The sequence below is a fragment of the Bos mutus genome, chromosome X, assembly GCF_027580195.1.
Source record: "Bos mutus isolate GX-2022 chromosome X, NWIPB_WYAK_1.1, whole genome shotgun sequence".
Lineage (NCBI taxonomy): Eukaryota > Metazoa > Chordata > Mammalia > Artiodactyla > Bovidae > Bos > Bos mutus.
Window position 1 is genome coordinate 34,671,257 of NC_091646.1, and position 72,089 is coordinate 34,743,345.

Genomic DNA, 72,089 nt, shown 5'->3' on the forward strand with positions numbered 1-72,089 from the left:
AAGATATTTTTCTTGATGGGGAATTAAAACTTTGTTTTTTCCAGAAAATGGCAAATTTTTATACTGAATTACTTTCCATGTAAACAGAGCCCATTCTCCTCTAAAGCATTTCCATAGCTATCCAAGATATGACAGTCCTAGCTTTCTCTCTCTAATAATGGATGTTGTTGATGCTGTTGATATCCTATACGTATCATAGCATGTAGATATTTAAACTTTTTAATTAAGATTTTATTTTTAAATAATTCAAAGTTCACAAGAAAAACTAGGGAAGGCACAGAGGTATACCCTCTGTCCCACATGCATAGCCTTCCCCATTATAAACATCTCACATCAGAGAGGTACATTTGTTACAATTGATTAACATACTTTGACACATCATAATCATTCAAAGTTCATAGTTTACCTTAGGGTTCACTCTTGGAGCCGTTCATTCTATCAGTTTGGACAATTGTATAATGGCATGTATCCATCATTATGGTATTATACAAAGTATTTTTCACTGCCCCCCCAAAATCATGGCAACCAGTGACCCTTTTAATGTTCTCCATACTTTTCCTTTTCCAGAATATCATATAGTTGGAACTTGACTCATTGGAAAAGACCCTGATGCTGGGAGGGGTTGGGGGCAAGAGGAGAAGGGGATGACAGAGGATGAGATGGCTGGATGGCATCACTGACTCGAAGGATGTGAGTCTCAGTGAACTCTGGGAGTTGGTGATGGACAGGGAGGCCTGGGGTGCTGTGATTCATGGGGTTGCAAAGAGTTGGACATGACTGAGCGACTGATCTGACCTGATCTGATCTGATACAGTATGTAGCCTTTCAGATTGACTACTTTCACATAGTAATGCGTGTTTAAGGTTCCTCCATGTTTTTTTATGGTTTGATAGCCCATTTCTTTTTAATATTGAATAATATTCCATTGTTTGAATGTACACAGTTTATTTATACATTCATGCACTGAAGGACATCTTGGTTGCTTCTAAGTCTTAGGAATTGTAAACAAAGCTGCTATAAACATTAGTGTTCAGGTTTTTGTGTGGAGATAAGTTTTCCACTCCTTTGGATAAATGCCAAGGAGTATAATTGCTGGATAAGATGGTAAAGGTATTTTTAGTTTTGTAAGAAACTGCCAGCACATCTTTCAACATGACTATAGCATTTAGATTTTTATCTACTACATTGTAATTCATGAGACCAGATATTATGACTGTTTTTGCTCACTGCCAGACTCCTACATTCTAGAGCAAGGCTAGATACAGAGTAGGCAAGTGTATTTGCAGAATAGATGGATGAATTAATTACCTGAATTATGTAATCAAGAACATGTTCACAAGATTTGCAAATGAAACCAAATTAAATGAGGCTAGTGGTGATGGACAGGGAGGCCTGGCGTGCTGCAATTCATGGGGTCGCAAAGAGTCGGACATGACTGAGCAATTGAACTGAACTGAACTGAGCCTCTTAAAATACATAGTAAGAATTTTTTGTGACTCTGACAAATGGGAGAAATGTCCAAAAATGAAACATAATAAACACTGATACAACAAAACAGATCAACCATTTTCAGAAATGACTGTTAGCATTACAAATGTAGACAAAGCATATTTGCATTTATTTCCTGTCTAGTCACCATACTTTTATAGGAATGTCTGCATCTGCATTGCTTCCCTGTAGATAGGTTCATCAGTACCATCTTTCTAGATTGCATATATATGCATTAATATACAATATTTTACTTTCTCTTTCTGATTTAATTCACTCCGTATAATAGGCTCTCGGTTCATCCACATCATTAGAACCAACTCAAATATATCACTTTTAATGGGTGAGTAATAGTCCATTGTGTATATATATCACAACTTCTTTATTCATTCTTCTGTCAATGGACGTCTAGGCTGCTTCAATGTCCAAACTTTTGTAAATAGTGCTGCAATGAACATTGGGGTACATATATCTTTTTAAATTATGGTTTCTTCAGAGTATATGCTGTGTAGTGGGATTGTTGGGTCATAAGGTAGTTTTGGGCCTTTTATACAGTTCAAGAGGTTCTCATGGCACGTATACTAGGGTGGTATACCATTCTCTCCTCAGATCAAACCAGCCAGTCTTAAGGGAGATCAGTTCAGTATAGTTCAGTTGCTCAGTCCTGTCTGCCTCTTTGCAACCCCATGGACTGCAGCATGGCAGGCCTCCCTGTCCATCACCAACTCTCGGCGCTTGCTCAAACTCATGTCCATAGAATTGGTGATGCCATCCAACCATCTCATCCTCTGTCGTCCCCTTCTCCTCCCACCTTTAATCTTTCCCAGAATCAGGGTATTTTCAAATGAGTCAGTTCTTCCCATCAGGTGGCCAAAGTATTGGAGCTTCAGCTTCAGCATCAGTCCTTCCAATGAATATTCAGGACTGATTTCCTTTAGGATGGACTGGTTGGCTCTCCTTCCTGTCCAAGGGACTCTCAAGAGTCTTCTCAAACACCACAGTTCAAAAGCATCAATTCTTCGCCACTCAGCTTTCCTTATAGTCCAACTCTCACATCCATATGTGACTACTGGAAAAACCATAGCTTTGACTAGATGGACCTTTGCTGGCAAGGTAATGTATCTGCTTTTTAATATGCTGTCCAGGTTGGCCATAGCTTGTCTTCAAAGGAGCAAGCATCTTTTATTTTCATGGCTGCAGTCACCGCCTACAGTGATTTTGGAGCCCCAAAAAGTAAAGTCTCTCACTGTTTCCATTGTTTCCCCATCTATTTACCATGAAGTAATGGGACTGGATGCCATGATTGTCGTTTTCTGAATGTTGAGTTTTAAGCCAGCTTTTTCACTCTTCTCTTTCACTTTCATTAAGAGGCTCTTCAGTTCTTCACTTTCTGCTAAGGGTGGTGTCATCTCCATATCTGAGGTTATTGACATTTCTCCTGTCAATCTTGATTCCAGCTTGTGCTTCATCCAGCCTGGCATTTCGCATGATGTACTCTGCATATAAGTTAAATAAGCAGGGTGACAATATATAGCCTTGACCTACTCCTTTCATGATTTGGAACCAGTTTCTTGTTCCACATCCAGTTCTAACTGCTGCTTCTTGATATGCATACAGATTTCTCAAGAGGCAGGTCAGGTGGTCTGGTATTCCCATTTCTTGAAGAATTTCCCACAGTTTATTGTGATTCACACAGTCAAGGGCTTTGGCATAGTCAATAAAGCAGAAGTAGATGTTTTTCTGGAACTCGCTTGCTTTTTTGATGATCCAACAGAGATAAACCCTGAAGTCACTGGAAGAACTGACACTGAAGTTGAAGCTCCAGTATTTTGGTCATCTGATGCAAATAGATGACTCATTGGAAAAGTTCCTGATGCTGGAAAAGATTGAGAACAGAAGGAGAAGAGGGTGTCAGAGGACAAGATGACTAGACGGCATCACCAATGCAATGAACATGAACTTAGAGAAACTCCTGGAGATGGTGAGGGACAAGGAGGCCTGCTGCGGTCCACGGGGTAGCAAAGAGACAGACATGACTGGGTGATTGAACAAAAACAATAGTAGTTTTATTCCTAGTTTTTTAAGAAATTTCCATAGTGCTATATCAATTTGCATTACTACCAACAGTACAAGAGGGTGCCCTTTTCTCCACATCCTCTCCAGCATTTATTATTCATAAACTTTTTGATGATGGCCAAAAAGATCTCTTCAAGAAAACTAGAGATACCAAGGAAACATTTCATGCAAAGGTGAACACAATAAAGGACAGAAACGGTATGGACCTAACAGAAGCAGAAGATATTAAAAAGAGTGGTAAGAATACACAGAAGAACTATACAGAAAAGATCTTTATGACCCAGATAACCACAATGGTGTGATCACTCACCTAGAGCAGGACATTCTGACATGCCAAGTCAAATGGGCCTTAGGAAGCATCACTATGAACAAAGTTAGTGGAGGTGATAGAATTTCAGCTTAACTATTTCAAGTCCTAAAAGATGATGCTGTGAAAGTGCTCAACATGCCAGCAAATTGGGAAAACTCAGCAGTGGCCACAGGACTGGAAAAGGTCAGTTTTCATTCCAATCCCAAAGAAAGGCAATGCCAAAGAATGTTCAAACTACCGCACAATTGAACTCATCTCACACACTAGCTAAGTAATGCTCAAAATTGTCCAGGCAAGGCTTCAACAGTACATGAACTGTGAACTTCCAGACGTTCAAGCTGGTTTTAGAAAAGGCAGAGGAACCAGAAATCAAATTGTCAACATCTATTGGATCACTGAAAAAACAATGGAGTTCCAGAAAAACATCTACTTCTGCTTTATTGACTATACCAAAGCCTTTGACTGTGTGGATCACAATAAACTGTGGAAAATTCTGAAAGAGATGGGAATGCCAGACCACCTGACCTGCCTCTTGAGAAACCTATATGCAGGTCAGAAAGCAACAGTCAGAACTGGACATGGAACAGCAGACTGGTTCCAAATCAGGAAAGGTGTATGTCAAGGCTGTATATTGTTACCCTGCTTGCTGCAGAGTACATCATGCGAAATGCCAGGCTGCATGAAGCACAAGCTGGAGTCAAGATTGCCAGGAGAAATCTCAATAACCTCAGATATGCAGATGACACCACCCTTATGGCAGAAAATGAAGAACTGAAGAGCCTCTTGATAAAAGTGAAAGAGGAGAGTGAAAAAAATTGGCTTAAAACTCAACATTCAAAAAGCTAGGATCATGGCATCTGGTCCCATCACTTCATGGCAAATAGACAGGGAAGCAATGGAAACAATGAGAGACTTTATTTTGGGGGGCTCCAAAATCACTGTGAACGGTGACTGCTGCCATGAAAATAAAAGACGCTTGCTCCTTGGAAGAAAAGCTATGACTAACCTAGACAGCATATTAAAAAGCAGAGACACTACTTTGCCAGCAAAAGTCCGTCTAGCCAAAGCTATGGTTTTTTCAGTAGTCACATATGGATGTGATAGTTGGATCAGAAAGAAAGCTTAGCACCGAAGAATTGATGCTTTTGAACTATGGTGTTGGAGGAGATTCTTGAGAGTCCCTTGGACTGCAAGGAGATTCAACCAGTCCGTCCTAAAGGAAATCAGTCCTGAATATTCATCAGAAGGACTGATGTTGAAGCTGAAGCTCCAATACTTTGGCCACCTGATGCTAAGAACCAGTTCACTGGAAAAGATCCTGATGCTGAGAAAGATTGAAGGCAGGAGGTGAAGGGGACAACAGAAGATGAGATGATTGGATGGCATCACCAACTCAATGAACCCGAGTTTGAGTAAGCTCCAGGCATTGGTGATGGACAAGGAAGCCTGGCTTGCTGCAGTCCATGGGGTTGCAGACTCAGACAGGACTGAGCGACTGAACTGACTAATTCTGACTGGTGTAAGATGATACACCATTGTAGTTTTGATTTGCATTTCCCTAATAATGAGAGATGTTGAGCTCTTTTCATTTGTTGATTAGCCATCTGTAGGTCATCTTTAGAGAAATGTCTGTCTAAGTCTTCTGCCCACTTTTTGATTGGGTTGTTTGTTTTTCTGGTATTGAGCTTCATGAGCTGCTTGTGTATTTTGGAGATTAGTGCTTTGTCAGTTGCTTCAGTTGCTATTATTTTCTCTCATTCTGAGAGCTGTCTTTTCACCTTGCTTATAGTTTCCTTCATTGTGCAAAAGCTTTTAAGTCTAATTAGGTCCCATTTGTTTATTTTTGTTTTTATTTCCATTACTTTAGGATGTGGCTCATAGAGGTTCTTGCTGTGGTTTATGTCAAAGAATGCTCTGCCGATGTTTTCCTCTAAAAGGTTTATAGTTTCTGGTCTTACATTTAGGTCTTTAATCCATTATGAGTTTTTTTTGCATATGGAGTTAGAAAGTGTTCTAATTTCATTCTTTACACATTACTACCCAGTTTTCCCAGCACCATTTACTGAAGAGAGTGTCTTTTCTCCATGGTTTATATTTGCCTCCTTTGTCAAAGATAAGGTGCCTATAGGTGCATGGATTTATCTCTGAGCTTTTTATCTTATTCCATTGGACTATATTTCTATTTTTGTGCCAGTCCCGACTGTAGTATTGTATTATAGTCCGAAATCAGGAAGGTTGATTCCTCCAGCTCCATTCTTCTTTCTCAAGAGTGCTTTGGCTACATGGGGTATTTTGTGTATCCATACAAATTTGGAAGTTAGTTGTTCTAGTTCTGTGAAAAATTCCATTGGTAGTTTGATAGGGATTGCATTGAATCTATAGATTGCTTTGGGTAGTACAGTCATTTTCACAATATTAATCCTCTAATCCAAGAACACGATATATCTTTTTAAAAAGAAAGTTTGGATATTTTAGAGAATAATAAGCTTTTGCACAGAGATGCTGAACATTGTATCCACCTTGAATTTTTTTTCTTTTGCTGACAAGCAACTTATTTTTAGAAGCTACTAATATGTGAACTGTGAACTTCCTGATGTTCAAGCTGGTTTTAGAAAAGGCAGAGGAACCCCGAGATCAAATTGCCAACACCCGCTGGATCATGGAAAAAGCAAGAGAGCTCCAGAAAAACATCTATTTCTGCTTTATTGACTATGCCAAAGCCTTTCTGTGTGGATCACAATAAACTGTGGAAAATTCTGAAAGAGATGGGAATACCAGACCACCTGACCTGCCTCTTGAGAAATTTGTATGCAGGTCAGGAAGCAACAGTTAGAACTGGACATGGAACAACAGACTGGTTCCAAATAGGAAAAGGAGTACGTCAAGGCTGTATATTGTCACCCTGTTTATTTAACTTATATGCAGAGTACATCATGAGAAACGCTGGACTGGAAGAAACACAAGCTGGAATCAAGATTCCCGGGAGAAGTATCAATAACCTCAGGTATGCAGATGACACCACCCTTATGGCAGAAAGTGAAGAGGAACTAAAAAGCCTCTTGGTGAAAGTGAAAGAGGAGAGTGAAAAAGTTGGCTTAAAGCTCAACATTCAGAAAATGAAGATCATGGCATCTGGTCCCACCACTTCATGGCAAATAGATGGGGAAACAGTGGAAACAGTGTCAGACTTTATTTTTCTGGGCTCCAAAATCACTACAGATGGTGACTGCAGCCATGAAATTAAAAGACACTTACTCCTTGGAAGGAAAGTTATGACCAACCTAGATAGCATATTGAAAAGCAGAGACATTACTTTGCCAATAAAGGTCCGTCTAGTCAAGGCTATGGTTTTTCCTGTGGTCATGTATGGATGTGAGAGTTGGACTGTGAAGAAGGCTGAGCGCCAAAGAATTGATGCTTTTGAACTGTGGTGTTGGAGAAGACTCTTGAGAGTCCCTTGGACTGCAAGGAGATCCAACCAGTCCATTCTGAAGGAGATCAGCCCTGGGTGTTCTTTGGAAGGAACGATGCTAAAGCTGAAACTCCAGTACTTTGGCCACCTCATGCGAAGAGCTGACTCATTGGAAAAGACCCTGATGCTGGGAGGGATTGGGGGCAGGAGGAGAAGGGGACGACAGAGGATCAGATGGACTTGATGGCATCACTGACTCGATGGACGTGAGTCTCAGTGAACTCCAGGAGTTGGTGATGGACAGGGAGGCCTGGCATGCTGTGATTCATGGCGTCGAAAAGAGTCGGACATGACTGAGTGACTGATCTGATCTGATCTGACTCACCATCATCAAAGGGGGAACTTATATTTCTGATTTTACTTTCCCTTCAATTAGGAAACACTTCTAAGAAACCTACTGACATCTCTGAGGTCAGAACTAGTACCCAAATAAGGAGAGTTAGAGGTTTCAGGGGCTTCCCAGGTGGCGTTAGTGGTAAAAAAACAAAACAAAATAAAAACCCTTCTGCCAATGCAGGAGCTGTAAAAGATATGACTTCAGTTATTGGGTCGGGAATATCCCCTGGAGGAGGGTATGGCTACCCACTCTGGTATTCTTGCCTGGAGAATTCCATGGACAGAGGCGACTGGTGGCCAACAATCCATAGGGCTGCAAAGAGTCAGACACGACTGAAGTGACTTAGCATGCACGCGCGCACACACACACACACACACACACACACACACACAGGTTGCAAATCCCATCACTTCATATGAAAGAACTTTCTAGCAAAGTAAACTGTCTAAATAATGGATTGAGTTGGTTGTAAAGTCATATAGGTGAGAGGCTGGAAAATGTTCATGGTTCCTAACTACTTGTGTGTGGGCCAGCTTATCATAATCACACAGGGAACTTATTAAAAACATACATTTGAGGGCCCCACTGCAGAGCTTTCAAAGTCAGGGACTTGAAATCAATACTTTTGTTAATTCCTCTAAGTGATGTTGATGTGCAGCTAAGTTTGGGAATCAGTGGATTCAATCAGTCTATCTAATAGCCCTGCCAAAACCAAGAGTCTATATATTGAATTCTGAAGATAGCAGGGGGAAGTGAGTTTTTTATATAAGGGGAACTTCAAAAGGTAAAACGGCTGCAGTGAACAGGCAAGATGTGGGTAGTACCCTTAGTTTTCCAGGTTCTAGAACCTGAAAGGAGACTGATAGACACTAACCAAACTCATGATAGCCAGTGAATAAATTGTAAACTTAAAACTTTTTAATATGGATTTTAGGAACTGCTTGTAAATAGCTATAGAACACCAGCAGGAATTCTGATAGGGATTGCACTGAATTTGTAGTCAATTTGGAGAGTATAACCATCTTAATAATATTATGTCTTCTGATCCACAAACATTGGAGGTCTTTCCATTTATTTAGATCTTTTTGATTTCTTTCAACATTTGTTGTTTTTAGAAGTATGAGTTTTGCACTTCTTTTTAAAATTACTCCTAAATACAATTTTCAGATTCTCTCTTGCAATTTATTTGTTGAAGAAACCATCCTGTTTTCTGTAGAGCTCCCCTTTCCAACATCCTGACTCTAAACTTGTTTTACACGTTCTTGCTTACATTCTTGTGATGTTATTTAACATCTTTGTCCTTTTTCCTAAAAATTCATAATTATATCTAAAGGCTTGATCAAATTTTATTTTTTAGCAAAAATACTTCGTAGACACTGCTTTGTCTTTCCATTGAGTCAGATATTTGGATATTACTCTTAATATTAGCAGACACTGATGATTACTGCCTAGGTCCATTAATTCATTAGCCATTGTAAAATTCTATTATTCTTTCTTAATTTATTAGGTGGAAATCTTCTACTGAAACACTTTCTAATGAACTATTTGGTTTCACAGAGAAAGAATGTATATTAGAAAGGCAGGTTAAACATTAGATTCTTTATTTTGTTTACCAGTTTTAAAATAATGAGCTGGTTTCATAACTTTCTCCAAGTTGACCAGTTTTTTGTTGACATTTTTTGACCAGTTACATTTTTAAGCATCATCCTGAATTCATTCATGTAAACACATTTGATACATTACAATCCACTGTAGTTAGTGTTTACTGCTGTACTATGCATGGTCAGTCGTGTCTGACTGACTCTTTGCAACCTCATGGACTGTAGCCTGCCAGGCTCCTCTGTCCATGGGATTTCCAAGGCAAGAATACTGGAATGGATTGTCATTTCCTACTCCAGGGGATCTACCCAACCCAGGGATCAAACCTGCATCTCTTGCATCTTCTGAATTGGCAGGTGGATTATTTACCACTATACCACCCGAAAGCCAATTATTGTGTTTACTGATGCTCAAATTGCTTCATGTTGGCCAGTGAGACTCTCTTCGGTTTGGCTCCTAAGTCCTTTTGGCACAACCTTAGTAGTGTACCTGTATAGGGAAAAAGCCAATCATAAGTCCAGATTGTTGTCTGTTTCTGACCAATCAGCTATAAAACAGAGGTTCCCATGACCTCCTCCTCATTGAATTTTATTATTTGTTAGAGCAGCTCATAGAACTCAGGGGAACACTTAAGTTTACCAGTTTAAATTTGAGGATATGATAAAAAAAAAAAAAGATACAGTGAACAGTCAGAAGAAGAGATATATAAGGCAAGGTCTGGGAGGCTCCTGAATGGAGGAGCTCTGTCCCTGTGGAGTTGGAGTGCATTACTCTCCCATATGTGGATGTGTTCATCAACCTGGAAGACCACCAAACCCCGTAATTTGGGGTATTTTTATGGATGCTTCTTTACATAAGCATGATCAGTTATTAACTCCATTTCTAGTCCCTCTCCCATCTCTAGAGAAGTGGAGGATGGGGCTGATACTCCAAGCTTCTAGTTATAGCTTGGTCTTTCTGGAGATCAGCCCCCATCCAGGAGCTATACAAGAACCCACCCAGAGTTGCCTCATTAGAACAAAAGATACTCCAATCACTCAATAAATTCTAAGGGATTTAGGAGCCTATTCAGGAACCAAGGTCAAAGACCAAATATTAGAACGAAAGATAGCATTCTTACCACTCAAGAATTTACAATGGCTTTAGGCGTTCTGTTCCAGGAACTAGGAACAGAGGCCAAAACATATTTTCTAGTATCTCACAGCCTCCATAACTTCTTTGCTATCTGGTGTGGCAAGATATTCCAAGTTCATTGGACATATCTTGCCGCAGACCTAGAATCAGCCATTTCTCTAAGAAACCCTGATTCCTTTCATTGGTAAATGAAATTTAGAATCTCAATCTGGGCACTAGTGGTGCTCTTTAGCATTTACATTGTTTTGAAATGTTTTTAGTGAGCAGAGCTTGAAAATACATACAGTTTAAAAATAATAATACTGAGTTCATACTAATGTTTTCAATAATTGGATTATCTTCACAGATCCTTCCTTCAGGCTATGGAAAACCTGGCAAAACATCCCAATTCTGCAAGATTATTCACATGCCAAGTGATAAAAATTTTACTGTGTCACCAGATCCAGTGACTTGCTTTTGGACAAATGATAGGTAAATATTGACAAATTCTTATATCCCAGTTTCCTTTTACAATCTATGTTACTATATTTTCTGAATAAAACATCAGATGGTCCCATAAGTATTGCAAATATGGGAACAACAGAAGAAAATGCTCAAAATTGGATGTATCTGGAAATCTGGAATGTATAGCTGCCATGTAAATACTCTAGGCCAAGGATGGCAAACACATTGCCTCATCTATGGTAGTCACCACTAACTAATCACTCTTTTATACTGAGCTATATGCACCTTAGAATCTTTCATAGCACAAGTATCCAGGAAGCCACTATAAATCAATCTAGGTGGCCAAGCAAGATGATATATACTACCATCCATATTTAAGGCAAACCAATGTTCTGTTAGGGCAACCCTGGTGGCTCAGATGGTAAAGAATCTGCCTGCAACGCAGGAGACATGGGTTCAATCCCTGGGTCGGTAAGATCCCCTGGAGAAGGGAATGGCAACCCACCCTAGTATTCTTGCCTGGAGAGTCCCAAGGACAGAGAAGCCTGGCAGGCTACAGTTTATGGGGTCACAAAGAGTCAGACACAACTCAACGACTACACTACTATTACTACTAATGTTTTGTTACCACATTACAACTTTGTACAATTAATACAGTAGTTGCCAACTTGGATTTTGAAGTATATTAGTCCTGTTAACAGTTGTTCAATAAACAAAATGGATTTGTGGTCTCAAAAGTTTTGTTTTCAAAAAATGCTTTCTTCTTTGCAAGATTTCAACACCCTTTAGTGTTCTAATATGCATTGTGACTCTCCAGGAAGAGAAATAGTATGATTTGACCCCTTCATGAAACTCTTTTGTTCATAAGCACGTTATGGACACAACATCAGGCTTTTCTGTTACACTAATCACATTCAAATTATGTCTTCTTTAAGCCCATATCAATGTATTTAAAACTGAATCAGGATTGGGCGCTTTTGGATGAAATAGATTTCATACACTGAATGCTGATTTTTGCATGTGTGTGTCACTCTCCAAAGGTAACCTTTTCTTCAGTATTTAGAGACAATTTTGCTTTAGTCTTCAATCTACCAACTACAGTATGATTGTAGTTTTGATAGAAAAGTTGTGTATGTGTGTGTGTATGTGTGTGTAACTATGCTACAAAGATAGGATTATATTATTTCATTATGCATGGAAGCATCACTGATGGAGGGCATAGTTTGACAGATCTCAATGATGGATCATTTGGAATAGTCCAGTCTGAGAGTCCCAAAACCCACAGCTGTAACTTTGAAACTTTGAGCTATCTGCTTTGTGCTGTTCCCTCATGATTAGTGGTAATCATGTTTCTTCTATTCTATGTGGATGGTAGTTGCTTTTCAAATAGTCTCTAGAGACTCTTTTAATATTGGATTTGTTTAGGAGACTTCAGGCTAACACAGGATTTTGCTTAAGCCTAAGGATTAATTAATTACCCTCTAAGGATTCCAACATTCTGCAAATATGTAATGTCTTCAGCAGTTATGAGCTTCTGACTACAGAACTGGGTGTCCAATTGTAGAAATTAAAAGGCCTGTAAAATTTGCAAATAGGTTGGGTTGGGATTTTCAGATATAATTAAACTGTTGGAAAATAGCATCTGTGAGAAAAGAACAAAGATAAACTAGATTCCCATAAAGATGAGAGACTCAAATATGCTGCTGCTGCTGCTGCTAAGTCGCTTCAGTCGTGTCTGACTCTGTGCAACCCCACAGATGGCAGCCCACCAGGCTCCCCCGTCTCTGGGATTTTCCAGGCAAGAGTACTGGAGTGGGGTGCCATCGCCTTCTCCAATGCATCAAAGTGAAAAGTGAAAGTGAAGTCACTCAGTCGTATCCGACTCTTAGCGACCCCATGGACTGCAGCCTACCAGGCTCCTCCATCCATGGGATTTTCCAGGCAAGAGTACTGGAGTGGGGTGCCATTGTCTTCTCTGCTCAAATATGAAGGACTGTTATTTTGAGCAGTTCACCGAACAGTTCAATACAGTGCAGAAAGAAAGCATTGGGACACCTACAATTTTTTTTGTTATTCTTTTCAATTTTCTGTGTTGGAATATTTTCACTGTATATGTATTATAATGAATATATAAAGTAGATATGAACAGTAGTACATGTATAAAATCTATAAATACATATACATACATTGGGGCCTATGCTGAAAAGTTCTCTTTCATTAATATTACAGATAAGAATGTGTGAATAAAGCAATTGCTTTAAAGGACTGTGAGCACTTCTTCAACAGAAGAGTGTTTCAGTGTGCTTGTATAGGGAGCAGGACTGATTTAAGTAGGAGCACAAGGAATTCAGTTAGTACATTCATTTTCTTTTTAACAATAACTATTGATGAAACAACATTCATATTCAACAAATATTTTCTGAGCATGTCCTATATAACAAGCATTGCCCTAGGCTCTGCAGATATGATGGTGAATCTACATAGTCACAGTTCTTGACTTTATAGTGCAATATAGTTTAGTGGAGGAAGTGTTAGTCGCTCAGTCGTGCCCGACTCTTTGCGACCCCATGGACTGCAGCCCACCAGGCTCCTCTGTCCATGATATTTTCCGGGCAAGGAGACTGGAGTGGGCTGCCATTTCCTTCTCCAGGGGATCTTCCCAACCCAGGGATCGAACCCGGGTCTCCTGTACTGCAGGCAGATTCTTTACTGACTGAGCTACAAGGGAAGTCCAGTGGAGGAAGGCAGGTATCAAATAAATAATTATACACTTAAATATCTCCTCATAAAGACAACCTACTGAATGAGAGACAACATTTGCAAATGATATGACTGATAAGGGGTTAATATCCAAAATATATAAACAGCTCATACAACTCAACAGAAAAAAATCAAGTAACCCAATCCAAAAATGGCCAGAAGTCCTGAATAAACATTTTTACAAAGAGGACATTTAGGTGACCAACAAGCACATGAAAAGATGCTCAATATCATTAATTGTCAAAGAAATACAAATTAGAACCACAATGAGATATCATGTCACACCTATCAGAATCAGTTCAGTTCAGTCACTCAGTTGTGTCCAACTCTTTGTGACCCCATGAACTTCAGCACACCAGGCCTCCCTGTCCATCACCAACTCCTGGAGTTCACTCAAACTCACGTCCACTGAGTTGGTGATGCCATCCAGCCATCTCATCCTCTGTCATCCTCTTCTCCTCCTGCCCCCAATCCCTCCCAGCATCAGAGGCTTTTCCAATGAGTCAACTCTTCCCATGAGGTGGCCAAAGTACTGGAGTTTCAGCTTTAGCGTCATTCCTTCCAAAGAACACCCAGGATGGATCTCCTTTAGAATGGACTGGTTGGATCTCCTTGCAGTCCAAGGGACTCTCAAGAGTCTTCTCCAACACCACAGTTCAAAAGCATCAATTCTTTGGCGCTCAGCCTTCTTCACAGTCCAACTCTCACATCCATACATGACCACAGGAAAAACCATAGCCTTGACTAGACAGACCTTTGTTGACAAACTAATGTCTCTGCTTTTCAATATGCTATCTAGGTTGGTCATAACTTTCCTTCCAAGGAGTAAGTGTCTTTTAATTTCATGGCTGCAATCATCATCTGCAGTGATTTTGGAGCCCAGAAAAATAAAGTCAGTCACTGTTTCCACTGTTTCCCCATCTATTTGCCATGAAGTGATGGGACCAGATGCCATGATCTTAGTTTTCTGAATGTTGAGCTTTAAGCCAACTTTTTCACTCTCCTCTTTCACTTTCATCAAGAGTCTCTTTAGTTCCTCTTCACTTTCTGCCACAGGGTGGTGGTATCTGCATATCTGAGGTTATTGAGATTTCTCCTGGCAACCTTGATTCCAGCTTGTGCTTCTTCCAGCCCAGCATTTCTCATGATGTACTCTGCATATAAGTAAAATAAGCAGGGTGACAATATACAGCCTTGACGTACTCCTTTTCTTATTTGGAACCAGTCTGTTGTTCCATGTCCATGTCTAGCTGTTGCTTCCTGACCTGCATATAGGTTTCTCAAGAGGCAGGTCAGGTGGTCTGGTATTCCCATCTCTTGAGGAATTTTCCACAGTTTCTTGTGATCCACACAGTCAAAGGCTTTGGCATAGTCAATAAAGCAGAAATAGATGTTTTTCTGGAACTCTCTTGCCTTTTCCATGATCCAGTGGATGTTGGCAATTTGATCTCTGGTTCCTCTGCCTTTTCTAAAACGAGCTTGAACATCTGGAACTTCACGGTTCATGTATTGCTGAAGCCTGGCTTGGAGAATTTTGAGCATTACTTTACTAGCATGTGAGATGAGTGCAATTGTGCGGTAGTTTGAGCATTCTTTGGCATTGCCTTTCTTTGGGATTGGAATGAAAACTGACCTTTTCCAGTCCTGTGGCCACTGCTGAGTTTTCCAAATTAGCTGGCATATTGAGTGCAGCACTTTCACAGCATTGTCTTTCAGGATTTGAAATAGCTCAACTGGAATTCCATCACCTCCACTAGCTTTGTTCGTAGTGATGCTTTCTAAGGCCAACTTGACTTCACATTCCAGGATGTCTGGCTCTAGGTGAGTGATCATACCATTGTGATTATCTTGGCCGTGAAGATCTTTTTTGTACAGTTCTTCTGTGTATTCTTGCCACCTCTTCTTAATATCTTCTGCTTCTGTTAGGTCCATACCATTTATGTCTTTTATTGAGCCCATCTTTGCATGAAATGTTCCCTTGGTATCTCTAATTTTCTTGAAGAGATCTCTGGTCTTTCCCATTCTGTTGTTTTCTTCTATTTCTTTGCATTGATCGCTGAGGAAGGCTTTCTTATATCTCCTTGCTATTCTTTGGAACTCTGCATTCAGATGCTTATATCTTTCCTTTTCTCCTTTGCTTTTTGCTTCTCTTCTTTTCACAGCTATTTGTAAGGCCTCCCCAGACACCCATTTTGCTTTTTTGCATTTCTTTTCCATGGGGATGCTCTTGATCCCTGTCTCCTGTACAATGTCATGAACCTCCATCCATAGTTCATCAGGCACTCTGTCTATCAGATCTAGACCCTTAAATCTATTTCTCACTTCCACTGTATAATCATAAGGGATTTGATATGGGTCATACCTGACAGAATGGCTATCATCAAAAAGAATACAAATGACAAATATTGGCAAAGATGTGGAGAAAAGGGAACCCTCATCCATTGTTGGTGGGAATGTAAATTGGTGCAGCCACTGTGGAAAACAGTATGGAGGTTTCTCAAAAAACTAAAAATATAACTATCATATGACCTAGCAATTCCACTCCTGGGCATATATCCGAAAAAAATGAAAATACTAATTTGAAAAGATGCATGCACCCTTGGAGAAGGGCATGACAACCAAGTCTAGTATTCTTGCGTGGAAAATCCCATGGACCAAGGAACCTGGTGGGCTACAGTCCGTAGGTTTGCAAAGAGTTGGACACGACTGAAGCAACTGAGCACCCACACATGGATGGACTTGGAGGGTATTATGCTAAGTGAAATGTCAGACAGAGACAGACAAACACCGTATGACATCACTTATATGTGGAATATAAAAAAATAAAACAAACCAGTGAATATAATAAAAGAAACAGACACACAGATAAAGAGAACATAGTATTGGTTACCAGTGGGGAGAGGGAAGGGGGAAGCGCCAAGATAGGGGTAAGGGACTAAGAGATGCAACTATTATGTATAAAATAAGCTACAAGAATATATTGTACAATATGGGGAATTTAACCAGTATTTTATAATAACTCTAAATGGAGTATAAAATTGTGAATCACTATGTTGTACACCTGTAACTTATACAATATTGTATATAAACTATATGCCAATTAAAATTTTAAAGTTAAAAAAAACTCATCATAAACTGCAAAGTATTACAAAGAAAAGTACAGCAGGCTATACTGGAGACTACAAGAGAATAAATTGGAGTACTTTTTCTATTCTGGGGTTGAGAAATGTTACCCTGAGGAAGGGATATTTAAGCTGGGGTCTATGGGCTCAACTGAGTGATTAACTTGGGAAGAGGTAGAGAGAGTGTGGCCTTCCTAGAGGGAGGGTGCCTGAAGGCTCTGAGGGAGCACATGGAGAATGAGGTGTAGTGCCACATTAGGGACAGATTATCAGGCAACGGGGAAGCTTCAGAGATGAATCTGCTTGACAAAGATGGAATGCAGGCTAAATGACCCCAGAAGCTCCATACTCCTTTGATTTCAGGTGAAAAAAAAAATCACAAATTAGTTGGAGGTACCAGAGGGGAACAGGCATCCCTGGTGGCTCAGTCAATAAAGAATCCGCCTGCAATGCGGGAGACCTGGGTTGGATCCCCGAGTCAGGAAGATCCCCTGGAGGAGGGCATGGCAACTCACTCCAGTAAACTTGCCTGAAGAATCCTCATAGACAGAAGAGCCTGGCAGGTTACAGTCCATGGAGTCGCAAGGAGTCAGACACAACTGAGCGACTAAGCACAGTACAGCACAACACCAGAGGGGCACAGGAGACAAAAAGAAGTGATTGGGTAGGTGGATAGGCCCAATTGGAACACTGCATTCTACCCCAGTAACGTTTCTGGGAACCTCAGGTGGAACTCTCAGGAACCTCAGGTGGAACTCTCAGGGTGGCCTTCCAGAATGGTAACCTGTAAGGGTAAAGGGCAGTGTGCTTTCTATGCCTGAGCTACAGATGAGAACCTTTCCTTTTGGATTGCCATGAGAATTTCATGAGCAGTAGCCAGCTACAGGGCCTAGTAATGTGTCGTGATTATGTATTTCCCTGAATTATTTTAAACAAGAATAATTAAGTGTATGTGCTATTCTCTTGAGAAAAGCAGTGGGTTTGAAGGTAGGGTAAATGAGGTAGGTGATGGTTTAGTCGCCAAGTTGTGCAGGAGGTCGAAGGTAATTGCCAGAAATGGGGCTGTGGCTATGGATGAGCTAAGTGGCAGAGCAATGTTTGTGGGTCCATTGTCACTGTGCCTACTGATCCGCGATGGGAGGGAAGGAGGACAAAGGGAAACCAGGGTTGGCCACTGAGCCTGAAAGAAGTGTGAGCGAGCCAGAGAGTGCTCCCTACCCGCGATGGCGGGAGGCGGCTACCCCGGGTCCTCCACGCCGGGAAAGGGGCGATAGGAGGCGGCGCGGGCCCCGCCCCCTCCTCTGGCGGGCGCGGGCGCGAGACGCTGCGCGGCGGCAGCGGCGGGCGCGAGCGGCAGCTGTCAGGCCACCGAGGTCCAAGCTGCACTTGCCGCCCCGTTGAGGACGAGGAGGCGGCAGGAGCGGTGACGGTGTCGCCGCGAAACCGGATTGCCGGCACGGAGGGCTCACCGGCCTGGCCCCCGCGGCCCTCTCCCGCCTCGCTCCCATTGTGTTGGGTAAGATGCCGGTGAGGGTGCAGCGAGAGTGGCTGAGCGGCTCGAGGACCCGGGAGGCGGGGAGATGGGGCCCCTGGGGGCAGAGGGAGAAAGGGAGGTCTGGATGATCCCCGGGGGCACTTGCACCTTGTGAAAGGGGCCTGGGCGCCGCCGGCGTCGGAGTTGCAGGGGCGGGGGTAGGTGATGGTGGAGGGGGGCGTTGCTGAGTAATCCAGAGCAGCTGCCAAAGCCGGGCAGAGGCGCAGGGCTCCGTGGGGAGCGGGTGTGGCTCAGTGCGCATGCGCCACAGCTGAGGCTTCTCAGAGCTGGGGATGAAGTGAGACGATCTGGGTCCGAGGTAGTTGGACCTATGGGTGACATCTTCACTTTCTGGGTCTTCGATGCTAACAGGACCCCTGTCACGGAGATGCCAGCATTCCCAGCCTCCTAAGGAAGCTTCTTTTCCCTGTACCTTGCTTACTTAATGTCACCCAGACCTTACCTATTCTTCTCCAGGCTGTCTACTCAGGAAGAAGTGGCCTGGGGACAGTGCCAAATTGCTTTCTAGTTTGCCTTCGGGCTCATAGCCCCCAGAGCCGTCGTTGTGAGGAGAGGTTAGAGGTGAAATTCCACCTTGGACCCTTCTAGTTGCATGTAAGATATACATATGGGCATAAATGTAAAAATAGCTTTTCAGTGGCAATGACAGCTGTGGCATTTGGACTCAGAGTATGGATGTAGCTGATAACTTGTTTAGCTCTGCCAAATGAATCCAGTGCGTCAGAGGGTTTCCCTGCTGCGGAACCATCCCCCATTCCCAACCCCAAGCATCAGGTTGTATTGGAAACAATCTATACCATTTCAAGTAGAGGGTCTCAAAGATCCAGTCATTTCCTATTTGCATTGATTTTTATGTAGATTAAGGAAAGCCCCACTCAATTCGCCAGTGTAGTATTTCCAAATATTGTGCCAGGAATCCACAGTGAGTTGAATAGTCTCAACCGATGTGTCACCATGAGGTGGGCATTCCCCACAGCTCTAACTATGGCTCCTCCCCCTCGTGCAGATTGCTACCACAGCCACTCTCACCCACTGCCTAGCCCTCCTCAGCTTCTCTTCCTCCTACCTTCAGCCCTGTGGTACACATCTCTCTCAAAACTTGCTCCCAAACAATCTGCATTATGGATATGAGCATCATCCTACTCATGGCAGCCAAACTGATGTTTCCAATTTACTTTTCTATTTTTCTCTCCATCATCACACTGAAATGTACTATTTTCAAAGGTTCACCTCTTTCTTACCATTGTACTGCCTCCTCACACACCTCCATCCCCACCCACAAGTATCCTCAACTAAATACAATAATTGTAATAAGCCTGTGTGGGTGCAGGTACAACAGGTTCAGAAGGTAACAAAAGAGGGGGAGAACAAAGAAAGCTAGGGAGTATCACATGTCAATTCCTAATTCACCTTACTGTCCAAGACTGAGACCCTATTTGGAGGAAAAAAAGTGAATAAACTATCCTTAGAGAATATTTGTTAATCTGTTTTGGGGAGTGAAGTAGGTGAAGTAGGGAATGGTATCTCTGGGATGTCTGAGTCATTTAAAGGCAGATCTTTCTCTGAATAGGGCCAAAATTAGAATAAACATTTTAGTCCAAATCCTAAACTAATAAGGGACCCTTAAGGGATGTATAAGGGATTTGACTTTCCTACTAAATGCACTCAGGGTTATCCAAGAATTTCCTTGCCTACTTAATGCTACCTCCTTTGAAGGATATGTGGCATATCCTGAAGAAAAAAATCATTTGATTTACTTTTACGCTGTGCTAGTTCTTTTAAAGTATGTACTAAAGGGTATCACACTCAAATGATGATGATGATGCCAGCACCCTCTGAAAACATAAAGTGGGGATAATTATTCTGCTCTTGTTTTTGTTGAAAATTGAGAAATTTATATATTTGAAATGTGAGGGGAGAGGGAGGAAAACTGGAGCATTTCCACTGACTTTCAACAGGTGGAATTCCTGTTAAGTCTCATCTAGAAAGTGATCCAGGTAAGTCCATGACTTCTGCTCTTTAGTCACCTTATAACTAATAATATTTGGATGTCTTACAGAACTGTGAATCTATTGTATCTTTGCATCAATTCAGAGGCATTAGTTCTGGGGGTATTTACCTAAATAATAAACACATACTTATCCATTATCCCTCTGCTGCCACATAAAGGGACTTCAAAGACATATACAAACAAGGGCCCTAGGATCCAGAAATTTAGAATTTGGTTGTGCAGGAAAAAAAGATTTTTTAACAATATAAGGCAGTATAATATTATTTCAACTGTCAACTAGGAGGTCTGAAGCTTATATGTCAAATTATAAACTCCTTGAGGTTAAGACCTTGCATCAAACATGTTTGATTTCCAACAGGGTCTACACCCAGTTGGTGCTCAAGTGATGGAAGCTTTGCAAAGTATATGGATTAGGTAAGGAGAATCTAGAGGCAGGGAGACAAGAGCTAAGAAGCTTTCACAATAGATTAGATACAAAGAGATGTGGACCAAAATGAAGATAGTAGTAAAAGACTGAAAAAGGATATCACAAGGAAAAATGAGCAGGACTTAGTGACTGAAGGCAAGGAGATAAGCCTAAACTGTATTCATTTTTACCTCCAGCAAATAAAGGGGAGTTGGAGACAACAGAGGAAAGTGGAGGATCACCTTAGTAAGAACAGAGCACACAACAGGCACTCAAATGTTTTCTCAAGCATCAGTTGCAGTATTGGGCCAGAAGACCCGTAAGGTCCCTCCAGTGCTAAGATTCTGTGGTATATGCAGATAATCAAAACTTTTGGGGAACAGGACATTCTCAGATATGGAAGAAAGAGAAAAGGAAGGAGTGTTATCCTCCCACTGGCAGGCCCTTTCTGAGAAGAGATAATATGGAGTCACAAGGCCCCCACCAATGAATGAAAGGAGGTGAAGAGCAAGAGGAATGAAAACCTCAAGCCAAAAATTTCAATAAATGCTTACAAATCTTTGCAAATTTCTTAAGCTATTCATTTCCTCCCAAATCCTGTGAGTTAAGTAGGATAGGTATTATCAGTTCTCTTTTTATATAGGAAGGAACACAGCAAGATTAAGTGACCTGCCCAAGTTCATAAAAGAAATGAGTAGGAAAGTAGTGATGAAGACTCTTGTGTCCTGATTGCTACCAGCCCGGTGCACTTGACACTGAACCACGTTGCTCTTCCCTGCTGTAGAGCCTATGCACCCAGAAGTTATGTGTGCAAACAACCAAATAGGGGATGCACAAGCAATTGCAGCACTATCTCAGATAGTTATTAATACTTCATCATTATTCCTGGAGCTGAGTGTTTGGTTTCCATATTCACTCAGTCCTTGACCCATCATTTGAGTTTATCTGCAGCAGCCGGAAATGTAGAGTTAGTGAGTTGTTTAATGATGTGAACACCTGTTTGCTAGGAACTTAAGGATGCTCACTTGGCATGGGCCCTTAATACTGTCAGTATTGTGCCTAAGTACTTCCTTCAAGTGAGAGTTCCAGAGTTCTGCTCTGTAGAGTTATCCTACAGACCAATATAAAAATTAGCATGAGGTTGCTAAGCAATGGAGATCTCTTAAAAGCTTCTTAATTCCTCAGTTAGAACACTCAACAAACTAGGAACTGTTTTTTTCTTTTTAGATCAGTACTCTTGATGTTGCTGAAATAAGATGTTTGCCCTAATTAATTATAATTTTAAATGAAGTTGTATTTGAATTTAATAAAGCCAGTTAAATGCTAAAACCTGTGTTTAAGACAACCAAAATTTAGTAAATTAGCCAAGACTACATATGGTAAACAAGGAATCCCCAAACATATTTTTTTCCTCTCTCATCTTCTGGAATCAATTGCAGAGATACCCTCCAGGCAGATTGATGAGTACATTAATCACTTTCTTGGAGATCGGCACATTGGTAGGTACAAAGGGAAGGAGTTTCATGTCTGACTTAGAATTTCAACATATCTTAAACTCCTCTGTACTTTCCCTTTCCTTAATATCATCTACTTTCTTTGATTTACTTTTACTTTGAGTGGAGAGTTCAATAGAGAGACAATGTAAAACAGTTTTGGTTGTTGTTCAGTCGTTCAGCCATGTCCAACTCCTTGCGACCCCATGGACTGCAGCACACCTGGCTTCTCTGTCCCTCACCATCTCCCACGGCTTGCTCAAACTCATGTCCACTGAACCAGTGATGCCATCCAATTGTTTTGTCTTCTGTTGTCCCCTTCTCCTCCTGCCCTCAATTTTTCCCAGCATCAGGGTCTTTCCTAATGAGTCGGCTCTTCGATTCAGGTAGCCAAAGCATTGGAGCTTCAGCATCAGTCCTTCCAATGAATGTTTAGGATTGATATCCTTTAGGATTGAATGGTTTGATCTCCTTGCAGTCCATATAAAGTACATTCAAGTTAGGACAGAGTTAATGTTCATCCAATAAAATTATTTTGTCCATGATAGACATTTTTAGCCATTTGAACTCTTAAATATATTTGTGAAAAGCATCCTCTGTAGGTAAATTGAGATTGATCTTTTTCCTGACTTGAGTGTATTTCTATATAGATAGCCGTAACTTATTTTTTAAATAAATTTTTAAAAATAATGTTTCCCAATCTGTTTTTTAGAATCATAAAAAGAGAGAATATAACAACAACAAGAAAAAGACTAAAATTGTGACAAAGACCCAACTGGGTAGGTTTACATTTTATTCTCAATTGGGTAGGTATCTGTTTTATATGTTTTTATTGGATCTCTTAAAATGAATATTTAGAAAAATACATAGTACACCTACAAAACAACATAACTCTAAGGACTACTGAGGTTTTCAAGTTACATTTCAAATGTGTGTGCTCCTTTGCGTGTGTTCATTTCTTAGTGTTATTTCAAAATTTTTTGTATGCTAATTATTTTATTTGTCACTACAAATTCTGTGTGCAGTATATATATGCAATATTATCATCACCTAAGTGTAAATATGAGATATAACAAGTGCTCTTTTGAGGAGTGATTAGTTTTCATCTATTTGGGTCACCTTTATAAATAACACCCAATAAACATCGTCACGGAGAAGGTGATGGCACCCCACTCCAGTACTCTTGCCTGGAAAATCCCATGGATGGAGGAGCCTGGTAGGCTGCAGTCCATGGGGTCGCTAAGAGTCGGACACGACTGAGCAACTTCACTTTTCACTTTCATGCACTGGAGAAGGAAATGGCAACCCACTCCAGTGTTCTTCCTGGAGAATCCCAGGGACGGGGGAGCCTGGTGGGTGGGCTGCCGTCTATGGGGTCGCACAGAGTCGGACACGACTGAAGCGACTTAGCAGCAGCAGCAGCAGCAAACATCATCATTGTTGAGTTTCCACAATGGACCTAATTTGAAAGAACCTGACAGACTCTAGTACAAGGTAGTTGTTCAGTAAACATTTGATCTTTTTAAGATGTGTTCTAGATAGTCCATGTATAGACATGTGGAGGTAACAATAAAGATACTGTATAATCATTAGCTGTTTAGAGTTTACAGTATGTTTTCATTGGTGTCATTATGGAATTAGAACCTAAATCCAGAATTTAATAAGCTATCCAAGATTCTCTTCCTTAATGATAGCTGTTTATAATAATATCAGTCTACAATCATCAACTTGAGTACCATTGTTCCATGAAGAAAAGATTATGGAAGATCCTTTACTTGTGAGGGTATCCATAACAATGCAAGTATTAATATAATGGGGCAAATTCCTGAAGAAAGCTAGTCTTTTTCTCTTTCCAAAGTTCTGGGGTCCAATGTAATCCTAACCAAAACCTCTACTAACAAAATCAAGTTTCCAGCCTACACAGCTTTCTCTCCTCAGTTGTTCTTGGGTCCGTCAGGAACAGACTTCAGACCCCTCTAATCAATTTCATACTCTTTGCCTCTTGTTTGGAATTGTCCAAACCAGAAGCTAAGATGTTACACATTTGAGTAGCATTCCTGTTCTAGGGTTTCTCCCCTAGAATAGGGTCAGAACTGAACCAGATTATAGCACCATCTGCTAGTCCATTTATCCATGGCATTCAGCCATTTTTCCTGACACAGGCAAGAGACTTCAGAAAAACAAGACCTATTTTCTCCCTTATACAAAAAAGAATTTTATTCCTTCTGCTATACTATATCATTTAATGAACATGAAATAAGAGAAAAGGTAAATAAGAAGGCCTCATAATTCAGAAGAAATTGATTTACTATGAAGTTGATTTCAGTTTCAGGTTTAACTGTTTTCCCTCCTACTTTTTCTTTTATTTTCAGGATCTCTTGGTTATAAACTCTTCTCCATCTGGTGCTGCAACAATGAGTGGGAAATCCCTGCTCTTAAAGGTCATTCTCTTGGGTGACGGTGGAGTTGGGAAAAGCTCACTCATGAACCGTTATGTAACCAATAAATTTGACTCCCAGGCTTTTCACACCATAGGGGTAGAGTTCTTAAATCGAGATTTGGAGGTAGATGGACGTTTTGTAACTCTCCAGATCTGGGACACTGCAGGGCAGGAACGTTTCAAGAGCCTTAGGACACCCTTCTACAGGGGAGCAGACTGCTGCCTCTTGACCTTCAGCGTGGATGACCGGCAGAGCTTTGAGAACCTGGGTAATTGGCAGAAAGAATTCATCTACTACGCAGATGTGAAAGACCCTGAGCACTTCCCCTTTGTAGTTCTGGGGAACAAAGTAGACAAAGAGGATAGGCAAGTGACTACTGAGGAGGCGCAGTCCTGGTGCATGGAGAATGGAGATTACCCTTATCTAGAAACAAGTGCCAAAGATGATACTAATGTGACAGTGGCCTTTGAAGAAGCTGTCAGACAGGTGTTGGCTGTAGAGGAACAACTGGAGCATTGCATGTTAGGTCACACTATTGACTTGAACAGTGGTTCCAAAGCAGGATCTTCATGCTGTTAAAAGTAGGAAGCTGTTTTAAAATGTGCCCCAAATTGATCAGTCAGTAGTGTGAGAATCACTGTGCCCCTCTATTAGTGCACACACATACAAAAGGATAAGAGATAAGTTTCTGATGTGAACCAGAGCCTTTCAAGTTGAAGTTGTAGAGTGATTTAAAGAAAAAAAAAAAAAAAAAGCTTTATCAAGCCAACTGTATTTTGTGTAATTTCTGCTATTTCCTTCTTGTGTGTATCAGGACATTTCAGAAAACTTTAGTCCTGACAGATTTAAATATTTTTCAAATCACAGTTTAATCTTAGAACCAGCGGCATGAAGGAGTTAAAGAGCTACAGCTATCCCTTAAAGCGTTCCATTAATCAACTAACAAATGTCACCATTGACACTTGCCAAGCAGTTTCTGACATGTCTGCCAAAGGGGAAAAAAAATAAGACTCTGAGATGTACTACAATAAACACAATAATGCAAACCAGGATGTCCTAAGCTTGAATGAATTATAAAGAGGTGGTAAAGATTAAGAGTGCAAAATATAATGATGTACACTGCCTCATTTAAACACTTGTGTATGGTTTGCTCCCATCTGAGCTTTAAAAAAATGCCATCTCGGTAAGAGATACACTAATGACTCTGGAAATTTATTACACTCATTGTATTTGAAGTAACAGGGTCCTTGTGAATGGATTATGCTTCATTATGCCAACCACCCTTGCAAATAGATGGCTGGTCTGATTTTATTTCCGCTGCACAGGGGTGTTGCTTCTCTGACAACCTCTTATCTAGCAATGCTGCTTAGTATACGGCTTTGAATCCAGTGCACTCTGCTCATAATTGTGATGGTCCTTTGGTCTACCATACTGTGCTCTCAGAGAAGCCTTCAGAACAGATTCAAGGATACTGGGCTTTTCTCATAAGGTACCTTAACTCGAATATTTATTGTAGAAGAAGGAACTGATTTATTGTATGTTGCACTGCATGTTCAGCTGGCCAAACTAGGATGTTGAAAGTAACAAGAGAACATGCTTTAACCCAGCATTAGAATGAACTCATAATTAGAGTTGTCCAGTAGTGGAATGGTCTGCCTTAATAGTGAACCCTCTTCCAGTGAAAATATTCAAGATGCTAGATGACCATCTGTTAAAATACCATAAAAAGAATTTCTTTACTGGCTAGATGTTTGGTTTAAGGTCTCTTTCAGCTCTAAGTTCTAGGAATCTATGAGCTACAAACTACATTTAAGTGCCATGTTATAGTTAGATATATCTTAAGACAACAGCTACGACTATGGAAAGGGACTTTAAAATTTCTCAGACTATTCTGGGATCAGCCTTTAACAGCAACTACATAGCTCTTTCTTTTGCTTTTGCACTATGTCAGGAAAAATTCTTGAACTCCAAGTAATCATTACATGCCCAATATAAACATCCTGAGGATACCATATTAAAATACAAAAACGGTTTGTCAGAGTTTGATTACCATGACTGCCAGCTATATACTTTATTATAAATATGCAGTCTAGTTCTTGTCAGTTGATTTATTTGTCCTGCATAGCTTTTAATCTGTACTTTTACAACATCAATGATAAAATAGTGACCCAAGGTAGTGAGGGACAGTTAAAAATGACCGCAAAAAAGACCTAGGTCGGGAAGGGGGCCGGAGCTTTCACAGGAATATAGCCTAGAACTCTCCAATGTAGCCACATATGGAATCAGCCTTACAAGTGGGACCTTATGTGCTTTAAGAGCTCTGGGACTTTTTGGCAACATTGATAAGTGGAAGATGATATTTTAATCCAGTCATACTCAATATTTCCAATATAAATATGGTCCTGACCCCATTGTCTAACTAACTTTGATGCCAGAAGTCGAAGCCAGAACTGGGACCCCACAGCTCTTAAGTATTGGTCCCTATCCTGCCTATGCCTATAGCCAGCCACACTGGTTTCCAAGTACTATGATCATTTTGCTACAATCATGTTAGAGTGAAAATCTGTACATCAGAACTGTTAATTGCTAATTGTTTTTAAGTGCATGAGACCTGAGGCCTTCTCTTTCTACTTGCACTCAGCTTACAATAGTTTCTATTTGTAGATCTCAGGCCTTCATAAAGACCTCCATCCACTCACAAAAGTACTTGTCACTATGAGAATGGCACGTGATCATCTAAGCAAAAAAATAAAAACTACTTGGGTATCCCATTCATAGGCCTCCTGTCCATCCAAGACAAGTGTTAATTTTATTGGCAGGTCAGTTGAAGCCCCTTTTCTCTTAGCCATACCAGTTTTTTCCTACCAAATCACTACATAATATATTAACAAAAACACTTAATATTAAGTGACAAAAAGTGGTGGCATTTTGGTGAGTAATACTTAGTGGGGTGCTGACATAGCATTTGGTTAAGATTAAAAAAAAAAAAACACCAAAGGCTGAAATCTGTGAGTACCAGGAACTGTGCATATAGAAAATTGTGTACTCTAGAATGTGCAGTGCAATATTTTCAGTAGGTGTTTTTTTCATGAACACTGGATTTTTTGGAACAAGATGTTTCTAATTGAAACTATACTGTTTTCAACGGTCCGTTAAAACATCATACAGAATATCTCTTAATTTATTTTCATGTATTGGGCTAACATTCAGGGGGCCTCAGTTTTCATATATCTTCAGTGGACTGATGAATTTCAGGTTACTTTGTGCCTGCCTCAGCCATCTCTATTGTACCCTGAGGTATTCCACAATCCTCTTGTTGCAGGTGCTGCTAAAAACTCAAAATTGTGTATCAGATATTTTGTTTCAACTGTAAAAAAAAAAAATCATCTGTGTTAAAGTGAATAAAAAGTGCATTTTGAATAACCAGTACACAATGTGTGTGCTTCTTTTTTCCCTTTCCCTTTTCAAGCAACTGGTGAGTGTGACAGCACATATTCATCTATCAAGTCACTCTTTCAGACTGTCCTACATGTGGCCCTGGATCATTTTTTCACGTGGTACTTCAAGCAGCCACTACCTATTGATCAGACAGACACTGTTCTACTGATTGGGAAGCAAACTCGAAAGATTAAGATGGGAAATTTCCTTTTATTTTATGCCAGTTTTTAATACATAAAGAGTATTGAGACTAGAAATTGGATCTTGACTCTCCACTTTATTTATTCATCATTTAGAACAAAAGTAAGCCATCACAAAATAGAAACAGAGCTTACACGTTCCCTTTATTTTCTTGACTGGCCTACTGTCCAGATCTTAGGAAAATATGAAAATATAGACAAAACAAATCTGAAAGCAAAGGATAATTTTGTTAAATATTCTATTGCCTCTCACGTATTGGACTTTAAAGAGACTTGGATTAGCGTCGATCGAGTGATTTGAATATCCAGTACATCAGCACAAGTCTCTCCACGGCACATCATTTCCACATCATTCCATCTGTCACAGATTTAGTCCTCTGCCCTCCCGCCCTCTATTTTGCCTATTGGAACGCTCAGCAGTCAAAATCACAAAGGGAAAAACAAACTGATTTTTTTTTGCCACATGTACTGTTTCCCTCACTAAGGAAAATTATATAATAAATTATCAGACCAAGGTCAACTACAAGCATCTGAAATCCTTTTGATTGGGCTAGAATGATTTCACTTTTAAGCTAGAAGGTCATAGATCTCAGTTCAGTTCAGTTGCTGAGTCGTGTCCACCTCTTTGCAACCCCATGGACTGCAGCACACCAGGCTTCCCTGTCCATCACCAACTCCCAGAGCCTACTCAAACTCATGTCCATCACATTAGTGATGCCATCCCATCATCTTATCTTCTGTCGTCCCCTTCTCCTCCCACCTTCAATCTTTCCCAGCATCAGGGTCTTTTCCAATGAGTCAGTTCTTCGCATCAGGTGGCCAAAGTATTGGAGTTTCAGCTTCAACATCAATCCCTCCAATGAATATCGACAACTGATTTCCTTTAGGATTGTCTGGTTGGATCTTCTTGCAGTCTAAGAGACTCTCAAGAGTCTTCTCTAATACCACCATTCAGAAAGCATTGAATCTTGTCATATATCTAAGCTCTTATAAAGGATTTGCTCATCCAAAACTGATACTTTAAAAACTAGTTTTCTGTCTGTGCAGGTTTTCTTTTGTTTTAATTTTTAATTATTTATTTTTGGTCACACTGGCTCTTCATTGCTGCACGTGAGCCTTCTCCAGCTGTGACAAGTGGGGGCTACTCTTCCTTATGATGTGTGAGTTTCTCACTACAGTGACTTCCCTTGTTGTGGAGCACAGACTCTAGGCCCATGAGCTTCATAGTTATGACACACAGACTCAGTAGTTGCAGTTCATGGGCCCTAGAGGATGGGCTCAGAAGTTGCAGCACATGGGCTTAGTTGCTCTGCAGCATGTGGAATCTTCTCTGACCAGGGATAGAACCCATGTCCCCTGCATTGGCAGGCAGATTCTTATCCACTGTGGAAATAGTTTGGCTATAGTTCTTCCAGGAAATGTGGAATAGATGATTTCTCCTCAATTCTATAACTGAATATTTAAAACACACTGGGAAAATTGAAGCACCAATACGAGTAATTTAAGGCTGGAAGTGACATCTCTACTTTCATTTGAATTACCTGAAGTAGTTCTATTGTTGTTTAGCAGCTAAGTTGTGTCTGACTCTTTGCGACCCCATAGACTATAGCCCATAAGCTCCTCTGTCCGTGAAATTCTCTAGGCAAGAATACTGGAGTGGGTAGCCATTTCCTACTCCAGGGGATCTTTCTGACCCAGAGATTGAACCAGCGGCTCCAGTCCCATCTCCTGAATGGCAATGTATATATATGTACCTTAACCTCCGTGATCCACATAATCATATCACTTTTTTATCACTTTGCTATGGAGATATAGGATTCATTACCACAGAGTGCTGTTCTTACATTTGATCTTTAGGGCAGGTAAGCTGTGATACAATTTTTTGATTAAATATTCATATATGTGCATTTTTTTTTTACAATCTGATCTCTCTTTCCTCCCAGCTTTATTGAGGTATAATTGACAAATAAAAGTTGTATATACTTAAGGTGTTCAAATTGATGATTCAATGTACATATACACTATGAAATAATCACCAGAGTCAAGTTAATTAATATATCCATCACCTTTCAGAGTGACCTTTTGTTTTCGGCTGTCTTTTTAATTCCTTCAATTTAACATCACCAATAAAGCCCTCATTTTTACTTCTTTCCCTTTAAGAAAAGGAAAGGATAATGATAGAAACTAGGTATAAAGAATGAAAATAAGGCTATTAAATTATTAAATGTCTCCTTAGTGGTATGTTTGCAAAAACTGGTAAGCAAGGATCTAGCTTTTATTTTACGCATGGAGGTGGTGATGTATGTAGGAGAGTTATTATGGTTTTCTTTTTTTTTAAGGGGGTGAATGGTTATTTCGTGCTTTCCCAGCTAGAACAAGTGTCTTCACAGATCAAGATGTGAAGGAATCCTCACCTTTAGTTGTATAGGAATTGCTACAGTGATCCATGTGTCTCAATAAATCAGTTTGTCTTCTCCAAGGCAACACAGAGAATTTTGATTCAGCCATATTTAAGTGCCCTTTTAAATGGTGGGTTTTGTGAGGGCAAGTATGTGTATTTTTGAGCAATCTGTCAATTCTTTTCATACTTTATGAATTATGGGTCAATGTGTAATGAATTTCATTACTCCTGAATTTTAGGCAGACATGCCAAACTGTGCTTTGTTTACTTAATTGATGAAAAGGAATTGAGAAACTCCACCTTGATGAAAGAAATGCTAGCTTTATTGATTAGAGTTAAAATATAAATCATGCTTTCCTGTGGTTCATTCATGAGGAAGCAAGAAGGAGGCTCATCTCTTCTCTCTTCTCTTTCATTGTTCCCAGCTGACTTAGAAACATCATGGCCAAGGGTGTGTCCTGCAATATATTGTTCAGCATAAAGTTGGAAGAATTAGTGTTGGTATATCCTTTGAACTGTCTCTTTTTTCATTTGTTCCCAACAGGAAAACAGTATCACCATCTGACACTAAAAATTTGTTTTTATTTTTTTTTTCTGATTACAAAAGTCATACACACCCATGGTAAAAGACAAACAGCAACCAAAAAAACCTGAAAGAAAAAAAGAAACAGAAAATCAAGATACAGAAAATGAAAGTTTCCTTTAATCTTATTACTCTGAGGTAATCAGATTTTTAAATATTACTTTTTAGTGCGTATGTGTGTGTTTTAATATATTTATGTAATAAAGAAAATTGATATCGTACTGCACAAGCTGATTGTAATGTTTTTCACTTACCTAACGTGACATTTTTCACTCAGAGAAGGCAATGGCACCCCACTCCAGTACTCTTGCCTGGAAAATCCTATGGATGGAGGAGCCTGGAAGGCTGCAGTCCATGGGGTCGATGAGGGTCGGACATGACTGAGCGACTTCACTTTCACCTTTCACTTTCATGCATAGGAGAGGGAAATGGCAACCCACTCCAGTGTTCTTCCCTGGAGAATCCCAGGGATGGGGGAGCCTGGTGGGCTGCCGTCTATGGGGTCGCACAGAGTCAGACACGACTGAAGCGACTTAGCAGCAGCAGCAGCAGCAACATGACATTTTTCACTAGGTCATTATATATTCTTCTAGGGATTATATTTAATGCTTGCATAATAGTCTATTGAAGGATTTGCCATTATACATGTAATCAGGAAAGAGTTGGTTCTCTAAACCTGGAGCTTATATCTCTCCATTCTTTGACTGAAGAATAAAGTTTTCCTTTGCTTCTGAAAAAAAAAAAAAAAGATATTTCAGACACTTATTGCTAGACATTTAGGTTGTTTTCCAATGGTCTCCTTTTTACAAAGTAAAGTAGTAGTGCATGTCCCTAATATTAATCAATTCACATTTCTATTATTTCCTATAAGTAAAATTCCAGGTCAATGAGAATGAATATTTTTATGATTTTTAATATGCATTATCAAACTGTCATCTAGAAGAAAAGTTGTCCCAAATTACATCAATAACAGTAGAATAAAAGAAGGCCTATTTTTATAAACACTCAATTTTTTCATGGAATATTATCTTTGTGAACCACATATGCCTAATTTGATGAATGAAAAATTATCTCATGTTTTGATTTGCATTTCTTTCAATCTTTGAGAATAAATAGTTATTCATGTATTTATTGACTATTTTCATTTTTTCTCGAGTGAACAGCCCATTCTAATCCTTAGAACATTTGGGAACAGTCATTTTTGTTTCTTATTGGTTTCTAGAATCTCTTTATATATATATATATATTATATGCATTAACCTTTCATCATATCTGTATTACTGGTTTTCTGCAGTCCTCTCCCATACCTCTTCCTTTTTAATTTTGTTTATAATATTTTTTTAAATGTTGAAAGATTATTGAAAGGGTTAGCAGGGGGGTGGAGGAGAGAGAAATGCTACTTGATCTGTTCTTTGTTCTTGACCACATTTAAAACTATGCACTTATTTTTGTTTAGAGAGATTATGAGTCTAATCTTGTGTCATCATGACAAAAATTGATAGAAAAATATTCAACTTCTTTATCTGCATGATGTCAAAGGCTGGTTCCATTTGTGTTTTTTGCTGTTATTTAAATGAATATTATTCTGAAATCTTACACAAATACAGAAACAGTGACAGTTCAGCATTCACCCACAAGGGGGCAATAAAGACCAGTATTCAGTGGTAGATGAAACACAAGACTGCGGATTGTTAAGAGCTGAAGGGACGCCTAGAAATCATCCAACTAGTCCAACTTCTCCTTATTTTATAGATGAGGAAAACTGGAACCTGGAGTGGTGAAATAACTTGCTCGTGGTCACAGAGCTGGCCAGTCAGAGCTGAATCCTAAGCATTTTCCAGTTGACCGTATTGTGATTTAGTTACATTGATACAAACTATAAACATATACATTTTTTTTCTGATTTTAAATTTGTTTTTGTCTTTTCAGGTAAGAATCACATAAAATTAACCATGTTAAAGTGTAAAATTCAGTAGCATTTAGTATATTCACAGTGTTGCAATCACATAGGTTTTAATCTTCTGAATTCAAATCCCAGTCCTGCCACTTCCTGTAAACTTGCTGATCTTCATTTTCTTCAGCTTATGTAGTAATAAAATGTCTTCCTTACCATGTTGTTTTGAGGATTACCAGAAACAATATTCACAAGGACCTAGCAATGTTCTTGGCACAGAGTAGATGAGAAATTCTTTCTTTCCTTCAAGATATTAATCAACAATTCCCCCATCTATATTTATTTCACATTAAGAACAGAAACACATTCCAGAGTAGATTTTTTTCTCTTCTCATGACTATTACTGCAGTATTTACAATGAATTTTAAATGTGCTCAAAGGTTAAAAATGGTTTTTAAAAAACTTCACAACATGGGTTCTTCTGATAGAATTGGCAAAGGATTGTGGTATTCAATAGACGTAAAGACCCTCTTTAAGACAAACAAGTTTCCTAGTTCAGTTCTGTTCAGTCACTCGTGTCTGACTCTTTGCGACCCCATGAACCATAGCATGCCAGGCCTGCCAGGCCTCCCTGTCCATCACCAACTCCCAGAGTCGACCCAAACCCATGTCCATCGAGTCGTTGATGCCATCCAACCATCTCATTCTCTGTCGTCCCCTTCTCCTCCTGTCCTTAATCTTTCCCAGCATTAGGCTCTTTTCAAACGAGTCAGCTCTTTGCATAAGGTGGCCAAAGTATTGGAGTTTCAGCTTCAACATCAGTCCTTCCAATGAACACCCAGGACTGATCTCCTTTAGCATGGACTGGTTGGATCTCCTTGCAGTCCAAGGGATTCTCAAGAGTCTTCTGCAACACCACAGTTCAAAAGCATCAATCCTTCAGCACTCAGCTTTCTTCACAGTCCAACTCTCACATCCATTCATGACCGCTGGAAAAACCATAGCCTTGACTAGATGGACCTTTGTTGGCAAAGTAATGTCTCTGCTTTTTAATATGCTGTCTAGGTTGGTCAGAACTTTCCTTCCAAGGAGTAAGCGTCTTTTAATTTCATGGCTGCAATCAACATCTGCAGTGATTTTGGAGCCCCCCAAAATAAAGTCTGACACTGTTTCCCCATCTATTTGCCATGAAGTGATGGGACTGGATGCCATGATCTTAGTTTTCTGAATGTTGAGCTTTAAGCCAACTTTTTCACTCTCCTCTTTCACCTTCATCAAGAGGCTCTTTAGTTCTTCTTCACTTTCTGCCATAAGGGTGATGTCATCTGCATATCTGAGGTTATTGAGATTTCTCCCTGCAATCTTGATTCCAGCTTGTGTTTCATCCAGCCCAGCATTTCTCATGATGTACTCTGCATATAAGTTAAATAACCAGGGTGACAACATACAGCCTTGACATACTGGTTCCTTTTCCTATTTGGAACCAGTCTGTTGTTCCATGTCCAGTTCTAACTCTTGCTTCCTGACCTGCATACAGGTTTCTCAAGAGGTAGGTCAGGTGGTCTGGTATGCCCATCTCTTTCAGAATTTTCCACAGTTTATTGTGATCCACACAGTCAAAGGCTTTGGCATAGTCAATAAAGCAGAAATAGATGTTTTTCTGGAACTCTCTTGCTTTTTCCATGATCCAGCGGATGTTGGCAATTTGATCTCTGGTTCCTCTGCCTTTTCTAAAACCAGCTTGAACATCTGGAAGTTCATGGTTCACGTATTGCTGAAGCCTGGCTTGGAGAATTTTAAGCATTACTTTACTAGCATGTGAGATGAGTGCAATTGTGCGGTAGTTTGAGCATTCTTTGGCATTCCCTTTCTTTGGGATTTGAATGAAAACTGACCTTTTCCAGTCCTGTGGCCACTGCTGTTTTCCAAATTAGCTGGCATATTGAGTGCAGCACTTTCACAGCATCATCTTTCAGGATTTGAAATAGCTCAACTGGAATTCCATCACCTCCACTAGCTTTGTTCGTAGTGATGCTTCCTAAGGCCGACTTGCCTTCACATTCCAGGATGTCTGTCTCCAGGTGAGTGATCACACCATCATGATTATCTGGGTCATGAACATCTTTTTTGTACAGTTATTCTGTGTATTCCTGCCACCTCTTCTTAATATCTTCTGCTTCTGGTAGGTCTGTACCATTTTTGTCCTTTATCGAGCCCATCTTTGCATGAAATGTTCCCTTGGTATCTCTAATCTTCTTGCAGAGATCTCTAGTCTTTCCCATTCTGTTGTTTTCCTCTATTTCTTTGCATTGATCGCTGAAGAAGGCTTTCTTATATCTCCTTGCTATTTTTTGGAACTCTGCATTCAAATGGGTATATCTTTCCTTTTCCCCTTTGCTTTCTGCTTCTTTTCTTTTCACAGCTATTTGTAAGGCTTCCTTAGACAGCCATTTTGCTTTTTTGCATTTCTTTTTCTTGGGGATGGTCTTGATCCCTGTCTCATGTACAATGTCACGAACCCCCGTCCATAGTTCTTCAGGCTCTTTGTCTATCAGATCTAATGCCTTGAGTCTATTTGTCACTTCCACCATATCACTGTAAAGGATTTGATTTAGGTCATACCTGAATAGTCTAATGGTTTTCCCTTCTTTCTTCCATATAAGTCTTAATTTGGCAATAGGAGTTCATGATCTGAGCCAGAGTCAGCTCCTGGTCTTGTTTTTGCAGACTATATAGAGCTTCTCCATCTTTGGCTGCAAAGAATATAATCAATCTGATTTTGGTGTTGACCATCTGGTGATGTCCATGTGTAGAGTATTTTCTTGTGTTGTTGGAAGAGGGTGTTTGCTATGACTAGTGCAGTCTCTTTGCAAAACTCTATTAGCCTTTGCCCTGCTTCATGCTGCACTTCAAGGCCAAATTTGTCTGTTACTCCAGGTATCTCTTGACTTCCTACTATTGCATTTCAGTCCCCTATAATGAAAAGGACATCTTTTTTGGGTGTTAGTTCTAGAAGGTCTTGTAGGTCTTCATAGAAACATTCAACTTCAGCTTCTTCAGCATTACTGGTCGGGAGTCTGGCAGGCTACAGTCCCTGGGGTCGCAAAGAATCGGACATGACTGACATGACCACGACACACAGTAGATCCCCCTAACTTATTCATCTGATGTAGTTTGAAAGATGCAGAAGAGATAGAGACAGGGAGGAAATGAAGCCAGAGGGGCAAAGAAAGGAACGGTAGGTAAGTTTCAAGGAAACGAAGGTAAGTTTCTAAGCAGAGCAAGATTCAGTCTTCAGACAGTGGAAGAAGAAGTCAAAAAAAATAGCAAGTAGCTCTTTTCTGGAAGAAATATTGAGTCAGTCATGCCTTACTCTTCCTCCCAAGGAAGCAACCCTAGGAACTACTGAGAAGGTGTGCCTCCCCACAGTGTCTGCCTTACTGAACAAACAAAAGCTGCTGAAAATTGTTGTTGAAATCATAGCTGTCGGGTTTTGTTAGCATCCCAAGTCTTTTAAAATCTGACTAAAAATCACACAAATGACTAAAATCGAAGTTCCTAACAAACAGAGCAAGGAAAGAGATACCTGATGGAGAGTTTAAAAAGAAAATCCTGTCCTTCAGTCCCACGTTCTCCTCCTTTATTTTATGTAGGTACAATAAGAAAAAGTTATTGACAATCAATCGTAAAAACTGCTGTTAATTGTGTACCGGTGTTAGCTTTTGTTATTAGCTGTATCTCAGCCAAGTGACAACCCACTCCAGTATTCTTGCCTGGAGAATCCCAGGGATGGGGGAGCCTGGTGGGCTGCAGTCTATGGGGTTGCACAGAGTCGGACACGACTGAAGCGATGCAGCAGCAGCAGCAGCAGCAGCAGCCAATGAGCTTTCTGATCTAGCTTTCTGATTTGTAGTGTTATTTTTTAGTTTGTCACAATTAAAAAAAATTGGAACATAATAAATTGAGCTGAAGAATTATTGTCTCTGCATGATGCATGTCTTTACTGTTTTTTCTAGAATATTTCTTTTGTTACAGTAACAAAAGCTGAACATTTTGGCAGAGATTTTTGTTACCTGGCATTTCCACACTTCAATATTATGAGAACTAATGTTTGTAATGGTGACCCATAGACATTGTAAGAGGCTAAATTATTATTGGAACAACAAATAAAAAAATAAGGGATATTAATTTCGTTTGGTCTATTCTGTAGTATGAAAAACAGGTACTCCATATATAATGTATATGGGTATGGTGTGTATGGTAATGTAAACCATAATGCTCTACTTACCTGAAATGGGGAGTTTATTTTCTTTCCTTCTCCTGTTTAGCTTTATTACCCCATAGAATCCTATTTCAAGAATGGTAGGTTATTTCTTCCCAGTTTCACCAAATACCTGCCAAGTAGCCATAGAATCAATGCTGGAATACTGCAGGGGGCAGGAAATGTAACCTTTTTACAATGCAGGTGATTAATCTTTGTAAAGATGGTGCAAGCTTCTTTACGTGGAGTCAAAATCTGACTTCTTATGACTTCCACTGATTGGTCCGGCTGTTGCTACTGCTAAGTCACTTCAGTCGTGTCCGACTCTGTGTGACCCCATAGACGGCAGCCCACCAGGCTCCCCTGTCCCTGGGATTCTCCAGGCAAGAACACTGGAGTGGGTTGCCATTTCCTTCTCCAATGCATGAAAGTGAAAAGTCAAAGTGAAGTCGTTCAGTCATGTCCGACCCTCAGCGACCCCATGGACTGCAGCCCACCAGGCTCCTGCGTCCATGGGATTTTCCAGGCAAGAGTACTGGAGTGGGGTGCCAATGCCTTCTCCTATTGATTGGTCCTAGGGCTATTCAAAACAAGTATTTTACAGGTCTTTGTGTATATATCCCACATATATGCAGTGTACAGGAAGAGAATTAGACTTGCATATTCCAAATCTGAAATACAGAAGTCCAAAATAAAATATCTCTTCTCTAAATTAAAAAAAAAAAAAAAAAAGGAAACAAGTGTTTTACATGAAATAGACTTCCAGTATTTGAAAACAGCTCTTTTTTTTTTTTTTTTTGACTTGAAATATCCCCAGGTCCCTAAGCAAAATATGATATGTTTTAAATTCTTCATTTTCATGGTAATGAGTAAATTTTTGTCCTGTGTCTCCCCTGTACCAGGCACTATTAAAGGTGTGGGGATGAGGAGGGTAAATGGGAAGAAGCAGGAGCAGAAGTTGAGGCAGAAGCAAAAGCACAAAAAGCCATTTATCTTTACTAAGGAATGTGGATGTATTTTGAAAGTAATAGGCAACAAATGAAAGGTTTTTAAACAAACAGATGCGAAACTCAAATTTGCATTATAGACATGCCGATTATGTCTATAGACATAGAATGGCCAAGAATGGCCCACAGAGCAGCAGACCACCTATAACAGAACCACCTAGAGACCTTATTGAAAATGCAAATACTTGAACTCACCATGACCTGCTAAATTCAGGTCTCTGTGGGCTGTGCAGCTCAGGCACGTACCTATATCAAGTTTTCTCTTGGACTCTGAGGCCCATGGTCTGAGGGCTCGGTATTGAAAAGCCTCAGCGGTGACAGTCAGAGAGTTTGTTTGTCAAGTGAAAGTCAATGGACATCCAGAACCCAGAGCCTGACCCACCAAGGCAAAGGGCTTGGAAACACCCTGGTCCGGGGCAGGGATACAACTCGGCCCTCCTTCATCCTCTCCGTTCAATCACTGCCTGCCTGGTGCCTTCTCTCCCTTGGGGTCAGGCCTAAGCATCACCTCTTTAGGCTTTTTCCCTGTCTTCCTACTCTTACAGGCATTCAGAACACCTCTCTATTTCCTTCTGTTTCTCACAATCTGTAATCTCACAATCATGTGTGTGGCTCCTCATAAAGGCCCTCCCCTCCCCTGAAGAGACTATAAGCTCCCTTAGGTCCAGGCCTGTGTTGTTCTCATTGCTGAGTTCCCACAGCACCTGGTACAGGGCCAGGCACAAGATAAATGGCAGCTAAATATTTGGAGATGGATGGATAGATGGGTGGATGGATGGGTGGATAGGTGGGTGGCTGGGAAGGTGGATGGAAGGATAGATGGGTACCTAGATGGATAGATGGGTGAATGGGTGGCTGGGTGGGTGGATGAGGGGTGGGTGGATAGAAGGATGAATGGGTACATGGATGGATGGTTGGGTGGATGGAAGGATGGGTGGGTGCATGGATGGTTGGGTGGAAGGATGGATGGATGGGTGGATGAATGGGGAGGCACTGGTGGCAGCCCCAGCTTGGACAACGGTGCTGAGTGGCAAACCTCTGTGGGGCTAGTCCTGGCTGCTCTATTGGCCAGGTTGCTCATGACACCATTAATGGCTTGAAGCACAGGCCCTTTCTCTGTAGGTTCCCAAATCTTGGCAGAATCATAGGTGACTCCCCAAATGGAAAGCAAACCAAAGCCAAGGCAGTCTGGTCTGGGGTAAGAGGTCAAGGGAAGCTGCACATTTCTGGTTGGTTGTCTGAGTACCCAGAGGCCAGGGGAGGAGAGGCCTGGATTTGCTGACTTCTTGCCCTGGCCCTGACCTCCCTCGCTGTGGCTCCCCGGGGGTGGGCACAGAGCAAGGGCAGAATTCACCACCTCAAAATATATCTCCTTGGCATAAGGATTATTTTAGGCTGGTTATTTTTAAGGAACAGCAGAGCTAAGAAAGCTCTGGAAACCTAGTAGAAGTTACCATGTTGTAAGAAACATTTACATTTATAAGGGAAATCTCCATTTGTAAGGGAGTCTCCCTTCCTGGACCAGGAAGAGAAGGATGGCTTAATCTCAAGAAATTCTTATCAGTGGAGAAGACAGCAATTGTTAAATATGCATGACAATCTTACCCTTGTTCCCTGAGTTTTTCCTGAAAACCTCCCATCACTGGCTCTCCCCGACTCCCTTATCATCTTCTTTTGTTTTTAGCTGGTGATGGTATATAAGTTGGAGGCTTAGACCATTTTGGAGAGTCACTCAATTTTCCTGGGTCTCTCCCGTGAATGCAGGAGATACATAGGTTCCAGAGTCTGTATGTTTTTCTCCTGTTAATCTGTCTTTTATTACAGGGCCAGAGACCTCAGGGAACCTGATGTGAAGAACCGACTCATTGGAAAACACCCTGATGCTGGGGAAGATTGAAGGCAGGAGGAGAAGGGGATGACAAAGGATGAGATGGTTGGATGGCATCACTGACTCAATGCACATGAGTTTGAGCAAGCTCCGGGAGATGGTGATGGACAGGGAAGCCTGGCATGCTGCAGTCCATGGGATCAAAAAGAGTCGGACATGACTGAGTGACTGAACTGAAGTGAACTGAGGGGCCTCACTCAAGAACCTGGAAGGATAGAGAGGAAATTATTTTTCCTCCTTCACAGCCTTTACTCTATCCTATGCAGTGTCATGGGCAAATGTCCTGGAAGCCTGGGAGCCCTGGTCTCCACCTAAGGGTTCCCCAGGATGCCTCAAAATGAGGAGGGCCACAGGAAGGTTTGCAGAACATCACACATGATGTGCCTCCATCTTTCTCTGAAGGGCTGGCCCAGGCCACCTGCAAACCACGTCTCCTCACCACCAGAATGGCATGCTTCCTCTGGAACGAAGAGCCAGGCCCCAGTGACTTGAACAGATCAGACTCTGGAGAACGAGGATCTCTGATGAGATGCACGTAGCAACCGTCTCTGAGTGTCTCTCAAGGCTGTGTGCTGGCTGCTGTACAGTTTGCAGCAATCTTTTGAGGCGGGCACTATTTGTTGTCCCCATTTTACAAGTAAGAGGACTGAGGCTTTGTCAGGCCAAATGGGTTTGTCACTGTCACATACAGAGCTGAGATGTGAACCCGGACAGCCTGGCTCCAGAGCCCACGCCCTGAATCACCGCACCGTGTGTGCTGCCTCCCTTGTACAAGTGAAAACTCAGACACAGAAAAGCCAAGTGGTGTGCCCAAGGTCACACAGCTGGCTAATGGCAGAGCTGGAACCGGAAATTAGGTCTCCAGTCCCCACTCCACTCTCTTCCCTGCATGGCTCTGTCCCTCTAGGTACAATCGGGATGGATAACTTGTCCTACTTTACTGAGTCCTGATGGCAGAGACAGGGGTGAGTTCTCCTCAGTGTCATGACTATTTCTTTGACTGCTCAGCACTTGAACAGTCTTAGACTGAGAGGCATGGTGGGCTCAGGCCTTCTTGTTTGTCCAAAGCTTTCAAAAAGGATAATGGCCCAGACCAGCACGCTGGTCACCCTGGAGTCAGGAGCCTGCCTGCATCCATCACCCTCCTGAGTCCCCGGGTCCCATGGACTCTCTCTACAGGCCCTTTAGGGGGGAACTCTCACCCCAGCCACCATGTCTCTTCCTCCTCTTGGCTCTTTCTCCTGTTAGCTGTGTGGGTTGGGGCCAGGGGGTGTCATCCCCACCCAAGGCTTTTAATGAGATGTTTTGTCATGCTCCAGGAAGCATAGATAAATAATTCAGTGAAGGAAGCTCAAGAAATATTCTTCCACAGAAGAGTACTTTGACAGTAGGAGAGGCAGAGAAGGACAGCATCTTATTATGGAAGGGATGCGGGTGGGGTGACAGCCGTGCAAGAGAGGAGGAGGAGGAGAAAGAAGACTGTATGGGAATCACTAAGAGTGCAGACTTTCAGTAAAGTTTTAAACATAAAAGTTACTGAAGACCAGAATTGCCTTTTTAAAGAGTCCTCTGACTCCAGTGAGAGGGTGAATGTGAATGGGGGCTACAATAGAGACAGGAAGAGCATAGAGGAAGCTATTGCAATCATTCAAGTTTCCATTGTAATGAAAGGAAAAAGGTAGACTGGATAGGAGGTGTGGGTCATGAAGGCATAGTCTAGGGTGATCCTTTGGTTCCTGAGCTCTGACCTCAGAGCAAACTCTAATGTGTTCCTCTGGTAAAATGTGTCATTTTGGGTGCCTTGGTGCACCACAGAGTAAATTTCAACCATCAGCTACTTTCCTCACCAGCACAGGATCTAGTGATAGCTTACGTCTTGGCACATAGAGGGAAGATGGGGCAAGATTTGGGTGGCAAGGCCTCCTCCACCTTCCAACTATTCCTCCCCTAGGAATATCATTGTAGTGGGATTTTCTTGAGATAATCAACTGCTGCTAATTCAACCTAAAATCACATTATATTTCTTTGTATTTGTACCAAGCTTTCTTCCCTTTCTCCTTCCCTTCCTCCCTTCTTTTCTTTCCTTTTTCTTTCCTTGAGCAGTTACTGCCAGGCACTGGGCTAGGCACAACTAGCTACTCATTATTAATTATACTCCCTAAATGGCTTTCTCATGTGGTACTAATCAATCTTGTACTGCTATCTTGTATTAATGCAATTCACTGGAGGAGATAGGGTACTTAACACTGTGGCAATACATTTACCCCTGCTAAATTGCATCTTGTTAGACTCATCCCATGGTCACAATTTGTTAAGATGATTTCTTAACCTAATTCTAGCAGCCACTATATTTGCTGTCACTCTCAATTCTTGTCATTGACATATTTAATATGCAGGTCTTATTTTTTTAACTTTAGTCATTAATCAAAATTTCGAACAGGACATGCTGAAGGACAGAGCCTTTCAGGTTGACATAAACCCCCACTAGTTAGCACTATTATGGTACAATCACTCAACTTATTACAAACCCACCTAATTATATCATCCAATAATCAATATGTTTTCCATGTTATCTGCCAAACTGTTGTGAGGAGTTCCAGTTAAATTTCTTCTTGAAGTCTGGATATATTCTTTTATTACTTTGGTATAGATGGGAGCTGAGCAACCTTCAAGAATCTACCCCATATATGCATCTAACAACAGAACCCCAAAATACATGATGCAAAAAACTGACAGAATTGAAGGAAGACATAAACAATTGAACAATAATCACAGGAGACTTCAATATTTGACTTTCAACAATAGATAGAACTACTAGACAAATTATCAATAAGGAAAAATAAAACTAAAATGACACTATAGACCAAGTAGACCTAACAAAGCATCTCTAATGATTCAAACCAAAATGTATTCTTCTCCAGTGCACAAGGAACATTTTTCAGGATAGATCATATGTTACACAATTGCACAAGTCTCAATAAATTCAAAAGGGTTGAAATTATCTAAAGAATATTCTCTGACCACAGCAGAATGAAATTAGAAATTAACAACAGAAGGAAATTTGAGGAATTCACAAAGACGTGGAAATTAAACACTACTCATCCTAATAATAAATAGATAAATGGAAATATCACAGAAAAATTAAGAAATACTTGAAGATGAGTGAAAAATGAAAGTACAACATGCCTAAACTTGGGAATGCAATAAAAGCAGCACTTAGAGGGAACACCTACATTAAAAGAAGAAAGGTCTCAAATCAATAGCTTAGCCTTCACCTTAAGAAATAAGAAAGAGTAAATAAAAAACAAAACAAGGAGAAAGAAGGAAATAACCCAGACTAGAGTGCAAATAAGTTAAATTGAGAGTAGAAAAAGAGCAAAATTAATGAAACAAAAAAGCTGGTTCTTTGAAAAGATCAAAAAAGCTTACCAAACTTTAGATGAACTGACCAAGAATAAAAGAGCAAAGGCTCAATTCATTAAAATCAAGAACAAAACATAATCTTATAGAATTTTTTAAAAAAATTGTAGAGGAAATTATGAACAACTCCTGGTGAGTAACTTAGATGTGATGGACACATTTCTAGAAAGGCACACAGTGCTAAAACTGACTCAAGAAGAAATAGAAAATCTGAATAAATCTATAACAGGTAAAGAGATTGAATTAGTAATTTTAAAAAAGCTTTCCACAAAGAAAAGCCCAAGACCAGATGGCTGTAGTAATGAATTCCACTAAACTTTAAAAAAAGATTAACACAATCATTCACAAACAATCCACAAAATAGAGGAGGAATGGACACTTCCCAACTCATTCTATGAAGTCAGTATTATTACCTCGATACCAAAGTCAGATAAAGACATTATGAGAAAAGAAAATACAGACCATTTAACCCTTATAAATATATAAACAAACAACTTCAACCAAACACCAGCAAACTGAATCAAGCAGCATGTAAAAACGATTATATGCCATGACCAATTGGGATTTATCTCAGAAATACTAGGCTGGTAACATACATAAAACATTGTAATATGTTAATAGAATAAAGTAAAAACACATGATTACTTTAACAGATGACAAAATTGAGCACTCTCTTGTGATAAAATACACAGAGACACAACACTTAGCAAACTCAGAATATCAGGGAGCTTCCTCAACCTGATAAAAGGCATCTGTGAAATATTTACAGTTAACATCATGCCTGTAGGGGAATGACCAAATGCTTTGCCCCTGTGATCAGAAACAAGACAAGATGTCCACTCTCCACTTTTATTTTATGGTGATGGAAGTTCTAACCAAGGCAATTAGGCAAGAACAAGAAATAAAAGTCTTCTACATTGGAAAAGAAGAATTAATGTTATCTCTATTCACAGATGACATACTGTTACTATTTAAAATTTTAAGGAAATCCCCCAAAATTATGAATTAATAAAGTCCAACAAAGTTCCAAGTTACAAGATCAACACACAAAAATCAGTTGTATTTCTGTATACTAGCAGTGAACAATCAAAAAGGAAATTAAGATAATTTTATTTATAATAATATCAAAAAATGCTCAGAAACAAATTTGATTTTAAAAAGTCCAAGATTTGTACACTGAAAAATACATAACATCATTGGAAGAAATTAAAGACATCCTGTATTCATGAATTGAAAGACTTAATATTGCAAAGATAGCAATACTCCCAAAGTGATCTACATAATCAACACAATCCCCAGCAAAGTCCCAGCTGGCTTCTTTGCAAAAATTGTCAAGTTGATGCTGCAGTTGATATGGAAGCACACAGGATGCAGAACAACTAAAACAGTCTTGGAAAAGGAGAACAAATTTTGATGACTCACACTTCCAAAATTCAAAATTTATTACAAAGCTATAGTAATCAGGACAGTGTGGTAATGACATAACAATAGATATATAGATCAATGGCATAGAATTAAAAGCCCAGAAATAAATCCTTACATTTTCAGTCAGTTGGCTTTCAGCAGAGGTGTCAGGATAATTCAAGGGGGGAAAAATGGTCTTTCCAACAAATAGTGCTGTGACAACTGGATCAATTCAGTTCAGTCGCTCAGTCATGTCCAACTCTTTGTAACCCCATGAACTGCTGCACTCCAGGCCTCCCTGTCCGTCACCAACTCCCGGAGTCCACCCAAACCCATGTCCATTGAGTTGGTGATGCCATCCAACCATGTCATCTGATGCTCTGTCATTCCCCTTCTCCTCCTGCCTTCAATCTTTCCCAGCATCAGGGTCTTTTCAAATGAGTCAGCTCTTTGCATCAGGTGGCCAAAGTATTGGAGTTTCAGCTTCAACATCAGTCCTACAAATGAACACTCAGGACTGATCTCCTTTAGGATGGACTGGTTGGATCTCTTTGCAGTCCAAGGGACTCTCAAGAGTCTTCTCCAACATCACAGTTCAAAAGCATCAATTCTTCAGCTCTCAGCTGTCTTTATAGTCCAACCCTCACACCCATACATGACCACTGGAAAAACCATAGCCTTGACTAGAAAGACCTTTGTTGACAGAGTAATGTCTTTGCTTTTTAATATGCTGTCCCCCATGAACAGTATGAAAAGGCAAAAAGATAAGGTACTGAAAGATGAACTCCCCAGGTCAGTAGGTGCCCAATACGCTACTGGAGATCAGTGGAGAAATAACTCCAAAAAGAATGAAGGATGGAGCCAAAGCAAAAACAACACCCAGTTGTGGATGGGACTGGTGATGGAAGCAAGGTTTGATGCTGTAAAGAGCAATATTGCATAGGAACCTGGAATGTTAGGTCCATGAATCAAGGCAAATTGGAAGTGGTCAAACAGGAGATGACAAGAGTGAACATCTGCATTCCAGGAATCATCGAACTAAGATGGAATGGAATGGGTGAATTTAACTCAGATGATCATTATATCTACTACTGTGAACAGGAATCCCTTAGGAGAAATGGAGTAGCCATCATAGTCAACAAAAGACAACTAGATATCCATGTAGAAAAGAATGGAGTTGTGCCTCATACAATATGCAAAAATTACAGTAAGTCCTGTACATATGAATGAGTTCCATTCTGAGCGCACATTCAAAAGTCCAATTTGTTCATTAAGTCCAACAGTGTTAGCCTGGGTACTCAACTAACATAATCAGCTATATGGTACTGTACTGTAATAGGTTTACCATGTTGTTCATTCGCTCAGTTGTGTCTGACTCTTTGTGACCCCATGGACTGCAGCACTCCAGGCTTCCCTGTCCTTCACTATTCCTGGGAGTTTGCACAAACTCATGTTCACTGAGTCAATGATGCCATCCAACCATCTCATCCTCTGTCACCCACTTCTCTTGCCTGCAATATGTCCCAGCATGAGGGTCTTTTCCAATGAGTCAGCTCTTCACATCAGGTGGCCAAAGTATTGGAGCTTCAGCTTCAGTCATCAGTCCTTCCAATGAATATTCAGGGTTGATTTTCTTTAGAATTGACTGGCTTGATCTTGTAGCCCAAGGGACTCTCAAGAGTCTCCTCCAGCACCACATTTTGAAAAGTTTGCAATACTTCCACACAAATAATACATATAAACAAACAAACACACAAAAAATAAAGAAAACCTTTTAATCTTACAGTATAGTTCCTTGCAAGTATAGTGGTACAGTACAACAGCTGGCAAACAGGGACTAGCTTGCATCAAGTGAACAGGCAGAAAAAGTTACTGACTAGAACAGGGAGAAGGGGGTGGGAGGTGGTAGAGGTGGAGGATCATCAATAGGAGATGGAAGGCCAGCTGCAGTTTCACTCATGCCTGATGGTGATGGAGCGTGTGTTTGCATCTTTGAAAGTCTGCAACTTGAAGATTCGTATATAGGGGACTTAATGTACTCTTGCCTGGAAAATCCCATGGATGGAGGAGCCTGGTAGGCTCTCCTCGCTAAGAGTCGGACACAACTGAGCAACTTCACTTTGACTTTTCACTTTCATGCATTGGAGAAGGAAATGGCAACCCACTCCAGTGTTCTTGCCTGGAGAATCCCAGGGACGGTGGAGCCTGGTGGGCTTCCGTCTATGGGGTCGCACAGAGTTGGACATGACTGAAGCGACTTAGCAGCAGCAGCAGCAATGTAATTCAATACGGTTCATAGACCTAAACATAAGAGTTAAAACAACACTGACATAGAGAATGCACGGATGGATACTGAAGGAGGGGGAGGGGTGATGAACTGGTAGATTGGGATTGACGTATATACACTACTATATATAAAATAAATAACTAATAAGAACCTACTTTATAGTACAGGGAACTCTACTCAATGCTCTGTGATGACCTAATTGGGAAGGAAATCCAAAAAAGCGGGGACATATAGATATAGATATAGATATATAGATATGAAGAGCTGATTCATTTTGCTTTACAACACAAACTAACAACATTGTGAAGCCAATATCTCCCAATAAAAATTAATTTTAAAAGTGATAAAATTCTTAGGAGGAAACACAGGTGAAAATCTGCGACTTGGGTTATGCAAGGACTTCTTAGATAATAAGAACAAAATCAAGAGCCTCAAAGGAAAAATAAATTAGACTCTTCAAAATCAAAGAATTTTTCCTTCAAAACTACCATCAAGAAAGTGAAAACACAACTCAGGATGGAAGAAAATATTTGAAAGTCATGTATGTGATAAAGGATTTGTAGCTCCTATACTTTATATAATACTCTTAAAACTCCATAATAAAAAGACAACTCCCCAGTTTTAAAAAGGGCAAAGGATTGAATAGCTATTTCTTCAAAGATGTGAAAGTGGCCTATAAATATACAATAAGCATATTAAAAATGCTCATCATTAGTCATCAGGGAAATGCAAATCAAACCAAAATGAGATACCATTTCATACCCACTAAGATAGCTATAATCAACGAATCAAATTATAACACTTTGTGGCAAAGATGTGTAGAAATTAGAACTTTGATACCTTGCTGTTGGGTATATAGAATATTGCAGCCACTGCAGAAAACAATCTGGCAGTCCTTCAAAAAGTTAAACATAGAATTAGTACATGATTCAGCAATTCTACTGGAAGGTATATACTCCTAAGAATTAAAAACATATTTTCTCACAAAAACTTGTACAGTAATGTTTATTGCAGCATACTTACCCAAAAGTGGAAATAAACCCAAATATCCATTAACTGAAGAATAAATAAAATGTGGTATATCCATACAATGGAATATATATTTGGTAATTGGATATATTACTCAACAATTGGAAGATATGTTATTGGCCTTATAAATAAGAACAAAGTACTGATATATGCTATAACACGGATGAACCTCAGAAATATTATGCTAAGGGAAAGAAACCAATCATGAAAGATCACATACTGTAGGTTACTATTTATGTGAACTATCCAGAATAGACAAATTCTTAGAGACAGAAAGTAGATTAGTGGTTGCCTGGGGCTGGAAGGGTGAGGATGAAAGAATAGAAAGTGACTGCTAATGGATATCGGGTTTCTTTTGGGAGTGATGCAAATGTTCTAAAATTATGGTGATGATTGCACAATCCTGCCAACACACTAATCACTAATTGAATTGTACACTTTAAATGGGTCAGTTGCTTGTGAATTACATCTCCATAAATTGTTGAAGAGTAACCTCTCGTACACTGACAGCCTGGGGTATGAGTTTATTTTCAAGTCAAACTGCAAAGAAAAGAAGAAACAAAGAATAGCCTAGTAATTTCCCAGTAAAGCAAAGGCTACACTAAGGTTCATTCCTATACAGTCACCTACTAGATTTTACTTACCCTTGACATGTATCAGACACTCTATATAGACAACCAGAAAAATGACAAGCATCTTCAAAAGTAAAGGATTCTATTGCAGGGCAACTATTTATTTGTTTAATTGGACCTCAGGTGGCTGAGAATTGAGTTGATCATAGTCCCCAGTTCTTAGTAAATTTTTGTCATCATTCCAGGCAAGGCCTCTCTCTCTCTCTCTCTCTCCCTGTCTTTCTTTTTTTGTTTCCTTCTTCCATGATTTATACTCCCAGATCCCCCTCCCACCCCAGGCATCCACCCTAAAGTATTTAATAGTCTTTAAACATGGTGACGGACAGGGAGGCCTAGCATGCTGCAATTCATGGGGTCGTGGAGAGTCAGGCGTGACTGACGGACTGAACTGAACTGAACTGAACTGAAACATATTGATATCCCCTTAAATCATGTGCTAGTGTTTTACATAGTACATATTTTTTAGCTGTTTATTTTTTGATAAAACTTGTTCTGTGCTTAGTGGCTACATAATTTGCACAGTGGCATTTCTGCCTTGAGGTTCTTCCTCATAGTGAGAACTGGGTATTCCAAGTTCTGATTAGCCTTTTTGGACCCTCACATCCTGTTCTCGCTAATCTCACTTTCTCTTCAGGAGAAACAGGACAATTTTGTTATATAAAATGTTTCTTAATATACCTATGGAGGAGAGGGGACCAACAGAGGATGAGATGGCCGGATGGCATCGCTGACTCGATGGACGTGAGTCTGAGTGAACTCCGGGAGTTGGTGATGGACAGGGAGGCCTGGCGTGCTGCGATTCATGGGGTCGCAAAGAGTCAGACACGACTGAGCGACTGAACTGAACTGATCTGATCCATTTATTTATTTTAAATTAATTTTTATTGGAGTATAGTCGCTTTACAACCTTGTATTTCTTGCTGTACAGAAAAGTGTATCAGCTATATGAATGCACATATCCCCTCTTTTTTTTAGATTTCTTTCCCCTTTAGGTGACCACAGAGCACTGAGTAGAGTTCCCTGTAGTATATAGTATGTTGTCGTTGGTTATCTATTTTATACATAGTATCAATAGTGTGTATATATATATATATATATATATATATATATATATGTATATCAATCCCAAAATCCATCCCACACCCCTCCCTTGGTATCCTTATATTTGTTCTCTATGTCTGTGTCTCTATTTTTGCTTTGCAAATAAGATCACCTATAACATTTTTCTTCCCAGTTGGCTCAGTGGTAAAGAATCCACCTGCAATGCAGGAGACACAGGAGACTTGGTTTTGATCCCGGAGTCAGGAAGATCCCCAGGAAAAGGGCATGGCAACCCACTCCAGTGTTCTTGCCTGGAGAATCCCATGGACCGAGGAGCCATGGCTACAGTCCATAGGGTCACAAAGAGTCAGACACGAGTGAAGTCACTGAGCACACATTCATGCGCATGCCATTTCTCTAGATTCCACATATATGTGTTTGTATATATATGTAAGTATATACATATATAAAATGTTTTTCTTAATTTCAAAGCCCTGATCCCCTATGATAGGATATGTCCTTGTGCCGGGAGAGCCACAGAGCAGTGTGGTTAAGTACAAAGAGTCTGGAATCTGACTGCCTAGGTTTAAGTCTTGCCAGGGGCTGGGGGTGGGGAAGAGAAATGGGGAGGCATTGGTCAAAGCTACAGAGTTTCAGTTCAGTTGAGTCACTCAGTCCTGTCCGACTCTTTGTGACCCTATAGACTGCAGCACGCCAGGCTTCCCTGTCCATCACCAACTCCCAGAGCCTGCTCAAACTCATGTCCATTGAGTCAGTGATGCCATCCAACCATCTCATCCTCTGTCGTCCCCTTCTCCTCTTGCTTTCAATCTTTCCCAGCATCACGGTCTTTTCCAATGAGTCAGTTCTTCACATCAGGTGGCCCAAGTATTGGAGCTTCAGCTTTAGCGTCAGTCCTTCCAATGAATAGTCAGGACTGATTTCCTTGAGGATTGACTGGTTTGATCTCCTTGCAGTCCAAGGGATTCTCAAGAATCTTCTCCAACACCACAGTTCAAAAGTGGCAATTCTTTGGCTCTTGGCTTTCTTTATAGTCCAACTCTCACATTCATATATGACTACTAGAAAAACCATAGCTTTGACTATACAGACCTTTGTCAGCAAAGTAATATCTCTGCTTTTTAATATGCTGTCTAGGTTGGTCATAGCTTTCCTTCCAAGGAGCAAGTGTCTTTTAATTTCATGGTTGCAGTCACCATCTGCAGTGATTTTGGAGCCCAAGAAAATAAAGTCTGTCACTGTTTCAGTTATGCAAAATAAATAGGTTCTGGAGGCCTACTTTCAACACAGGGCCTGTGATTAACAGGCCCTTTTAACTGGATTGTGTAGCTAAAATTTTCCTAAGTTCTATCTTATGTTGTGTTCTTATGGCAAAGCTTCTCTGGTGACTCAGCTGGCAGAGAATCTGCCTGCAGTGCAGGGTACCTGGGTTCGATCCCTGGGTTTGGAAGATCCCCTGGAGAAGAGAATGGCTACCCACTCCAGTATTCTGGCTTGGAGAATTCCATGGACTGCATAGAGTCAGACACAACTGAGCAACTTCAACTTTCACTTATGGCAAAAGGAAAAACAAAGCAAAACAAAGTGGGCAGAGGAAACTTTTGGATATGATGGCTTAGTTTATGGCTTTGAGAGTGATGATGGTTTCACAAGGTATACTTATTTCCAAACACATCAAGTTGTAATATATTAAATATATACTGCTTTTTATATGTCAATCATCCCTCAATAAAGTGGTTCAAAAAGTTTTAGTTCCACCATTTATCAGCTTATAACTTTGGGCAATGTACTTAACCTGTACCATGCTTCAGTTTCTTCAACTATATCATTTATATTAATAGTACTGACCTTTGGGTTGTTATGAAGCTTGCATGAGTTCATATCTGCAGAGCACTAAGAATAATGCTGACCCACAGCAGAAGTTCTATGTGCTTGCTGTTATTATAGTTCCAGGTTGTTATTCATGTTACCAGATTGTCTGGTGGAGCAGGGGATTTCTCTGTAAGCCAGTAGGGTGAACAGAGTGCAGAAATAGAATCTAGAGAGGTTCAGGCAGATTTGCCAGTGGTTGCTAGGCCTGTCACCATTGAACAGGAATGGTGAACCAACTGGTAACAGCAATTCTGAGCCACACTCCTAGGAGGGAACCAGAGTTACAAGTTACTGTTGTAGTGATCCAAAATTGGGACAGTCCTATTATATCTGGGGTACAAGGTGAATACTCAGGCTGTGAGAATGGGGTGCAGAAACACTATGGAGGAGGGGCCATGACTATCAACATAGGGGGTCAGAGCAAAACCTATTCCTGGCGACATCAATGTACCCACCCTTAAGCCCAGGAAGGCAGAAGTGGAGGAAATGGGGCAGAATCCACTCCTTTGGTAACTGTTTAAAGCAGTAATTTCCAGATATTGTAGAACTGAAAATTATTGCTTCTTTTATTTTAGTTTATTTCATCTTTTCCTTAAAATGTATGTCATATGCCTTTAAAATTTTAATTGCATTAAAATCTTTTTAATATTTTTTATACTCCTTGAAACAATTGTAGAACCCCAGAATGTGGAGAACAGCCCTGGGAATTAGCTCCCCTCAGCTCTTATTATGGGAAAGAGAGTAATGAACAATGTAAAAGCCTTCCGAAACTGTGAAAATAAAAACTCTGGGCATGAAGCCATTTTAACTCAAATTTATATCTATTTCTTGAAGTGTTTTCCAGATAGAGTACCTTCAAGGATGATATATTAAAAATGGCAAAAAAAAAAAAACAAAAACAAAAACAAAAAAACCTGGAGTTCATCTCAGGGTTGGAATATCAAATCTGCCAAGGTCTGGTTGAGAGATGTTAATTCACCATACTTGAATCCACGTATTAACTCACTCCAAAACCACACCTGAGCCCAGTCTTTTATTTCTGTATTCTGGAGTTCGAAATTGAGGCTGGAGGAAGAAATTTAAAAAAAAAAACAAACAAAAAAAACAGACCTAGAACTGTTTTTTTCTTCCATCTTTCAATCCCGACCACCCTGTGCAGCTCCAGAGGGGAAAGAGAGAAACAAAGAGAACCCAACGAAGCAAGAGGTTGTTCTGAAATGGTTTCAACAACTCAAAAATTGATTAAATTACTAAAGCTTGAATGTGCTCCAGAAAAAAAGCATCCAAAACACAGCAACATCTGTAATCATAATGAATTTGCATTACCCCACCATTCAAATAAGGCTCAGCTATTTTTGATTCAGAGATTGTGGAATGTCTCCACTGTTGCTTTCTAGGTAAATATAGTATAGTATAGTGAATGACACCCACAGAAACATACCCATAGTAAACATAGTCACTGTTGCATAAGACTGCTTTTTAGAAGCACTCCTTAGTATAGGTCCCTTATATCACAAAGCAGAGCAGTTTACTAAAAGTGATTCTGTGGGGGCCAATATGAAATGATTCAAGTATATTGTCACCTCCTAGCCTAGTTTAACTCACAAAGATTTTAAACTCTAGAGTGACACAGTTCTCTAAGCTTTGTTAGTCTGTCCACATGCATGTAGGGTAGAAAATGGCAGCATTTCTGCAAGGAGTCACCACATCCAGCTGAACACCAAGGATTGCCACTATAATAAATCAATGAATATCCTCATGTATGTGGACAGCAATAAAATAGAAACTCGCTTTAAAGTGCTATTGAATGTTGATTGTTGAAGTTGAGTAAACAATATATGAAATTGATTCTCTACTTTTGTGTATATTGGAAATTTTCTATAAGAAAATGTTTTAAAAGAGTGTTATTCAATATGGAGTTTCCTCAAAAAACTAGAGTTACCATATGATCCAGCAATCCCACTCTGAGCATATATCCAGAAAAGACAAAAACTGTAATTCGAAAAGATATATGCACTCCAATGTTTGTAGCAGCACTATTTACAATAGCCAAGACATGGAAGCAATCTAAATGTTCAATGTCCATCAATGGGTGACTGGATAAAGAAGATGTGGTGTGTACACTCACACACACACACACTCTCTCTCACACACACACACACACAGGAATATTACTCAACCAGGAAAAAGAATGAAATAGACATTTGCAGCAATATGGATGGACCTAGAGATTGTCAGACTGAGTGAAATAAGTCAGACAGAGAAAGAGAAACATCAAATGATATAGCTTATAAATGAAATCTAAAAAAAATGATACAAGTGAACTTACAAAACAGAAGCAGACTCACAAACATATAAAACAAGCTTATGGTTACCAAAGGGGAAAAAGGGGAGGGAGAGATAAATCAGGAGTTGGGATTAACAAGTACACATTACTATATATAATGTAGGTAAATAACAAGGGCCTACTGTATAGCTATATTCAATATCTTTTAATAACCATAATGGAAAAAAATCTGAAAAAAATGTAGATATATGTGCATATGTGTAACTGAATCACTTTGCTGTACACAATATTCTTAATTGCAGCTATGACATTCATTGGAGCCAAGCCCTAAACTGCTATATTCCAAAATGTTCAACCATCATTACAAAATTAATGAGACATATTCAATCACATTATTCTCAGTAACACAATATTCTTAATCAACTACACTTAAATTTTAAAAAGAAGAATAAAAGAGAAACTCTTTACATTAATAAAAAAGAGTATTACCAAATTAACAGTACATTTTAAATATTTTTTCAACCAATTAATAGTAAAATATGACCACTATCATGGTCATACCTGAGAAAAGTTTTCACCTTAAAGCAAGAGATTTTCATACTCAACATGGTTTGGAAAAACTGCTACACAGTATTGTATCTAATGTGGGATGTGTGTACTCTATGAGATTGAAATATGATTCATCAGAACTAGCATTTATATTAATTTTTAATCTTAAAAAAGAAAGAAACTATCTCATTAATATCTAATATAAAGATTGACTGATGTCATCACTCAGTCTGTCTGTCAAGGAAAGATGTCTTTTTAACAATAAGTGAGAAAGGAAATGTCTTTCAAAGGCATAGGTCACAGCGAGTGTTTTTTATTATCCTCTTGTAATTTTGTTGCTGAGAATTGTGTGAAAAAAATGTAACAAGATATTATAAACTTGCCTAAAACAGCCTGCAATAGCTTGAACTGATTTGTAAAAATATTTTACTCTGCAAGAGCCGCTGATTGATGCTAGGGAGAATAGGAATTTAATACCCAAATTTTAATAAAAACCTTTGCATAAGTGAAAAGTTAGTAACATGATTTACTGAGCACAGGTAATGTCATACCACAGCCATTTAGATCTATGAATCTTAGTTAGACATTGTTTCCAGCTATGACATTCATTAGAGCCAAGCCTTAAACTGCTATATTCCAAAATGTTCAACCATCATTACAAAATTCATGAGACATATTCAATCACATTGTTCTCACTAAAATATTTATAGGAATGTTTCAAATAAGAGATAAATTTACATATGTGATCAAATGAAAGAAACTTTATTTCAAAATATTTCATATTCACATTTTAAATGTTCTGTTTTACATGCTTTATAATGCATATATTAGTAAGGCAGTGCACAAATATCACATTAATTTTTTAAGGTAAGTATATTATACATTTTAATGCATTTTTACATAATTACATACAGAAAAATGTTCTCTAAGATCTTGTTAAATTGTGGCATCTGATTCAGTAATTCTAGGGCAGGGCCTGAGGGTCTACATTTCTAACTAGCTTCCAGAATCTGCCTGCAATGCAGGAGACTCAAGTTCGATTCCTGAGTCAGGAAGATCCCCTGGAGGAGGAAATAGCAACCCACTCCAGTATTCTTGCCTGGGAAATCCCATGGACAGAGGAGCTTGATGGGCTACAGCCCATGGGGTCGAAAAGAGTCTGATACTACTGAGTGAATGAGCACACACATAGGAGAATGCTTATGTTTCTGTCAGCATTTTTTTGGTTACTGTTAGCTGATTTTACATTTTAAATCAAATAAGATTTCAACAAATTCATAACTAGCACATCTAAAGGCATGAAAGAGGGTTTTGACTGCCAGAGCCACATTTTTCTTCTCTTTTAAGTTGCTCTAGATGTAAGCTCAAATCATCAAATAAGATGAGAGCTACCTAGCAAGGATGTGGAACAAAGAGAACCTTCTTACACTGTTGGTGGGAATGTAAATTGGTGCAGCCATGGTGGAAAACAGTATGGAGGTTTATCAAAAACCTAAAAATAGAGCTACCATATGACCCAGAAGTTCCACTCCTGGGTACATACCTGAAAAAAAAACCAAAAACACTAACTTGAAAAGATACATGTACCAAAATTTTCATGTAAACATAGTTAATTTTTTACAATTAACAAGATATAGAAACAACCTAAGCGTCCATCAACAGATAAATGACTAAAGAAGATGTGGAGTGAAATACTACTCAGTCATAAAAACAAAATTTTGTTATTTGCAGCAACATGGATAGACTCTGAAGGCATTATGATAAGTGAAATGAGTCAGAGAGACAAATACTGTATGATATCACTGACTCGATGGACGTGAGTCTCAGTGAACTCCGGGAGTTGGTGATGGACAGAGAGGCCTGGCCTGCTGCAATTCATGGGGTCGCAAAGAGTCGGACATGACTGAGCGACTGACCTGATCTGATCTGAAAAAATACAACAAACTAGTGAATATAACAAAAAAGAAGTAGACTCACAGATACAAGTAACAAACAAGTGGTTTCAAGTGGGAGAGAGAAAGGGAAGGGGCAATATGCTGCTGCTGCTGCTGCTAAGTCACTTCAGTCGTGTCCAACTCTGTGTGACCCCATAGACGGAAGCCCACCAGGCTCCCTCGTCCCTGGGATTCTCCAGGCAAGAACACTGAAGGGGGTTGCCATTTCCTTCTCCAATGCATGAAAGTGAAAAGTGAAAGTGAAGTCGCTCAGTCATGTCTGACTCTTAGCGACCCCATGGACTGCAGCCCACCAGGCTCCTCCGCCCATGAGATTTTCCAGGCAAGAGTACTGGAGTGGGGTGCCATTGCCTTCTCCAAGGGGCAATATAGGGGTAGGGAATTAAGTGGTACAAATTATTCTGTACAAAATAATCTACAAGGATATATTGTACACCACAAGGAATATAGCCAATATTTTGTAATAACTGTAAATGGACTATTACCTTTAAAAATTGTGAATAACTATATTGCACACCTGTAACTTTCACAATTGTTGTTTTACTCACTAAGTGGTGTCCGACTCTTTGTGACCCCAAGGACTGTAGCCTGCCAGGTTCCTCTGTCCATGGGATTTCCCAGGCAAGAATGCTGGGGTGGGTTACCATTTCCTGCTTGCTCCAGGGTATCATCCTGACCTAGAGCTTGAACCTGCATCCTCAGCTTGACAGGCTGATTCTTTACCACTGAGTCACCTGAGTTTTAAACAGGCAGAGGAACCAGAGATCAAATGAATAACATTCATTAGATCATGCAGATAGCAAAGGAGTCCCAGAAAAACATCTACTTCTGCTTCATTGCCTATGCTAAAGAATTTGACTGTGTGGATCACAACAAACTGTGGAAGATTCTTAAAGAGATGGGAGTACCAGACCACCTTACCTGTCTCTGGACAAACCTGTATATGGGTCAAGAAGCAATAGGTAGAACCAGATATGGAACAACTGACTGGTTCAAAGTTGGGAAAGGAGTATGACAAGGCTGTATATTGTCACCCTGGCTATTTAACTTACATGCAGAGTACATCATGTGAAAGGCTGGGCTGGGTGAATCAAAAGCTGAAATCAGGATTGCCAGGAAAAATATCAACAACCTCAGATATGAAGATGATACCACTCTAATGGCAGCAAGTGAAGAAGAGCTAAAGTGTCTCTTGATGAGGGTGAAAGAGGAAAGTGAAAAAGCTGGCTTGAAGCTCAACATCAGAAAAAACTAAGATCGTGGCATCTGGTCCCATCATTTCATGGCAAATAGAAGGGGAAAAAGTGAAGGCAGAGACAGATTTTATTTTCCTGGGCCCCAAAATCACTGTGGACAGTAAGTAAAGCCATGAAATTAAGAGATGCTTGCTCCCTGGAAGAAAAGCTATGACAAACCTAGACAGTGTATTAAAATGCAGAGACATCACCTTGAGAACAAAGGTCTGTATAGTCAAAACTATGGTTTTTCCAGTAGTCATGTATGGATGTGAGAGTTGGACCATAAAGAAAGCTGAGTGCCAAAGAATTATTGCTTTCAAATTGTGGTGCTGGAGAAGACTCTTGAGAATCCTTTGGGCTGCAAGGAGATCAAACCAGTCAATCCTAAAGGAAATCAACCCTGAATATTTATTGGAAGGACTCTTGCTGCAGCTGAAACTCCAATACTTTGGCCACCTGATGCAAAGAGCTGACTCATGGAAAAGACCCTGATACTGGGAAAAATTGAGAGCAGGAGGAGAAGGGAATGACAGAGAATGAGATGGTTGGATGGCATCATTGACTCAATGGACATGAGTTTGAGCAAACTCCCAGTGATAGTGAAGGACGAGGAAGCCTGGTGTGCTGCAGTCCACGGGGTCGCAGAGTGAGACACGACTTAGCAACTGAACAACAACTTATATAAAATATCACTGTACTTCAACTATACTTTTAAATTTTTTTTAAAGAACTTAATCAGAAAAAAATATTTTTAAAAATTTGAGACACCTATAAATTTTGAAGTATCAACTCTCTTATAACCATCAGAACCCAGCTTTGCTGTTTTTCCCTTTTCATGTTTGAAAGTTAGACCTTCACATAATAGATTGGAGTATCAATTAATATAGTTCCTTCAGAGCCCAGAGCTGGAGGTTTACTGTTTATGTTGATGGACAATACATTAGAAATGCATTAACATCTTTTGACCCTAATACCATAGTATGTCAGGCCTTTCTCTAGGCACAGATTCGTATGCCTCCGTCTTCATTTACTTGACTCCGTTTCTCAAGAGACTGTACAAATTTCTCTTTTTCCCCACCTTTTTCTGTCTCAGGATGTTACTCTCATTCTTTACCACATTACTTGTCTCCCTCCTTAACTTTTTCCCCTTTAGTTGAGATCTCTGAGGGCAGAGACTGTGTCTGTTTTAGTCACAGCTATATTACCAGCAACTAGCACGGCACTTGGCACAGAGAATTCGTTGAACATTTGTCGAAGGTTTGAACCATGTTAAGGTTGGATTTCCTTTGATTATTTCGTTATGTGGAAAGTGCTCATAACTCTATCTTAATTTTCTTTCCTTTGGAATAAAGTTGATCAATTCAAGAGTTCGAGAGCTGGAACACATAGACACCAAACTTTCCAGGACAATAAAAATTGGGAAAAGTACGATTGCTTGTTTCAAATCGGACAAGGAAAATCTTCCCAGTTTATAGATATTGACTTGAATTCCTTACCTGTTTATCTATGTAGGAAAAGGCCAAGTATTGATTTTTTAATGTAAGAATGGCTATTTATTCCCTCTGTTACTTAATATTCATCAAGCTAGACATGAATGTCAAAATAGACACGCTGTCTGTGCTCTCAATATGAAAAATCAAAGAGAGAAGTATCATGTGTCTCATATTACCCATGCATGGCTTCTCAGATTTGGCCTGGAAGGAAAAAAAGTCAGGCAGAATAGCCTGTGTTTACGTAAATTCTGATGTGTGTGCCCTCTGACTCCCCAGATGACTGAGTGGGTGGAAGCACACACACTCATTGTGACAGTGTGTGCATAAATACTGTCACATGTGAGGCCAGGAGCAGGGTGACACAGAGAGCAAGTCACATGTTGTCAGGGCTCTAAATTGAAGTTTTGTTTTTATCAGGGCCCTAGAAAACCAGAGCCACGTGAAGTCATGGCCCTTAACCTCGACCTCTCCCACATACTGAAAGGAGAATTCACATGCCCACTGCAGTCAGCCAGTCAGACTGCTTCTTGCATGCTCCCTGCCTCCACTGCTCCCATGCTCCACCCTGGGAGATTTCTCCACTATGGTTGAGGCTGACTGAGATCTTTGAGATCATATCTTTATCCCCTTTCTACTCACATCACCCCCAAACCTGAAATTCCTAGGATTTAGCACAAAGCTTATAAGGGCCCAATTAATATTTGTAGACTGAATTAGTGAATGAATGAATGTTGCTCTGGGCCAAACCCACAGCTTCCACACCCTGCATAACTGCACTCAGTACTGACCCTGGAGATGTGAAAAGCAATACAATTGACGCTGTAAGAAAATGTTTCTTGTTTATACTGCTGCATCTTGATCTTTGGCTGATCTAGGCACAAAGAGAACTCTTTCAGTTCAGAGAAAGGAGGTTTGTGGTGTGTGGGAGAGCTAAGAACAATGCACTCAGTTGATAGACTGGATGTGCTCTCAGCTTCTGAGAGCATGAAAACTCGATCTATAGATGGGTCCCAGAGGGCAGAGCCAAATAAGGGCAGATGGAGAACACAGCTTTCTTGGGAACTGGCTTTCCACTGTTCTGAGGCAAAAATACATTCACTTTATAGCACCCTGAATCAGTCTTCCAAAATATGGTGCTCTGTCCTTGTTTGCCAGTGTCTAAAAATAAGTCCTTTTCATATTTTTATTCTTTTTGTCTTAAAGTCATCCAACTAGCCTTGCTTGCAGAATATTAATTGCAGTGAAGCAGAAACCAGGAGATTACATTGAAACTACTTTTGTACAGAGCTCCTTAACTGATGAATATCTTGTTGCCCCCAAGCTAGACTCTCTTTTCTCTCTGATGATGCTCCTTGCCATCTCTTTAGGCTGGTCGTTAGAGTGCCAAATCATAGCCTAGGGTTTTGACAGGGATTGGATGCTGTGTCCTAAGTGGGCTAGTGAGTGGGGCATTGGGATAGCATGTGCTGCTAATTAGCTTAATACTGCCCTGCCACAGATTGTTTACATTTACACTGCCTTTACTATATCTGTTCTGCCCATACATTAAACCTTTCACCCAGTACTTCTCATATAAAACTAAGCATTATTCGTGCCTGAAGCACTAAGCGTTCATTATTGGAATATACAAACAATTCAAGGAAAAGTTAACAATAACTGAATCCTATACACACCAGGGCTGGCGCACTATTGTCACATAAAAGTGAAAGTCACTCAGTCATGTCTGACTCTTTGCAACCCCATGGACTGTACAGCTCCACGGAATTCTCCAGGCCAGAATACTGGAGTGGGTAGCCTTTCCCTTCTACAGGGGATCTTCCGAACCCAGAGATCGAACCCAGGTCTCCCACATTGCAGGTGGATTCTTTACCAGCTGAACCACAAGGGAAGCCCATTGTCATATAAAAGAAGTAACCATATTTGACTCTGAATTTGTACAGCACTCTGAAACCCAATTTCTAAGTGAAAAGAAACCCTAAAATGCAATGAATTAGTATCAAGACCTGAGTTGAGTGCTAGTCCAAGCCCAGATATATACTGGTTATTTGTGGTAATTTACCTTGCCTCTATTTCTTAGTGTCTCCAACTATAAAAACAGAAGTGATTTATTTACTCTTTATTTCATAAAATTATTGTGAGAATGACTTGGGATGACTTGAAAAATAAATAAGGTCCTTGAACAAAGCACAATAAAGGTACAATTAGTTGAACTGCTATTGTGGAGTCAAACAGAACAATTCAATTCAAAGACACAGTTGTTTGATTGAGAACATTCTTAATTTTATTTTCTTTAATTTTATAAAATACATTTTGTAAGATAAGTTTCTAAAAGTTTATCCTTTATGTGTGTTAAAATTGAAATTCTATATCAGAAATGAAGGAAACACTTTCAGTTGATTAACTCTGTTCGTATGTGTATATGTGTGTATGTATACATAGAAAGTTTTCGGGGAAGGGTTGGTTATTTGTTATATTATTAAATCAAAACAAAACACAAGGTATGGATTACTTCACTTTCCTTGATCTTGATTGGTTTCTTACAGAACCTTTTCCATCTTCTCCCTATATGCAGCCTGGAAGCTTATATTGTATACTTTGCTGAAAACAAATATCAAGTGTTTTTTTGGTAACGATTTTACATCTCCTTAAATGTTGTTGAAATCACTTTGGGGGAGAAAGCAAAACCACTCTTTACATCAAAAGAGCCGCCTACAGTCATACCCGTAAAATCTTTCCCTGAATAAAGACCAATCAGCTTTTTGTTTTTTAACCCAACATTAAAACCCAAACATAAAAAGGGAAGACTGAAACCTGGGAGCTATTTGAGTTTCAAACTCTTTCCCCCTTTCCTTTTCCATGGAACCTCACCAACAGAATAGCTAATGGCTGGTGCATTTAGTTATTTGATCTGCACCAGGAGAGAATAACTTGTATGTTAAAACTAACTCTTTAACACACCAAGGTAACATTACTAAATCAAATTATCTCCCACCACCTAGAAAGAACAATCAGATATGTTACTCAAACTGAGATTCAAATTCACCAAATCTGTTTCTGCAAAGAACGGAATCATTGGTCAAAAATCCCAACAGATGCAAGAACTAGCCAATTTTACATATCATTTGTGTTGTTTAATGTCCAATTTTCATTTGTTAGAGAATCATAATCAAAGAATCATTCTCCAGACCTTTCTGGTACAACCCCAAACAAGTGATAGACAAGCTGGAAAATACGAAATGTGCATCATTCTGAAACAAATCAAGATCTTCAAATCACCTGCTATGACTGAATGGCTAATACCCCATGAAAAGAGCACCATTGTGAAGATATGACAGAGGCCAAAGTACACAACTAATTAACAGAAAAAAACATGCTATCCAAAAAGTTATCTATCCTGTGTCTACCAGAGGGCTGGCCCAGTTTACACTGTTAGCCACTAGCGACTGCTGCTCCTTAGGCCAGTCTATTTTTCATATGAACTAGTTTCTCTCTATCCTTAGCTCCTTGGAAACCACAGGGTTGTCATGGTAGCTGTTATCAGGGAGAAGGGAGTAAGAAGATGCTGACTACACCCTGTTTCTCTTCTCTAACGAGGTATAAGGCCAAGCGCCCCCTTTGTCTACACAAACACTATGCTCCCTTATGCTATAAGTAAGGTTGGCTGAGTTAGGGCTTAAATAGTCCATCGCCATCGGGGTCAGTGCTCTCTTTCTATGGGAGAAAGATCCTTGCTTTGACCCCCTTCTCCCAGCTGCAATAGGTAGATTTGGGCAAATGCTCTTATTGTTTTGCTGGCATTCTTTTTTTTCTTCTCTCTTCAGTGGTACTAGGGAGACTGGAGTGAGTTCTCGGTTTTGTACACCAAAGAGAATATATTTGGCTCCCAAGATGGCAACAGGGACAGGTGCCTCCCTTCTCTCTACCTGAACATCTTTCTTTCCACTTTGTTTTCATCAGTGGAAGTGCCCTTTGAGAAGAAAACACTTCCTGGTCCTCGGGAGATGCTTGAAAATTGAATGAGAGCCTCCACTTCTTTGTGACTTGCAGTTGGGGAGTCACCATCTTTAAGCATTTCCCATTTCTAGCAGGAACCAGCTATGAAGCAAAATGACTAAAAGAGGTACGTAAGAGGGGAGAGTCCGCAGAGACATTAATCACCGTGAGACTCTCCTTTCTTGTTACACTCGTCAAGTAAGAAGAGGGCCAGTCAGTGGCAAAGGCAAAGAGTTAACATGGGAGACGCAGCACTGTAGGCTGTGTGGTTAGAGCCTCGCTATTAGAGAAAGGGAAATTTCTACAGGAGATCAGAACTTGGTGCCTCGGCCCATGAGTTTCAGGACGGCAAAGTTGTAAGTGGCAGCAATCATGAAGGTGAGCTGTAGGGAAGAGAAGAGAGAAGACTAGTGAGAGTAGAAAAGGCAGCTCTCTCTCTTCCAATCCTTTTGGGAATGAGGAAGGGTAGAAATAAAATCACAGGTAAATAAAGAAAAAAATATTCTGCACAAAGGAACACATTCAGGCTTTTGCCCTGTATACTTGACTAGAAGTCCTCCATGAGACAGGCCCAGAGAATCAACTTGACAAGGATTTTTTCTACACCCCTGCTCTGCCCAGCACTGAGTTTTCCTCAGGGAAGTGAACACTACCTGGGCTCTGCCATCATCATATCTGTATGTCTGAGTGACCTAGACTTCCTGTAGAGGCATAGCCCCACTGTGCAGCACAGCTTTCTTCCACTTAATACAGCCATTTATTTCACAAGATGAGGAACAACTCAACTCTGGAGAAAACCCTCAGTGGTGGAAGCCAGGAGTGCTGCAAGCTGATCCTGAGGAGATCAACACTTATTCAGTACCCCGTGTTCTTAATAATGAAGGCATGACATTGACACTGTGCCGAGACACCATCAATAATAACAATTCTAATAGTGTTAAGAGGTCCTTCCAGTATTTTCAGGAGAGTAACTAAATCCCTTGGAAGGCATCCAAGATGGATTCCTATTTATAGTGTATAGAATTCCAGGCCACAAAAAATCACGTTTAGTAAGGTTTCAGTGTTCTTGTCACTGATCTGACCAGGATGTGTTAAGAATTAATGATAATTTCTGACTGCAAAGCACTTGGCAATGTCACATGCTCTGTAAATGCGATATCTTATTATTCTTTTTAAAATTATGTATGTATGTATGTGTATATTTGGCTGTGCCGGGTCTTAGTTGCAGTAAATGGGATCTTTGATCTTTGTTGCAGCCTGTAGAATCTTTAGGAACAGCATGCGAACTCTTAGCCGTGGCATGTGGTATCTAGTTCCCTGATCAGGGATCAAACCCAGGTCCCTTGTGTTGGGAGCTCAGAATCTTAGCCACTGCACCACCAAGGAAGTCCCAATATCTTATTTCTTGACCACGAATCTCTTTCCTCCTCTTCCCTCATATCACTTTGCTTGTTCCTATCTCATTTTTGAAATTTTTCTTCCTTGCCAACCCAAAGTAGAAAGACATAGTCTCTGTACTCTGCCATCTCTGCCCAGGAGCTTCTCTCCAGCATTTCAAGTTTAGAAGGAATCTATCTTTTTACCTTTCAGTATAGCTGTCTCCAAGCTATCCCAGGACCATTTATTTGCCAAGATCATTCAAAGACAACTCACCAGGGACACCAGTGTGGCTGCAGCCCCCACAAACGCAGCAATAAACAGATGGAAGGTCATTTGGAACTGTAAGAAAATGCAGAAGAACTGGGTCTTGCAACTGCAAAACTAAGCTGTGCTGTAGATTGTGAAGCGCAACTTTCAGAAGGTGTTGATTTTTTTGTGTGTTAATTTGGCATCTCTAACTAACTTGTCACATCTATAGGCCTCCCATTCTTCCGTGTACCCATAGCACCCAGAACACAGAATACTCATAAAATAACATAGTCCTCCCAAATAATCAACTGGTTCCCCACGGTTGTGCCTGGGATCCCAAAACATTTTGCTTTCAAAGAAATAGTTTACTGCCTTCTTCCTTCCTTTTATTCCCCTGCTGCATTTGTGCATAATATCCATTTTCAATACAGTGTTTTCCTTTTTCAAATGTACTTTCTTTTTAAATGAGATTGAGAAGTTCCAAACGAAATGTGTGTTATAAAATCGATGAATATCTGTGCACAACTCATTTCCTTGATAAGGTTTTTAAGAATAAAAATGTTCACTTGAGGGGTTTTGCCATTAAGCTCTATCTTTACCTAAATCTACAAATTTCTCTTTTAAGAGAGTAAGCCTTAGAATGGAAGGTTTTATCTGCTGTTTTTAGGAAACTAGATATTTTACCAAGTATACGCTCACTGGCTCAGGCGATATTTCATAGAAGGCAATCTGCTAACTCAAAACCCAGCAAAGAGAAACTGTAGTCCTTAAAATCCAAGATGGGTAGAAATGTTACAGTTTGGGCCATTTCATTGTAAAATAACCCAATGGCTCACTCACCTCAGCTGTTTTGCAGATGGACAGAAGGTTGGAGCCACACACCTTGCCAGGGAAAGCATTCCATGGGAGAACACCTAAGTAAGAGACAAATATCACAAGGTAAACTTCACAGAGCTTTGGGGTTACCTGGAGAACTTTCATCTTTAATCATCCTGGCTGAAGAGTTGGGTCCTACTAATTATCAGGATTTTCTTTTCTAAAGATTTACTCAAAAAATAGAGGTAGTATTGAACAGTTGAAAATTTTTCTGTTTGTTATTGAAATGGGCTGCTTCTGGTTTCAGAACAGCAGTCAACTAAGAGAAAGCAGTGCAAACAGCCAAGAAAACTCCCACCACTTCCAACAAGTGGTTTCCCTTCTCAGGGAAGAAATCTCTCTGGTTTCAGTGGAGAGGGATTAACGAGCATCCATACTTCTTATTTCTCCCCATAATTACCACCCTCCTTAGCCTAAGAACCAAATATATCACGCTTCTATAGGGAGTAGGAGAGCCAAGCCACCCTAACTCACCATACATTCTGGCATCAGCACAGAGAGTGCCTATACTTGCAGAGGTCTTGCTGGGGGCAGCAATAGACTGGCAGGTGGTCCAGGTGTTGAAATAAATGTATACAGGCACAGCAGAGCAGGCAAACACCAGGAGCCACACAACGGTCAGGGCATAGGTGATGCCCACAAACTAAAACAATTGACATGGAGTGGTTAGAAATCAGTGTCAGCCTGCAGATATTGAAATGTAAACAAAGAGATCCTGGAATGGCATGTGCCAGACATGAAACCAGATTTCAGGGATCTCCACCAAATACAATTAGTAAGAGGGGCACCTCTGCCAAATGTCATTGGCAGTATCTTATCTACTAGAGAATTGGCCCCAAGTAATGACGGGGAGGGGGAGAATGGGTGGGGGTTGGAGTGAGGAGGACCCCTGGGTTAGAAAGGTTTCGGGAGATTGTTTGGACAGATAAGGTGTGAAGAAATCAAAAGAGATCTTGAAAGAAAGTCGTGCCATTTAAATGCCTTAGGCTGAGCTTAAAAAATGCCCCTTGTCAAAGGACTTTGGATCCCTAGTTATTGAACAAAGCCAATCAGAGATTTCAATTTCCAATCCAAAAACCTTTCTAAGCCAATACTAGCCACAAAAGATAACAGCACAACCCCCAGATGTTCAGCCCCCAAATGGTCTTTAACTCTAGAGGCTGGAAACCAATGTGTACCTCACTAGAAGCATAATAGCCCTCTGACAGATAAGGCCTTAAACATGCAGATCTATGCTAGTTCCCTCTGGGACCTTCAACAATGTAGGATCCCAGAATAGTATGGATTCCATCTCGGAGTCAATTACTTAATTTCTATGATCCACCCTCCCTCTCAGATCAGGAACCTACATCTCAATCCACTGAGTAACATTTTAAATTCTTAGGCAGTCAGATCTACTGTTGTTGTGGTCCCAGCTAGGAAGGGATCAAAGAGGTACCAGTAGATGGCTTAGAAATGGTCTGATTGTATGAAGCACCCCACAGAACTCAGGCTTTCCCTTTTGAGATGAAATTTTCTAGGGACATTTTGAAAAGCGAGGCTAAGCCAGCTGGGCACCACGTTCTTCCTGACCTCATTTGGCCGTAGCCATCAGGTCCTCACTCAGAAGCCAGGCCCCTAGAGAGGACCCAGCCTTGGGTGGGGATGAGGCCACAGACTCATGCCCAGTTGTCCCCCACCCCTTGTTATTGCCACAAAATCCTGAGGATGATCACCTTGTCGGGATGTCCTAGCCATTTTCCCAAACAATGACACACCCGCTCCAAAGAATGAGCTTGATGTTGGCCTCTGGAACCCCTCCCCTTCTGGCCCCCTGTTACCGTTGCACTCAGGCCCTTGCCGCAGATGGTGGTCTTGTAGTCGCCAAAGATCTGCCTGACTGCGCCGGTGGTGTAGAAGCCCTCGGCCAGCAGGAGGGCCCCATAAAGGAAGAAGAAAGAGGCAGTTCCATAGATGACATACTGGAAAGCATGGATCCTGTGTTAACAGATAACACAAAGCCAGAAAATCTTATGCATGGAGGACCCGGTTCCCTTGCTGCATAAGTCAGTTGGACTCCTGAGTAGGCTCCTAAACAAGGCTAGGGATGCTTTAGGGGAATCACTAGGTTCTTCCTCTAGGCTTCTACCTTGTACTTATTGAGGTAACTGGAGAAGGGAATGGCAACCCACTCCAGTATTCTTGCCTGGAGAATCCCATTGACAGAGGAGCTTGGCGGGCTACAGTCCATAGGGTCACAAAGAGTCGGGCACGACTGAGCAACACTTATTGAAGTAAAAGAAGATGCTCCTCCCCCACATTTGTCTTACCCTGTGACCTGAAGAACTGGGACCCTACTTTCCTTGGCCTGACCCTTCAGAGATGCTCCATCAGAGAAGAGAGGAGAGAGGAGCTAAGTAAAAAGGAAGACAGATGAAGGAAGTAGAGCCTAACTTGCTCTAGAAACAGGAGAGGCTTAGTATTGGGCTGGAGCACACTCAAGTGGTATGGTGAAACGAGAGCAGCAGCCCCACTCTTGTCTCATCAGTCTGCCTCCCGCGAGTTCTCTATATGGACCACTGCAGAGGCTCCAACTCAGTCCATGTTAACCCTACTTAGCAGAAATGAGAACATGTGAGACAAAGCAAGGGCAGGGGTGGAGTGGGTGTGGTAGGAGTGAGGTGGCAGGCAGGCAGACCTCCTCCCCTGAATGCGGCACTTCCCCTTCATTTAGGGCTTCAGATGTGCTATAGGTGGAATCTGCACACATATCAATGTGTGTATGTGGAATCTAGAAAAAATGGTACAGATGAACCTATATGCGGGGCAGGAATAGAGACATAAATGTACAGAACACATGTGTGGGCAGAGAGTGGGGGGTGGATAAATTGGGAGATTGGGATTGACATATATATACACTGTGTGTGTGCTAAGTCGCTTCAGTCATGTCCAGCTCTTTGCGACACTATGGACCATAGCCCGCCAGGCTCCTCTGTCCATGGGGATTCTCTAGGCAGGAATACTGGAGTGGGTAGCCACACCCTACTCCAGGGGACCTTCCCAACCCAGGACCTTCCCAACCAAGAACCTTGGCAGGCAGGTTCTTTACCACTAACACCACCTGGGAAGCCCCCATATATATATATATATATATATATATTCACTTTCACTATATATACACTACCATGTGTAAAATAGCTAGCTAGTGGGAAGCTGTTCTATTAGCACAGAGAGCTCACCTCTGTGTTCTATGATGACCTAGATGGGTAGGATGGCAGGTGAGGGTAGGATGGAGGTCCAAGAGGGAGGGGCTATGTGTATACATATAGCTGATTCACTTTGTTGTACAGCAGAAACTAACACAACACTGTAAAGCAACTATACCCCAATAAAAAATGTTTTTTAAAAAAGAAGGAAGACCCAGGAATTCTGTCTGGCTCCACACCAATCCCCTACTAGTCACTAAGGTACTGATGAGTTCTGTGTCTCGAAGATAGACAGGATTGGTGGGGGAGAGTAGGTACTTACACATTGATAAGATACTCATAGTCCTGGTAGTTTTTGGAGAAATATGTCTCAATTAGCTTTTCTGTACCAGTGAGTGCTTCATGTCCACAGCCACAGAATAGTGCCACCCCAAAGAAACACAATCCAGTGGCCACCAGGGAAGCAAAGGGGGCCCCTACGAGACATCTTGCACAGCACTCTAATAAGCCTGAAGAAAAAGGAGGGCAAACAGTCAGGGATGTACAATACATAGTTCATCACTCATCTCTCTCTGCCAGCCCAGCCAGGCCCTGTGCTCACATGCATGGATGCAGGGATGGAGGAGGGGTCACCTCAGAGACCAAAAGCAGGAGAGTCTAGAACCTCAGAATTTTGGAATGTGAGACTGACTCCCCCCAACCATATTTTGTTCCATTCTTGAAGATAAATCCTTGCCTTGAATTCCCAAAATGTCCATGAGTTTTTGAATAATCAGTATTCAAGTAGGCCACTAGAAAGATGGTGCTCTCATTCCCTCCTTTCTTATCCTTCTGATTTGTTTGTTTTCGCCATTTATCAACTTTTATGGAGTACTTACTATGTGTCCAGCATTGAGCTAGGTGTCACATGGAGTGTGAACATGTAAAAGACATAGACTCTGCCATGGGGACATTTTTGTTTATGGAGGAGAATGAACTAGGTAGACCTGACATTTTCAACCAACAGTTTCAGGCAGCCTAGTAAATGGTTACAAAGGGTAAATGCCCTTCCAATTTCATAGAAATATTGATATTGTCAGACAAGAGTTGACCCTTAAAGAGCATTTCAGGTGGGAAAACTGAAATTGCATGTTCCTGGGTATTTCTGAACATTGCATTTGCAGCACAGAATGCTTTGTTCTTAGTCTGGATGTCTGGAGAGCACTCCAAAGAAAGGAGGGAACTGGCAGAGGACAGGAGATGTTCATGGGAGGATGACTATTACTCGCAGTAGTAAACATACAGGCTGAATGCTTTTGGGACACTTTGCGTGGCTGACTTGTCCCCCTATGATACAGTTTGGCCAATGTCCCCACCCTTAGTCCTACCCTGGAGTTCTGTCAAAACAACTACAAAGACACGTTATACAAAGTCAACAAAGCATGAAATGTCTTTCTGGCGTGACAAAACACACTAGGGCCTGGGAATACAGGTGTCTTAAAATGCTGAGACTCTGAAATTCCACAGATCTGGTACCCCAGGCCCATGCAAGTGTTGCTGAGAAACAGGAAGGGCACATAAGAAGTCACAGGTTCTGAGAGTAGCTGTGTCCCAAGTACAAGCCCTGAGCTCTAAGGTGTCATGTGGAGTGAAACAACAAACGTCCAGTAGATGATGGGAAAGGCACCTTCTAGTCTCTTGCCCACAACCCCAAAAGGTGAAAGAAATGAAAATCTTCAGAAAATAAGTTATATATACACTAATTTTATCCATCTATTCACATATCATATAGATATGATATATGGATTATTTTGTATATAGTATATGCATTGTTGCTGTTCAGTCACTGTTGTGTTCGACTCTTTGTGACCCCATGGACTGCAGCATGCCAGGCTTCTCTGTCCTTCACTATATCCCAGAGTTTGCTCAGACTCATGTCCATTGAGTCGATGATGCCATCCAACCATCTCGTCCTCTGTCATCTTCTTCTCCTTCTGCCCTTAACGTTTTCCAACATCAGGGTCTTTTCCAATGAGTCATCTCTATGCATCAAGTGGCCAAAGTATTGGAGGTTCAGCATCAGTCCTTCCAATGAATATTCAGGATTGATATACTATATGCATATAAAAATTATTTGCGTGCATATACACACACAAATAAATAGCAAATGTGCCAAGAAGCTGCTATTTTGGGAAAGCATGCTGAAACTCCTTACACAAATAAAATGCATTGTATTGACTTTTAGATTTGGACTTTATCCAAAGCTCATTTTTTTAATGCCAGGGACCAGGAAAATCCTTTGTCTGACTCTCTTAATACTAGTACAGTTTCTTTGTAGCCCTTAGAGCTTGACCATCTGGTGATGTGCCTGAACTATGTCCATGTGAACAGATTCTGAAGGACCAAATTCTCTCTATCTTGAGAAAGCTGAGGTAGAGGCATTTGTCTCTGCTCTCAGGGCCACAGCGTGAGTGAGTCCTCTTACCCACTGTCCCCTAAAATGATAGCCCTTCCTTGGTGCTCAAAGAGCCTCTTCCTCAAAATTCTTGTGTGTCACCCCAGAGATTAGGCATAGAAGCCCAAGCCAAGCAAAATAAGTAGCTAACATTTGAAGCAGAACTGCATTTCCTCCCTTCTCTAAGAACTGAAGGCCTGCTGTCGGAAAACTTGGCCCCTATGGAAAGCAATCAGTTTGTAGATTCGCTGCTCTAAGTGGAGGCAGAGTTTACTTAGTATGAATTGTGCTTGGTAAGAGTGCCTCATTAGAGCTGGTGCATGGGGTGTGAGTGTGTGTGTGTGTGTTCCCACATGCACACATTTGTGCCAGAGCGGGGGCACATGCGTGAATGCAAACATGTACATAAACGCATATATAAACC

The 72,089-nt window shown here is 40.5% G+C and overlaps 2 protein-coding genes across 4 annotated transcripts in view; one reads left to right on the top strand and one right to left on the bottom strand.

The window, feature by feature from the left end:
* The first annotated feature begins 18,067 nt into the window (after window positions 1–18,067).
* RAB9B (RAB9B, member RAS oncogene family) lies at window positions 18,068–28,054 on the top strand. Of its 2 annotated transcripts, none has more exons than XM_014479494.2 (3): window positions 18,068–18,258; window positions 22,920–23,013; window positions 24,580–28,054. In XM_014479494.2, exon 3 carries the CDS (start codon window positions 24,622–24,624, stop codon window positions 25,225–25,227), a length of 606 nt encoding a protein of 201 aa, XP_014334980.1. In that variant the 5' UTR covers window positions 18,068–18,258; window positions 22,920–23,013; window positions 24,580–24,621; the 3' UTR covers window positions 25,228–28,054. The 2 variants fall into 2 exon arrangements, with proteins under 2 accessions (XP_014334980.1, XP_014334979.1); XM_014479493.2 differs by having other exon boundaries at window positions 22,920–22,986.
* A 33,758-nt stretch (window positions 28,055–61,812) lies between these two features.
* Window positions 61,813–72,089, bottom strand: part of PLP1 (proteolipid protein 1) — a 16,703-nt gene continuing 6,426 nt past the window's right edge. Inside the window, exons 2-7 of one of the 2 annotated variants that reach the window (XM_014479492.2) lie at window positions 69,554–69,740; window positions 67,867–68,023; window positions 66,521–66,689; window positions 66,011–66,084; window positions 65,195–65,260; window positions 61,813–63,924 (exon numbers count right to left, since the gene is read on the bottom strand). In XM_014479492.2, coding sequence (XP_014334978.1) covers window positions 63,853–63,924; window positions 65,195–65,260; window positions 66,011–66,084; window positions 66,521–66,689; window positions 67,867–68,023; window positions 69,554–69,740 — 725 coding nt within the window. In that variant the 3' untranslated portion in view covers window positions 61,813–63,852. Of the gene's footprint in view, window positions 63,925–65,194; window positions 65,261–66,010; window positions 66,085–66,520; window positions 66,690–67,761; window positions 68,024–69,553; window positions 69,741–72,089 lie in introns of both variants that reach the window. The other variant, XM_005900006.3, reaches the window with a different exon arrangement.

What these genes read in the sequence shown, in the direction of transcription:
- RAB9B (XM_014479494.2), top strand. Translation starts at nt 24,622, where the DNA reads ATGAGTGGGAAATCCCTGCTCTTAAAGGTCATTCTCTTGGGTGACGGT.